This window comes from Rutidosis leptorrhynchoides, chromosome 3 (assembly GCF_046630445.1).
Source record: "Rutidosis leptorrhynchoides isolate AG116_Rl617_1_P2 chromosome 3, CSIRO_AGI_Rlap_v1, whole genome shotgun sequence".
Classification (NCBI taxonomy): domain Eukaryota; kingdom Viridiplantae; phylum Streptophyta; class Magnoliopsida; order Asterales; family Asteraceae; genus Rutidosis; species Rutidosis leptorrhynchoides.
The window spans coordinates 348,601-420,689 of record NC_092335.1 but is presented as its reverse complement, the minus strand read 5'-3'; the positions used below and the strand labels follow the sequence as shown (position 1 = coordinate 420,689).

General features: G+C 32.5%; 2 protein-coding genes across 3 annotated transcripts; both read left to right on the top strand.

Annotated features, from left to right (window-relative positions):
- The first annotated feature begins 43,537 nt into the window (after positions 1-43,537).
- On the top strand, positions 43,538-50,560 carry LOC139895637 (autophagy-related protein 13a). 2 transcript variants are annotated; one of them, XM_071878151.1, is made up of 4 exons: positions 43,538-43,774; positions 44,225-45,644; positions 45,760-45,944; positions 49,976-50,560. In XM_071878151.1, the coding sequence occupies exons 2-4, from the start codon at positions 44,427-44,429 to the stop codon at positions 50,328-50,330; spliced, it is 1,758 nt and encodes a 585-aa protein (XP_071734252.1). In that variant the 5' UTR covers positions 43,538-43,774; positions 44,225-44,426; the 3' UTR covers positions 50,331-50,560. The 2 variants fall into 2 exon arrangements, with proteins under 2 accessions (XP_071734252.1, XP_071734251.1); XM_071878150.1 differs by having other exon boundaries at positions 43,980-45,644.
- Positions 50,561-62,330: 11,770 nt separating this feature from the next.
- On the top strand, positions 62,331-66,172 carry LOC139895636 (protein VASCULATURE COMPLEXITY AND CONNECTIVITY). The gene is made up of 3 exons (XM_071878148.1): positions 62,331-62,587; positions 62,851-63,056; positions 65,738-66,172. The coding sequence occupies exons 1-3, from the start codon at positions 62,492-62,494 to the stop codon at positions 66,048-66,050; spliced, it is 615 nt and encodes a 204-aa protein (XP_071734249.1). The 5' UTR covers positions 62,331-62,491; the 3' UTR covers positions 66,051-66,172.
- The last annotated feature ends 5,917 nt before the right edge of the window (positions 66,173-72,089 follow it).

Here is a 72,089-nt window from a genome sequence, read left to right as displayed (position 1 = left end):
AATCAACGTAGGCCTTTCAACAGAGACTTGTAATCATAATTCAATATATCTGATAATTCAATCATTTGATCTTATCTTCTAATTCCATTGATAAACATTTTGAAACAGATACAATCATATAAAGTATTTAATCTAATATTTTGTTTACGTTTCAAGTTATAATATATACACATATACATATATAATCATATTCGTTCAATGGTTCGTGAATCGTTGGAACATGGTCGAGGTTGAATGAATGTATGAACATAGTTTAAAAATCTTGCAATTTAACTTAACAAATATTTCTTATCGTATCAGAAACATATAAAGATTAAAGTTTAAATTTAGTTGGAAATTTCTGGGTTGTCACAATACTTTGACTTCAAAACTGTGCTAGAACATCATTTCCATTCATAGAACCCAGAAAAGTATTTGTATCATTCAAAATCCTAGAACATCATATGAATATTAACGATTACAATCTATGTTTAAATCCCTAGAAATTTCTGAAGGCACTTCAAATAATGAATCATCGAGATGATGATCCAACCACATGTTAACCACAGTCTTATACCTGAAAAACCCTCGAAACTAAAGTCATAGTTTAACACGTATCCATGTCAGACCCTTTGGCATTTATTAGCTAAAATAACTTTTCAATCCCTTTTCAAAATAGACAGTTTTTTCACTACACCAGCAAATCACCTTCAATTATTCATTCGAATAAGCCTTATTATAATGATTACCCTTTCATCATTATTACCGAGGAATTTTTTTTTATTCCGCCACATTAGCAGTAAACTTACCAATAACTTCATTGATCTTAAAGCCTCTCCGAAGAATCACTATACCTATTCATTGAAACCCTATCAAGTACTCATCCACATCTTGTAACAATAATTACCATACTAACTACCAGGAATTAGCAATTAGTATTTTGAATCTCGCAGTATTTCTACGCCAACAGTTATATATATGCATATAACGTCTATATTCTAGACTTATATATTTCAAATGTGAAGTTTCTGAAAAACACCCCAATCTACGATTTAGTTCTCGAAATTTTGAAAAATGCTGATGAAGCAGCAAAAACTGTAAACGACCTTAACAGTCAAAAGTTTGATGATAAAGAATAGTGTATTGGCAAAGCTCAGAAAAAGAGAAGTTTTGGAATTGGAAAAGTGGATTATGCGAAACTATGAAGGAAGCCGTGGACAAATCACAAAGACTAAACTTGCCTTCAAAGAATCCAAATGATTCAATGCCCGATGAAATCTTAGAGAATATCCTGCTCCGAAGTCATGTTAAAATCTTGCGCAAAATTTTTCCTTATCAACTTTCGAACCTAGAAATTTCAAAATATCATCATAAATATCTTCGATACTTCTGAAGATATTTTCATAAATATTCTCGTCCGAAATTATATACCTTTTCGTGCTATCTGCAATACATTATATTGGAAATTTCTGTAAAATCTGAGTATAAACTATGAATGAATTCTGAAGTAGTGTTGGGAATTGAAGCATGAGTTAGTATAATATAATGACACTTGATCAACGCGATTATATTACATTAAGTCATGCTGAGTTTTCAAATAAAACATGATGATTCACATATCATAACATTATCATGTGCCATGTTACACGACTTTTGTATTCTATTTAACCTCTAAAATATCAAGAAAATATTTTTTGATGATTCGGTCTTTTTTAGGGTATTCTGGTAATTTAACAAATCAAAATCGTGCCATTACCATTTCCTTCCTAGAACATTAACAATGTTCATTTCAAAATTTATATATACGAATTCTGGATCATTACAAGAGATGCCTAATCGCAAGAAGAAGAAACGAAGGGACAAAGCTCCGAAATAGAAATTGGAGTATAAATCGCAGCAAATAGGAGGGAGTATTAACTGTGGATGAGAATGATTATAGAAGAAAGAAGTAGGGACATTGAAATATAAGGGAAGATATAAAATCCGATAACAACGCATAAATTACAAACCGTGAATATCAATGTTTATCGCAACATAAAGACACGGGAGAATTAAAAGCACTATAACCCCAAGGGCAAAGTAGAAGTAAGCAGATTCCTCTGGTGGAAGTTGGAAAAGGAGAATGATTGTTGCGATAGTAAGGATAAGGACAAGGATTAGAACTGTATTAAGCATTTTCACAATCTTTTGAATTTGAGAATTAAGTATAGGAATGGTAAAAGTGACAAACCGGAAGAAGTTAATTTATAGTGAAATATTTGATAGAGAAATCAAGGCAGATCTCCGCATTTAATTAGAGAGATCATAATTTCCTTATTCGCCGAAGAATCAAATCTTTTAGATTTAGAAGATTTTCTCTAAATCCCTTGAATTCCGAAAATCAACCGTGACTACGTCACCAGTTAAGGCGAACATGTATTTACTCATCTTCACTCTTTTGTGATAGCTTCACTCGTACTCTTTACAAAATCAAATGGTTTTATCTATATTACTCAATGATGATAAAATTCTAATTTTCAGCTTGTATGTGTCATGAAAACATACTTATTGTCAGCTATGACCATCCTAATCAAATTTTGGGACAAAATTTCTTTAACGGGTAGGTACTGTGACGACCCGGAAATTTCTGACCAAAATTAAATTTAAAATTTATATGATTTTGACCGACGATTCACGAACAAATATTAGGCATGAATAAAAAAATATATAAAAATATATATATTTTATAATGTGATAAAATATAATGATAATTTAGTCATAAAACGTTTGGATTTAAAATAGTATTATTATAAAATATATTGGTAAATAATGAGACGTCGATTTATAGAAGCAAATGACCAAAACACTCAAATGAATAAGTTAAACTTTGAGTGGGATAATTTTTCATTGATTTGAGTCTTGTTATTGATAAAGGTACATTACACGAAACGTAAAGTACCAGTTTTCTAAACGTACGAAAGTGCGCTCGAAAAACCGAAAGTGATACATGAGTCGAGTGACAACTTACGAGTCATTTGAACAAAAATTACATTTTTACTACGCACGTAAATATAATATAATATTTAATTAATTCTAAAGATTAAATATATTATATATTAAATAATATATAAATCTATGTATTACATATGAAATGGGTGTCGGCAATGAAAGAAAGTGGATACCAGCTGTGTTATCTAATCATGCGATCACATGTATGAATCATACACATTCCATGCGATTGCATGGTATGGTTGGATTGGTTAGATAGTATAAAACGTACGAAGTTGGTCCAGTTGATCTATCTATCTCGATCTCTTTACACACACAAATATATATATTATATATTATTATTATTATTATTATTATTATTATTATTATTATTATTATTATTATTATTATTATTATTATTAAAGATTATTATTATTATTAATCTTAATATTGTTACTAGTAGTATTAGGAGCGATAATATTAATATTTATACATAAAATACTACGATGGAGTGTTGATGGAGTAATTTAAAAATAGATTTTTCGAGTAGGATAGGGCTAAGGAAAATATGGATTATAGCTATGGAGGTGATGGGTATGGTTCATGGGTATGCTCGTGAGGTTAATTTAGTGTTTATCATCTCCGTTGCGTCTACGTACCTTTTCTGCAATATTGAATCTCAATATTGATACGTGAGTACTCGTAATTTAATTTTTATATATTAATAGTGTATCCATGTCTAGTGCTCGAGTATATATGTTTATGCATGCTTGTATGCTTTAATTTTGTCGAAAGATAGTTTATGATGATTTACGAATTCGATACATATGCTACTGATATAAAGTATATGATATGCATGTTTTTGGAAAGCTGGCGAAAAATTATTAATTTTTCATTTAGAAATCGTGTGTTTTTTAGGAACAAATTAAAAGATATGGTCAACTGAATCATGGTTAATGTTAATTGAAATTATGTTTGAAACTGTAAATTAATATTTAAACAACTTGTCTAAGAGATTGATAAATGAAATTTTTATATATTACTAATCGAGTAAATGAATTTCTATATAAGGCACGTCTCGTTTTGTTGACCAATTGTCAAAGTTGACTGTCTTATCATGTTTTAAAGCTTTATAAATACTAAATCTGGTTTTACAAGTATTGAGAAACTATATGAAATGTTAAAATATATCCAATTGCCATGATCATTCAAATACAATATAACTCTTGAAATAAATAATGTTTTGAGTTCGATAAACTATAAATTCGTTCAACTATCAAGACTTATACAATGTTAATATAATAAACATGTATAGATTTAAAGATCATATTGAGTCAGGTTGACTTTTGAAATGATTTTTGTTAACTTTCACATGTCGGTCTCGAGCATTAGGATTGTGATACACTATGACCCGACCTAGGTTGTTAGACATGTATTGACCAACATATGTTCTCTAGGTTGAGATTTACGGTTATTTTGCATTCCGAGTTTCGGTCACATTTCGGTGAATGACCTTATGTGCTGCTAAGGTGAGTTTCATTTGCTCCCTTTTTAATTGCTTTTGCAATCTATATTTTTGGGCTGAGAATACATGCACTTTATTTTAAACGCAATGGATACAAGTACATACTAAATTCTACACCGAGTTTGAACCGAAAATCCCTTAGCTTTGGTAACTAGTAACTGCCGGTTCTAAGAACTGGTGGGCGCGAGTGGTAGTATATGGATCCATAGGGCTTGATATCCCCGTCCGAGCTAGAGCACTAGCCTTTTAACGGACATATGCTATTTGAGAAGAGTACACTTTGGTTTGCGTGTATTATTAAGATGATTATACAAAGGGTATAAATTATATATACGTTAAGTTTAGTTACCAAAGTGCTCAATTTCGTAGAATATCTTGATAAACGTTCCTGGATAAAACAACTGAAATCTTGTGATCCACCTTTATATATACAGATTATGTACAACACTAAACTATGAACTCACCAACCTTTGTGTTGACACTTTTAAGCATGTTTATTCTCAGGTTTCTAGAAGTCTTCCACTATTTGCTTATACGTTATACCAACTATGTGCATGGAGTCATACATGCTTTATTCAAGAAAACTTTGCATTCACAAAATCATCACCATGTATCTTATTTTGACTGCATTGTCAACAGATGAAGTATTGTAAACTATTATGTACGGTGATTGTCTATACGTAGAAATCATCAGACGTCGAAAACCTTGGATTTATATATATTCATTTATGGTGTGCCTTTTCAAAAGAATGCAATGTTTACAAATCGTATCATATAGAGGTCAAAACCTCACTATGAAATCAATGAATGATGAATTCGTCCAAGTGGATTTGGACGGATCGTCATAATGGTACTAATTATAATAATACTAATGATAATACTAATAATTATTTTAATGATAATAATAATAATAATAATAATAATAATAATAATAATAATAATAATAATAACAACAACATTGATAACGATAACGATAATAATAATAATTATTATTAAATAATAATAATAACGACGATAATAACGACGATAGTAATAATAATAATAATAAACATTTTTAATATTAATATTAACATTCAGTTGGCCATATCTTTTAATCCGTTTATCGAAATCACACGAGTTCTAAATGAAAAGTTCTTAATTTTTCGTCAGCTTTCCAACGACATGCATATCATATACCTTATCTCAATCGCATATGTATCAAATTCATGGTTTATCATAAACTATTTAACGACGAAACTAAACAAACAGGCATGCATAATCATATATACTCGAGCACTAATCAGAGATACACTATTAATATATAAAAGTTAAGTTATGAGTGCTCACGTATCAATATTGTGATTCAATATTGCAGGAAAGTACGTAGACGCAACGGAGATGATAAACACTAAATTGACCTCACGAGCATACCCCCGAATCATACCCATAACCTCCATAGCTATAACCCATAATTTTCATAGCTCTATCCCGCTCAAAAAACCCGTTTTGAAATAACTCATGACCTCGTCGTAGCATTTTATGTATAATACTAATAATAATATTATTCCTTTATAATAATAAGGTTAATAATAATAATAATATTAATATATATATCTCTATGTATGCGAATGTGAAGGAGGATGAATCAGAAAACTGAAAACGTTCGCTTATATACATGTTTTAGCCACCTACCCCCCCCCCCTCATGCGATCGCATGAGAGTTGTGAGGAAGACTCATGCGATCATATGAGTCATGTTACCAGCTCATAATCTCTTAAAAGTCCTATGCCGACACTTATGATTTTAATATATATATTATTTAATATATAATATATTTAATGTTTAGAATTAATTAAATATTATATTATATTCTCATGCATAGTTGATTTGTAATTTTAGCACCGATGAATTGTACGTTGACACTCGACTTACGTACCGGTTCTGGTTTTTCGAACGCATTTTCGTACGCTTAGAAAATTGATAGTTTACGTTTCGTGACGTGTACCATTATTAGTAAGTACACTTAAATCAACAATAAACTATATCATTTGAAATGTAACTTGAGCAGTCGAGTGTTTTAGTCATTTGCTTCTATAAATCAATGTTTCGTTATATATACATATACATACACACACACACACATACACATACACACACACACACACATATATATATAAAACGTTTTATAACTAACTTAATATTAATTTTTATTACATTGAAATATATATATATATATATATATATATATATATATATATATATATATATATATATATATATATATATATATATATATTGTAGTGACCCGAACTTTTCCATGTTTATATATATTAATTGAGATTGATATTTACATGATTAAATGTTTCCAACATGTTAAGCAATCAAACTTATTAAGACTTGATTAATTGAAATATGTTTCATATAGACAATTGACCACCCAAGTTGACCGGTGATTCACGAACGTTAAAACTTGTAAAAACTATATGATGACATATATATGGATATATATATATAGTTAACATGATACTATGATAAGTAAACATATCATTTAGTATATTAACAATGAACTACATATGTAAAAACAAGACTACTAACTTAATGATTTTTAAACGAGATATATATGTAACGATTATCGTTGTAAAGACATTTAATGTATATATATCATATTAAGAGATATTCATACATGATAATATCATGATAATATAATAATTTAAAATCTCATTTGATATTATAAACATTGGGTTAACAACATTTAACAAGATCGTTAACCTAAAGGTTTCAAAACAACACTTACATGTAACGACTAACGATGACTTAACGACTCAGTTAAAATGTATATACATGTAGTGTTTTAATATGTATTTATACACTTTTGAAAGACTTCAATACACTTATCAAAATACTTCTACTTAACAAAAATGCTTACAATTACATCCTCGTTCAGTTTCATCAACAATTCTACTCGTATGCACCCGTATTCGTACTCATACAATACACAGCTTTTAGATGTATGTACTATTAGTAAATACACTCCAATGATCAGCTCTTAGCAGCCTATGTGAGTCACCTAACATATGTGGGAACCATCATTTGGCAACTAGCATGAAATATCTCATAAGATTACAAAAATATGAGTAATCATTCATGACTTATTTACATGAAAACAAAATTACATATCCTTTATATCTAATCCATACACCAATGACCAAAAACACCTAAAAACACTTTCATTCTTCAATTTTCTTCATCTAATTGATCTCTCTCAAGTTCTATCTTCAAGTTCTAAGTGTTCTTCATATATTCTACAAGTTCTAGTTACATAAAATCAAGAATACTTTCAAGTTTGCTAGCTCACTTCCAATCTTGTAAGGTGATCATCCAACCTCAAGAAATCTTTGTTTCTTACAGTAGGTTATCATTCTAATACAAGGTAATAATCATATTCAAACTTTGGTTCAATTTCTATAACTATAACAATCTTATTTCAAGTGATGATCTTACTTGAACTTGTTTTCGTGTCATGATTCTGCTTCAAGAACTTCGAGCCATCCAAGGATCCGTTGAAGCTAGATCCATTTTTCTATTTTCCAGTAGGTTTATCCAAGGAACTTAAGGTAGTAATGATGTTCATAACATCATTCGATTCATATATATAAAGCTATCTTATTCGAAGGTTTAAACTTGTAATCACTAGAACATAGTTTAGTTAATTCTAAACTTGTTCGCAAACAAAAGTTAATCCTTCTAACTTGACTTTTAAAATCAACTAAACACATGTTCTATATCTATATGATATGCTAACTTAATGATTTAAAACCTGGAAACACGAAAAACACCGTAAAACCGGATTTACGCCGTCGTAGTAACACCGCGGGCTGTTTTGGGTTAGTTAATTAAAAACTATGATAAACTTTGATTTAAAAGTTGTTATTATGAGAAAATTATTTTTATTATGAACATGAAACTATATCCAAAAATTATGATTAAACTCAAAGTGGAAGTATGTTTTCTAAAATGGTCATCTAGACGTCGTTCTTTAAACTGAAATGACTACCTTTACAAAAACGACTTGTAACTTATTTTTCCGACTATAAACCTATACTTTTTCTGTTTAGATTCATAAAATAGAGTTCAATATGAAACCATAGCAATTTGATTCACTCAAAACGGATTTAAAATGAAGAAGTTATGGGTAAAACAAGATTGGATAATTTTTCTCATTTTAGCTACGTGAAAATTGGTAACAAATCTATTCCAACCATAACTTAATCAACTTGTATTATATATTATGTAATCTTGAGATACCATAGACACGTATACAATGTTTCGACCTATCATGTCGACACATCTATATATATTTCGAAACAACCATAGACACTCTATATGTGAATGTTGGAGTTAGCTATACAGGGTTGAGGTTGATTCCAAAATATATATAGTTTGAGTTGTGATCAATACTGAGATACGTATACACTGGGTCGTGGATTGATTCAAGATAATATTTATCGATTTATTTCTGTACATCTAACTGTGGACAACTAGTTGTAGGTTACTAACGAGGACAGCTGACTTAATAAACTTAAAACATCAAAATATATTAAAAGTGTTGTAAATATATTTTGAACATACTTTGATATATATGTATATATTGTTATAGGTTCGTGAATTAACCAGTGGCCAAGTCTTACTTCCCGACGAAGTAAAAATCTGTGAAAGTGAGTTATAGTCCCACTTTTAAAATCTAATATTTTTGGGATGAGAATACATGCAGGTTTTATAAATGATTTACAAAATAGACACAAGTACGTGAAACTACATTCTATGGTTGAATTATCGAAATCGAATATGCCCCTTTTTATTAAGTCTGGTAATCTAAGAATTTGGGAACAGACACCCTAATTGACACGAATCCTAAAGATAGATCTATTGGGCCTAACAAACCCCATCCAAAGTACCGGATGCTTTAGTACTTCGAAATTTATATCATATCCGAAGGGTGTCCCGGAATGATGGGGATATTCTTATATATGCATCTTGTTAATGTCGGTTACCAGGTGTTCACCATATGAATGATTTTTATCTCTATGTATGGGATGTGTATTGAAATATGAAATATTGTGGTCTATTGTTACGATTTGATATATATAGGTTAAACCTATAACTCACCAACATTTTTTGTTGACGTTTTAAGTATGTTTATTCTCAGGTGATTATTAAGAGCTTCCGCTGTCGCATACTTAAATAAGGACGAGATTTGGAGTCCATGCTTGTATGATATTGTGTAAAAACTGCATTCAAGAAACTTATTTTGTTGTAACATATTTGTATTGTAAACCATTATGTAATGGTCGTGTGTAAACAGGATATTTTAGATTATCATTATTTGATAATCTACGTAAAGCTTTTTAAACCTTTATTGATGAAATAAAGGTTATGGTTTGTTTTAAAATGAATGCAGTCTTTGAAAAATGTCTCATATAGAGGTCAAAACCTCGCAACGAAATCAATTAATATGGAACGTTTTTAATCAATAAGAACGGGACATTTCAGTTGGTATCCGAGCGTTGGTCTTAGAGAACCAGAATTTTGCATTAGTGTGTCTTATCGAGTTTGTTAGGATGCATTAGTGAGTTTGGACTTCGACCGTGTTTACTTGAAAAATGATTGCTTAACAAATTTTGTTGGAAACTATATATTTTTAACATGTGAATATTATGTGATATATTAATCTCTTAACGCGTTTGATATTATGTGATAGATGTATACCTCTAGAACAAGTCCCATTGACTCACCTAACAATAATGAAGAGTCAAATGTAAATTGGAATGATTCGTGGACTGATTCACAAGTTCCCGAAGAGGAACCGGAAGAAGAGTCGGAACCGAAAGAAAAATCGGAACCGGAAGAAGAATCGGAACCGGAAGAAGAAATAGAACCTGTGGGGGAAATAATAAAATGGTTAAGTAAAAGAGAATCCTCAACCAACCGACCAAGGTTAATTATGGTCAATGGTGTTTCCGCCAAGGAAGCAAAATATTGGGAGGATTACCAATTCTCCGATGAATCGGATTCCGATGATGTTATGTTATAGAAATTACCCCAACTGAATTTAAAAAGGCAAAAGAAAATAATAAGGGAAAGGGCATAAAAATAGAGAAATCTAATTCCAACCCCGATGAACTTTATATGTATCGTCAACCCCCGAAGTCCTTAAGTTGTAACAATGACCCGGGAACCTCTAAACCACCAGGTTTTTCTAAACCAATGTGGAAAACGACGGCTCGTATTAGGGGAACATCATATATCCCTAGAAACTTGGCAAAACGAACCAAAACCGAAGAAGAAGAAACAAGCGAGTCGGAATAAGATAGTTGTATTCGTGTGGTGTAATATATGTAATATAGTGTGCTTATGCTTTATGATATATGTAAAAATTGCTTGTATTAATAAGTATTTTTTTTATGAATCTAACTCTTGTCTATTTTACAGTATAAAAACACAAAATGGATAGACAACCCAATATTTTAAGAGACCTACCCGGAGACATGATTGATGAAATCTTGTATAGAGTCGGTCAGAATTCTTCGGCACAACTATTTAAGGCGAGATCAGTTTGTAAGACATTCGAAGAACGTTCCAAGAATGCCTTGGTTTATAAAAGACTTTCGTTCGAAAGATGGGGGATATTACATTGGGAAATCCATAAGTTACGATGTGTTTACTTTGACGCATATATTGCGGGGAACCCAAATGCTATTTTACGCAATGGGTTAAGAAATTATTTTGACTCAATATATCCGAATATAGGACTTCGTGATTTAGAAAAAGCGGCTAACATGCAACATAAAGAAGCATGTTATGCTTACGGGTTAGTAATGTTCGCTTCTCACCAAAGTGAGAACAAGAACATCGGGCTACAAAATTAAACAAAACGTTCCCACAAGTGACGGAGTCGGTAATTGGGGTAAGAAATGAGGTTTTTAGGTTGTTACGGGACTGTTGGACATTACGTAACCCTCGTCCCTTTGACGACGTTACAACACGCTGTCTTATCAACGGCCATAATGGTTATGTTCCACAAGACCAAGGATGGGAAGTAATCCTAGTAAAACCAGAATGCATGACTTGTTTCTGGACGTATGAATTACGTGTCTTTATTGCCTTTGCTGAACGACTTGTGTACTAGCTAGAATTATCTTCACAACCATCTTGTATCAAATTTATTGTGTGCTATATTTCATGCTATATGTAAAATAAGCAGTATTGTAAGTTTGTAAAATATTGTGTAAAAGTTTGAATGCGAAATATTATTATAATCAGTTTTTCATATAGAATTGTAGTTGTTGAATTGTATATTAGCTACTAAATATGAACTTAACGGGTAGGTACTACCCGAATTTAAACTTATAAAACGCTAATATGAAGAAAAAGCTTTTATAAATGAGTTCATATTATGCTACGAAATACTATTAACTACTCTTAATATTCTGTATGATTAACTTGTTCCATTTGACTATTTTGAAGGAAATGGCACCGACTACTCGACACACCGTGAATATGAATGAAGAGGAATTCCGTACTTTTCTAGCTTCAAACATAGCCGCAGTAAATGCTGCGCTACATACCAACAATAACCTTGGATCTAGCAGTACAGGAAATCGTGTAGGATGCACCTACAAAGAATTCACTGCCTGCAAACCTTTGGAATTTGATGGAACCGAAGGACCGATCGGATTGAAACGGTGGACCGAGAAGGTCGAATCGGTGTTTGCCATAAGTAAGTATACTGAAGAGGATAAAGTGAAGTACGCTATGCATACCTTCACAGGTTCTGCGTTAACATGGTGGAATACCTATCTAGAGCAAGTGGGACAAGACGATGCGTACGCACTACCGTGGTCAGCATTCAAGCACTTGATGAACGAGAAGTACCGTCCCAGAACTGTGGTCAATAAGCTCAAGACAGAACTTAGAGGGTTACGAACCCAAGGATTTGATATTACCACGTACGAAAGACGATTCACAGAATTGTGCCTATTGTGTCCGGGAGCATTCGAAGATGAGGAAGAGAAGATCGACACATTTGTGAAAGGATTACCGGAAAGAATCCAAGAAGATATAAGTTCACACGAGCCCGCCTCCATACAACAGGCATGTAGAATGTCTCACAAACTAGTGAACCAGATTGAAGAAAGAATTAAAGAACAGACTGCTGAAGAGGCCATTGTGAAGCAAGTCAAAAGAAAGTGGGAGGAAAACGGTGATAAGAATCACCAATACAACAACAACAACAACAATCAGAAGCAGCTATGCCAAAGGTGTGAAAAGTATCACTCGAGGTTCTGCACCAAATTTTGCAACAAGTGTAAAAGAAATGGTCATAGCGCGGCGAAGTGTGAGGTCTACGGACCAGGGGTTAATAGAACGAAAGGAACAAATGGTGTCGGAACGAGTAATGGCGGAGCAAGTAGTGTCGGAGCAAGTAATGCCAATGTAGTTTGTTATAAATGTGGGAAACCGGGCCACATTATTAGAAATTGCCCGAACCAGGAGAACACGAATGGACAAGGCCGCGGAAGAGTTTTCAATATTAATGCGGCAGAGGCACAGGAAGACCCGGAGCTTGTTACGGGTACGTTTCTTATTGACAATAAAGCTGCTTACGTTTTATTTGATTAGGGTGCGGATAGAAGCTATATGAGTAGAGATTTTTGTGCTAAATTAAGTTGTCCATTGACGCCTTTGGATAGTAAATTTTTACTCGAATTAGCAAATGGTAAATTAATTTCAGCAGATAATATATGTCGGAATCGAGAAATTAAACTGGTTAGCGAAACATTTAAGATTGATTTGATACCAGTAGAGTTAGGGAGTTTTGATGTGATAATCGGTATGGACTGGTTGAAAGAAGTGAAAGCAGAGATCGTTTGTTACAAAAATGCAATTCGCATTATACGAGAAAAAGGAAAACCCTTAATGGTGTACGGAGAAAAGGGCAACACGAAGCTACATCTTATTAGTAATTTGAAGGCACAAAAACTAATAAGAAAAGGTTGCTATGCTGTTCTAGCACACGTCGAGAAAGTACAAACTAAAGAAAAGAGCATCAATGATGTTCCCATTGCAAAAGAATTTCCCGATGTATTTCCGAAAGAATTACCGGGATTACCCCTACAGCGATCCGTTGAATTTCAAATAGATCTTGTACCAGGAGCTGCACCAATAGCTCATGCTCCTTACAGACTCGCACCCAGCGAGATGAAAGAACTGCAAAGCCAATTACAAGAACTTTTAGAGCGTGGTTTCACTCGACCAAGCACATCACCGTGGGGAGCTCCTGTTTTGTTTGTCAAGAAGAAAGATGGTACATTCAGGTTGTGTATCGACTACCGAGAGTTGAACAAACTTACCATCAAGAACCGCTACCCACTACCGAGAATTGATGACTTATTTGATCAACTACAAGGCTCGTCTGTTTATTCAAAGATTGACTTACGTTCCGGGTATCATCAAATGCGGGTGAAAGAAGATGATATTCCAAAGACTGCTTTCAGAACACGTTACGGTCATTACGAGTTTATGGTCATGCCGTTTGGTTTAACTAATGCACCAGCTGTGTTCATGGACCTTATGAACCGAGTGTTTGGACCATACCTTGACAAGTTTGTCATTGTTTTCATTGATAACATACTTATTTACTCAAAGAATGACCAAGAACACGGTGAACATTTGAGAAAGGTGTTAGAAGTATTGAGGAAGGAAGAATTGTACGCTAAGTTTTCAAAGTGTGCATTTTGGTTAGAAGAAGTTCAATTCCTCGGTCACATAGTGAACAAAGAAGGTATTAAGGTGGATCCGGCAAAGATAGAAACTGTTGAAAAGTGGGAAACCCCGAAAACTCCGAAACACATACGCCAGTTTTTAGGACTAGCTGGTTACTACAGAAGGTTCATCCAAGACTTTTCCAGAATAGCAAAACCCTTGACTGCATTAACGCATAAAGGGAAGAAATTTGAATGGAATGATGAACAAGAGAAAGCGTTTCAGTTATTGAAGAAAAAGCTAACTACGACACCTATATTGTCATTGCCTGAAGGGAATGATGATTTTGTGATTTATTGTGATGCATCAAAGCAAGGTCTCGGTTGTGTATTAATGCAACGAACGAAGGTGATTGCTTATGCGTCTAGACAATTGAAGATTCACGAACAAAATTATACGACGCATGATTTGGAATTAGGCGCGGTTGTTTTTGCATTAAAGACTTGGAGCCACTACTTATATGGGGTCAAAAGTATTATATATACCGACCACAAAAGTCTTCAACACATATTTAATCAGAAACAACTGAATATGAGGCAGCGTAGGTGGATTGAATTATTGAATGATTACTACTTTGAGATTCGTTACCACCCAGGAAAGGCAAATGTGGTAGCCGATGCCTTGAGCAGGAAGGACAGAGAACCCATTCGAGTAAAATCTATGAATATAATGATTCATAATAACCTTACTACTCAAATAAAGGAGGCGCAACAAGGAGTTTTAAAAGAGGGAAATTTAAAAGATGAAATACCCAAAGGATCGGAGAAGCATCTTAATATTCGGGAAGACGGAACCCGGTATAGGGCTGAAAGGATTTGGGTACCAAAATTTGGAGAAATGAGAGAAATGGCACTTAGAGAAGCTCATAAAACCAGATACTCAATACATCCTGGAATGGGGAAGATGTACAAGGATCTCAAGAAACATTTTTAGTGGCCGGGTATGAAAGCCGATGTTGCTAAATACGTAGGAGAATGTTTGACGTGTTCTAAGGTCAAAGCTGAGCATCAGAAACCATCAGGTCTACTTCAACAACCCGAAATCCCGGAATGGAAATGGGAAAACATTACCATGGATTTCATCACTAAATTGCCAAGGACTGCAAGTGGTTTGGATACTATTTGGGTAATAGTTGATCGTCTCACCAAATTAGCACACTTCCTACCAATAAGAGAAGATGACAAGATGGAGAAGTTAGCACGACTGTATTTGAAGGAAGTCGTCTCCAGACATGGAATACCAATCTCTATTATCTCTGATAGGGATGGCAGATTTATTTCAAGATTCTGGCAGACATTACAGCAAGCATTAGGAACTCGTCTAGACATGAGTACTGCCTATCATCCACAAACTGATGGGCAGAGCGAAAGGACGATACAAACGCTTGAAGACATGCTACGAGCATGTGTTATTGATTTCGGAAACAGTTGGGATCGACATCTACCGTTAGCAGAATTTTCCTACAACAACAGCTACCATTCAAGCATTGAGATGGCGCCGTTTGAAGCACTTTATGGTAGAAAGTGCAGGTCTCCAATTTGTTGGAGTGAAGTGGGGGATAGACAGATTACGGGTCCGGAGATTATACAAGAAACTACCGAGAAGATCATCCAAATTCAACAACGGTTGAAAACCGCCCAAAGTCGACAAAAGAGCTACGCTGACATTAAAAGAAAAGATATAGAATTTGAAATTGGAGAGATGGTCATGCTTAAAGTTGCACCTTGGAAAGGCGTTGTTCGATTTGGTAAACGAGGGAAATTAAATCCAAGGTATATTGGACCATTCAAGATTATTGATCGTGTCGGACCAGTAGTTTACCGACTTGAGTTACCTCAACAACTCGCGGCTGTACATAACACTTTCCACGTCTCGAATTTGAAGAAATGTTTTGCTAAAGAAGATCTCACTATTCCGTTAGATGAAATCCAAATCAACGAAAAACTCCAATTCATCGAAGAACCCGTCGAAATAATGGATCGTGAGGTTAAAAGACTTAAGCAAAACAAGATACCAATTGTTAAGGTTCGATGGAATGCTCGTAGAGGACCCGAGTTCACCTGGGAGTGTGAAGATCAGATGAAGAAGAAATACCCGCATCTATTTCCAGAAGATTCGTCAACACCTTCAACAGCTTAAAAATTCGGGACGAAATTTATTTAACGGGTAGGTACTGTAGTGACCCGAACTTTTCCATGTTTATATATATTAATTGAGATTGATATTTAAATGATTAAATGTTTCCAACATGTTAAGCAATCAAACTTATTAAGACTTGATTAATTGAAATATGTTTCATATAGACAATTGACCACCCAAGTTGACCGGTGATTCACGAACGTTAAAACTTGTAAAAACTATATGATGACATATATATGGATATATATATAGTTAACATGATACTATGATAAGTAAACATATCATTTAGTATATTAACAATGAACTACATATGTAAAAACAAGACTACTAACTTAATGATTTTTAAACGAGACATATATGTAACGATTATCGTTGTAAAGACATTTAATGTATATATATCATATTAAGAGATATTCATACATGATAATATCATGATAATATAATAATTTAAAATTTCATTTGATATTATAAACATTGGGTTAACAACATTTAACAAGATCGTTAACCTAAAGGTTTCAAAACAACACTTACATTTAACGACTAACGATGACTTAACGACTCAGTTAAAATGTATATACATGTAGTGTTTTAATATGTATTTATACACTTTTGAAAGACTTCAATACACTTATCAAAATACTTCTACTTAACAAAAATGCTTACAATTACATCCTCGTTCAGTTTCATCAACAATTCTACTCGTATGCACCCGTATTCGTACTCATACAATACACAGCTTTTAGATGTATGTACTATTAGTATATACACTCCAATGATCAGCTCTTAGCAGCCTATGTGAGTCACCTAACACATGTGGGAACCATCATTTGGCAACTAGCATGAAATATCTCATAAGATTACAAAAATATGAGTAATCATTCATGACTTATTTACATGAAAACAAAATTACATATCCTTTATATCTAATCCATACACCAACGACCAAAAACACCTAAAAATACTTTCATTCTTCAGTTTTCTTCATCTAATTGATCTCTCTCAAGTTCTATCTTCAAGTTCTAAGTGTTCTTCATATATTCTACAAGTTCTAGTTACATAAAATCAAGAATACTTTCAAGTTTGCTAGCTCACTTCCAATCTTGTAAGGTGATCATCCAACCTCAAGAAATCTTTGTTTCTTACAGTAGGTTATCATTCTAATACAAGGTAATAATCATATTCAAACTTTGGTTCAATTTCTATAACTATAATAATCTTATTTCAAGTGATGATCTTACTTGAACTTGTTTTCGTGTCATGATTCTGCTTCAAGAACTTCGAGCCATCCAAGGATCCGTTGAAGCTAGATCCATTTTTCTATTTTCTAGTAGGTTTATCCAAGGAACTTAAGGTAGTAATGATGTTCATAACATCATTCGATTCATATATATATAAAGCTATCTTATTCGAAGGTTTAAACTTGTAATCACTAGAACATAGTTTAGTTAATTCTAAACTTGTTCGCAAACAAAAGTTAATCCTTCTAACTTGACTTTTAAAATCAACTAAACACATGTTATATATCTATATGATATGCTAACTTAATGATTTAAAACCTGGAAACACGAAAAACACCGTAAAACCGGATTTACGCCGTCGCAGTAACACCGCGGGCTGTTTTGGGTTAGTTAATTAAAAACTATGATAAACTTTGATTTAAAAGTTGTTATTATGAGAAAATTATTTTTATTATGAACATGAAACTATATCCAAAAATTATGATTAAACTCAAAGTGGAAGTATGTTTTCTAAAATGGTCATCTAGACGTCGTTCTTTCGACTGAAATGACTACCTTTACAAAAACGACTTGTAACTTATTTTTCCGACTATAAACCTATACTTTTTCTGTTTAGATTCATAAAATAGAGTTCAATATGAAACCGTAGCAATTTGATTCACTCAAAACGGATTTAAAATGAAGAAGTTATGTGTAAAACAAGATTGGATAATTTTTCTCATTTTAGCTACGTGAAAATTGGTAACAAATCTATTCCAACCATAACTTAATCAACTTGTATTATATATTATGTAATCTTGAGATACCATAGACACGTATACAATGTTTCGACCTATCATGTCGACACATCTATATATATTTCGGAACAACCATAGACACTCTATATGTGAATGTTGGAGTTAGCTATACAGGGTTGAGGTTGATTCCAAAATATATATAGTTTGAGTTGTGATCAATACTGAGATACGTATACACTGGGTCGTGGATTGATTCAAGATAATATTTATCGATTTATTTCTGTACATCTAACTGTGGACAACTAGTTGTAGGTTACTAACGAGGACAGCTGACTTAATAAACTTAAAACATCAAAATATATTAAAAGTGTTGTAAATATATTTTGAACATACTTTGATATATATGTATATATTGTTATAGGTTCGTGAATTAACCAGTGGCCAAGTCTTACTTCCCGACGAAGTAAAAATCTGTGAAAGTGAGTTATAGTCCCACTTTTAAAATCTAATATTTTTGGGATGAGAATACATGCAGGTTTTATAAATGATTTACAAAATAGACACAAGTACGTGAAACTACATTCTATGGTTGAATTATCGAAATCGAATATGCCCCTTTTTATTAAGTCTGGTAATCTAAGAATTTGGGAACAGACACCCTAATTGACACGAATCCTAAAGATAGATCTATTGGGCCTAACAAACCCCATCCAAAGTACCGGATGCTTTAGTACTTCGAAATTTATATCATATCCGAAGGGTGTCCCGGAATGATGGGGATATTCTTATATATGCATCTTGTTAATGTCGGTTACCAGGTGTTCACCATATGAATGATTTTTATCTCTATGTATGGGATGTGTATTGAAATATGAAATCTTGTGGTCTATTGTTACGATTTGATATATATAGGTTAAACCTATAACTCACCAACATTTTTTGTTGACGTTTTAAGCATGTTTATTCTCAGGTGATTATTAAGAGCTTCCGCTGTCGCATACTTAAATAAGGACTAGATTTGGAGTCCATGCTTGTATGATATTGTGTAAAAACTGCATTCAAGAAACTTATTTTGTTGTAACATATTTGTATTGTAAACCATTATGTAATGGTCGTGTGTAAACAGGATATTTTAGATTATCATTATTTGATAATCTACGTAAAGCTTTTTAAACCTTTATTGATGAAATAAAGGTTATGGTTTGTTTTAAAATGAATGCAGTCTTTGAAAAACGTCTCATATAGAGGTCAAAACCTCGCAACGAAATCAATTAATATGGAACGTTTTTAATCAATAAGAACGGGACATTTCATATATTTCAATGTAATAAAAATTAATATTAAGTTAGTTATAAAACGTTATATATATATATATATTACATTATATATATATATATATATATATATATATATATATATATATATATATATATACATATATATATACACATATATATACATATATATATATATATATATATATATATATATATATATATATATATATATATATATATATATATAACGTAATATATATATATATATAAAACGTTTTATAACTAGCTTAATATTAATTTTTATTACATTGATATATATATATATATATATATATATATATATATATATATTCATTTCGAAATATAATTTTGAAATATTTATTTAACAATGTAATATATATATTTTTTCAAAACTTAATTATATTTCAAGGATTATTATATATAATCGTCTATATAATAGAATTTACTATGTCGTATCACGTTTATGTTTTTGAAACACTATATATATAAATTTATAATATAAAGCTTTAATTAAATTCTTCTAATTCTATATAATTCTTTACAAATAACAGATTACAATAACTCAGTTTTTGAAATGGTTTTCATACGTTTGAAAATAGATCAGTCAAATATTATGAAATCCAGTTCTCCACTAACTTTTGTCTAACCCACATCAATTGACACATTTGTTCTTACTTGTAAATGACTTTATCATTTATTTCGAATACCGTTAAAAAGAAAAATGTTTCTTAAATCAAAGTGGACCTCTCAACAGAGACTCGTAATTATACAATGTAACTGATACATCAATCCTTTGATATTATCATCTAATTCCATCGATAACATATTGAAACAAATACGTTCGTGTAAAGCATTATACGTTTAAATACTTTGTTGACATTCTCAAGTCATAATATGTACATATATATATAATCATATCTATTTATATGATGGTTCGTGAACCGGCGGAATTTGGTCGAGGTTAAATGAATGTATGAACACAGTTTAAAATTCTTGAGATTTAACTTAACAAACTTTGCTTATCGTGTCAGAATAATATAAAGATAAAGTTTAAATTTGGTCAAAAATTTCCGGATTGTCACATCCAAGCATGCATCCGAGATGGAACGTCCTGGGTTGGAGCTGGCTGTGACCTCACATAAGCCTATCCTACCCCAACAAGTGAGTCGGACATTAGAACCACTCAAACGGATACATACGAAAAGGAGAGTTTACAAACTATGTCGTCACGAAAAGGTCTACCCGGCTAAGCACACCAATCATATGACAAATACCCACAAAAATACTACGGATAAATATATGAACCGATTGCAGCCACACCCGGTCAGGAGAAGACCGTGAAGAAGCACTTGAAATAAACATCAAGTAAAACCCTTTTACCTAACTAAGAGTGAAAACATTCATCTGTCACATCATAGTCGAAACATACACTTGGTCCCGGAACATACACTTGGTCCCGGAACATACATTTGAGCCCGGAACATACGCTTAGTCACGGAGCAGACGCACAAACAGATTATATGTGTGACGATCGCTCCAAATCCATAAGGACGAACACGTCATTCATCGATTTCATTGCGTGGTATTTGACCTCTATATGATACGTTTTGTAAACATTGCATTCTTTTGAAAAGGCACACCATAAATGAATTTTAAATCAAAGGTTTTCGACATCTGATGATTTCTACATATATACAATCACCGTAAATAATAGTTTACAATAGTACTTCCGTTGACAATGCAGTCAAAATAAGATACATGGTGATGATTTGGTGAATGCAACGTTTCCTTGAAAAAATATGCCATGTAAGACTCCATGCACATAGTTTGTCTAACATATAAGCAAATAGCGGAAGACTTCTAGGGAACCTGAGAATAAACATGCTAACAAGTGTCAACACAAAGGTTGGTGAGTTCATAGTTTTTATGTTTTGCATAATCTGTACGTAAAGGTGGATCACAAGATTTCAGTTGTTTCATCCAGAAACGTTTATCAAAATATTCTACAAGATTGAGCACCCTGGTAACTAAACTTAACGAATATATAATTTATACCCTTTGTATAATCATCTTAATAATATACGCAAACCAACGTATACGCTTCTCAAATAGCATACGTCCGTTAAAAGGCTAGTGCTCTAGCTCGGACTGGGATATCAAGCCCTATGGATCCATATACTACTACTCGCGCCCACCAGTTCTTATAACCGGCAGTTACTAGTTACCAAAGCTAAGGGATTTTTGGTTCAAACTCGGTGTAGAATTTAGTATGTACTTGTATCCATTGCGTTTAAAATAAAGTGTATGTATTCTCAGCCCAAAAATATAGATTGCAAAAGCAATTAAAAATGGAGCAAATAAAACTCACCATAGCAGCTTATAAAGTCGTTCACCAAAATGTGACTGAAACTCGGATTACCAAATAACCGTAGATCTCAACCTAGAGAACATATGTTGGTCAATAAATGTCTATCAAGCTAGGTCAGGTCATAGTGTATCACAATCCTAATGCTCGAGATTGACATACAAAAGTTATCCAAAGTCGTTTCAAAAAGTCAATTTTGACAATAGTTCAACAAAACGAGACATACCTTATATAAGGAGTTGTTTACTCGGTTGGTAATATTCAAAAATCCATTCTATCAATCTCGTAAATAAGTTTTTTAAATGTTAATTGTAGATTCAAAAGCAATTTCAATCAACGTTAATCATAATTCAGTTGATCATATCTTTTAATCCGTTCATCGAAACTATTCGATATCTAAATGAAAAGTCATTGATTTTTCGCCAGCTTTCCAAAAACATGCATATCATATACCTTTTACCAGTAATATATGTATTTAATTCGTGATTCATCATAAACTGTTTAACGACGAAATTTAGCATACAAGCATGTATAAATATATATACTCGATCACTAGACATGGATACACAATTAATATATAAAAGATAAAATATGAGTGCTTACGTATCAATATTGAGATTCAATATGGTAGAAAAGTACGTAGACGCAACGGAGATGATAAACACTAGGTTTGATTTACAAATATACCCCCGAACATTACCCATAATCTCCTTGGCAATAACCCATAATTTCCTTAGCTCTATCCCGCTTGAAAACCATTTTGAAAGTGACACACTCATAACCTCATCGTAGTATTTTATGTATAATACTACTAATAAAAATAATAAGATTAATAATAATAATATTAATCTTAATAATTATAATAATAATAATAATAATAATAATAATAATAATAATAATAATAATAATAATAATAATAATAATAATAATATAAATAATAATTATAAACGAAGTATAGATAAATATATATGTGTAATTGAACTGAAATCGTGCAATTTATAGAACCTTTTCTGAAAAAGCACCCCATGCGATCGCATGGGATTTGTGCTTCAAGGCCATGCGATCGCATGGTGTAACGACCCAAAAATTTCCGACCAAATTTAAACCTTAATCTTTATATGGTTCCGACACGATAAGCAAAATCTGTAAATTTGAGTCTAGAAAGTTTGAAATCTATATTCGGATAATTAGTTACCCTCTGATCAAACCTGACGATTCACGAACAGATGTTTGTAAATAAATGTGGATATATATATATATATATATATATATATATATATATATATATATATATATATATATATATATATATATATAAGAGAATATTAAAGGTTCCATATATTATGTAATAGATAAATACGTTGCACGTAATAAATTGTAATATAAATTAAACTATAGTTATTAATATTATCATTATTTTCATTATGTTAAAAAAAATAATAATATTAATATTAATATTATTGCTATCATTATTATGCATCATTGTTATTTGTAAAATTATAAATTTAATTGTTATTATTATTAAAAGTATTATTATTAACATTACTATGAACATTATCATTAATAATTATTATTATATGTATTATTATTATTTATTTGTTATTCTTATAGTTATTAATAATAAATAATTTAATTATTAATTATTAATTATTAATTATGAGAATTATTGATATTATTATCATTATTATAAATTGTATTAATATTATAATTTATAAATTTATTATTAGTAATAATATTATTATTGATACAAGTATATAATTATTAATACAGATTATTATTAGATACATATACTTATACGTGTACAAAATACAGTGTATATATATTTAGATATAGGAAAGTATGTATATATATATATATTTTTTAAAAGAATCAAATATACTCTATTAATAATTATGCAATTATAATTGTGTCACTTTAAACCTTTATATAATTTTAACTAGATCTTTTAAATTGTTATCTGTCTATCACAATTCCAACTCAAGAACGTACAAGATTATGCGATTTGAGAAGGGATAAACAGATAAACACAAAAACAGTATTTCTATCACTATCTGATACTTTTCCTTTTTCCTCTATTTAATCCGTGATTGCAAATTGTTTTCTTTATCACTACAAAACACGATCATTTAGATCAGATAACTGAATCAATTAACCACTTTACACCATAATCGAAGCCCATGACCACCGGATAACCACCCCTATTGATCACTCTCTGCTTCTTCCTTTAACCGAAACACGAACCCACTTCTTCTTCTTCTATATATTCTATTAATGTCAAAGACCCACAATGACCACTACAAACTACCATCATCTCTAAACCGCTGCTACACCGATCACAACTCTCGTATTTTCTATGCTGCTTGAAGTTTCATGTTACTATTGTTTCTTTACTCGCTATTTCCCACTTCTGTTCTTCTGTACGAATATCACCATGACACACCACCTTCTTAAACTGTAAACCCAATGAATCCAGGAATCGTTTCCTTCCTTCAAACTTGTTCGATACTCAGCTCAACTCTTTCTATTTTCACTTCGGTATAAACCCAACCAAACCCATCTAACCTGTTATATCTTCGCTCCTATTTTCATCAGAAATCACAAAACCTTTCGCTAATTATTATTGTTGCTACCTATCGCTTCTGTTTATAGCCTAAGAACAAACAACCCATTTTCCTACTACTATTTTTATGAGTAATCAAAACCGCTGCAAACAATCAAACCCAAACAAGAAACCCATTTATTAATTATTCATCATCAACAAACCTACCATATTGCTGTTCCTGCTCCTGCACATGCTTCTGCCTGGCCACCGAAACCATCACACAAACCTTTATAAACTACTGCAATTCACTTCTGCTGCTATGTCTCGTTTTAATACGAGTAAACTACTGCACAATTATTTCTTCTTTCTTTCTTGTGTCTTGTCAATCCACGATGATATTATACTACAATAGCCTTGGATTCGGTTTATAATTTAACTGAACTATCTACTTTTCTTTTATGGCCGACATTCACAAACCCTACCACTCCACTTGTGATTTAAAATAAAGGATGATGACACGTTGATAAGCAGCTGTAAAGGGGATTGATAGTGTTTAGTTCTAAATCCCGGTTATAAAGTTCCAAACCTAGTAAACTTGGGCCGTGAGTTTTATTTAAATACCATATGGATCGAGACTAGATTAGAAAAAGAAAAGAAACCGTAAATATTTTTGCTATTTGACACAACTTGGGCCGAAATGATTATTGGGTCGAAACTAATGATTGGGCCAGATTATTGATAATTATGACGGGTTAAAACATATTAGATCAGTAGTTTAATCAGAAGTGTAAGCAGCAGCGTAGTGGCTAAGTGTTGATTTGGGTTTATGAGTGGTTGCGGGTTCAATTCTCGCTTGGGACAATTTATTTTTATAAGCCTAATTTGAGGTAGTTACTTATTATTATTATTATTATTATTATTATTATTATTATTATTATTATTATCATCATTATTCATATAAATATTAGTATTAATATTCATTAATGTTAAAGATTTACATTTTTATTTAAAAGTATCCATTTTATTAAAGTTATCATTTTTATTATCAAAAGTATCTTATTTTTAAATTTACCATTTTTATTACTATTATTATTATTATTATTTTTAAAAGAATTTCTATATAAAGATATACTTATGATATAAAACATAACTATATTTTTTTTATAATAAAAATTAATTATCTATTATAGTATATAAAAATGAATATACCTACTTTAGTTATTAATGAAGTATATAATTTATTAAAATAACAATCATGTAACTAATAATACGTAAATTCGTTCGATTATAATTATATGTGTTAATATATATATAATTGATATAGGTTCGTGAATCCGAGGCCAACCTTATACGTGATTAATGGTGTTATATGTATTTTTGCTACAAAATACATTAGGTGAGTATATAGTTCCCTTTTAAACTCTAAATATTTTTGGGCTGAGAATACATGCACTGTTTTTATAAATGATTTACGTTATGGACACAAGTGATCAAAAATAAAATCTACGTTGAGTTGTACCATGGCATATTTCTTTATACTTGGTAGCTAATATTTACGTGAGGAGCGTAAACGCGAATCCTGTTGATAGATCTATCGGGCCTGACAACCCCAACCGGGCTGGATGACCAGTTTTAAACGGTTGCACAGTACTTCGTTTCGTTACTACACTTGGTACGGTGTAGGGTTTATTTAAGAATATGCTGCTGTGATTTAAATGTTAAGTATGGTTACCAAGTGCTCAACGACTTTTCATACACGAGGAGTGTATTATGTATAAACATGAAATCTTGTGGTCCATAGTTATAACGCTGCTAGCATCAAACCTATATATCTCACCAACTTTATGTTGACTTTTTTTAAGCATGTTATTCTCAGGTACGAATTAAGTCTTCCGCTGTGCATTTGCTCATACTAAAGACATTACTTGGAGTCGATCATCGCAATGGAACCAGATATTGATGATTTCGTCCAGGGGGACTTGGACGGGGTTTGACAGAATGGTATCAGAGCGGTGGTCTTAGCGAACCAGGCATTGCATTAGTGTGTCTGACTTGTAGTTGTTAGGATAAATTAGTGAGTCTGGACTTTGACCGTGTCTACATGTCAAAAGTTTTGCTTATCCTTTCTAGTCGGAAACCATCTGCTTATCATCCTTAGGGAATTGCCTGCTCATCATTCATAAGTCTAGACATGTCTTACTGCATTTACTGCATCGATAGTGTATAGACAAAATTCATATCTTAGCGTATCTGATAACTCATATCCTAGCGCATCCATAGCCTTGCCTGACATATGCCGTAGATTCCTCTGTAGTCTACGAAATCATTAGTATTATATATTTTATATAGATAGAATATCATCCGATATTCGAAAATCGTTTCACAGCGAAGATCTCTTTCATCCGCCAAATTGTTCTCTTATCGACGAACCTGAAGCACTTGCCGGCAAACCTGTTCGAGAAATTATTTTCCCTCTCATTTCTAGATTATCTTGTCACAATTATATATTATCTCATATTTCGAATCTCGTTCATCCGCTCGCTCCAACCGCCAGTCATCCTGGTGTACTAGCAGAAATCAACGAACTTCGCGCTCGTGTGACGGCTTTGGAGAACACGGTGCGAAGGTTACAAACACCAACGGCAGCACCGGCAGCATAACCAGTATCGCCAGAAACATTAACATCGCAAACTTCGGTACCAGCATCATCATCAGCATCACCGTCATCAACGTCAACAATATCCTTATCACCCCTAAACCACAACCGTGTCGTAGATTTCATCACAATCTGTACCTTGGATATCAACATCACACGCCTCAATCTATCCATCTGTACTTCGAGTAGGATCTTCATTTTACATATCGTTCTACATCGATTAACTCTACTACATTTACTTTCGTTCAACATGGCAATTATCTAATCTCTAATGATTTAGAGATCATGTAATCAAGTGCTAATGATAAATCAAATGAGCTTAATATCTTATTGACTCATTAAATCTATGATTACATCTGAAGAAAATATATATGCAAGTATATTTTCATAAAGATTGTAATTAAAAATTCTCTCGTACAAACTGTTAATGATGAAAATATTTTAACGGGTGGGTAGTACCCGAGGAATATTTAGAATTCACATTAATAAGTTACACTGTACATTCTTCGAATCTGATTCAACGATCAACTATCGATATACGTATCCGTTCACCACAGAATAACCATTTTCATTCAAATTTCATATTTGGATTTTTACCTATTCAAATCCAACAAGTGGCATAAAGAAGAAACATTGGACAAATTAAAAATTGTTAGAAACACACGAATTAATTAATTAAAAATCTGTTAGGGATTCCACGCTAACTGTTCCGGCTAACTGTTCTCAGCTAACTGATTAACATTTAATTTATCGCAATTTACATTCTCGCAATTTTATTTATCGTCATTTAATTTCCGCACTTTACATACTGTCGGGACACATGTACAGCAATACGTCGGATTAATTCTGAGACAACACGTTGTATAATGGGTCATGATATATATTTATTTATTTTACGCACTATAAATAACGGGACACGTATACAAGGTTTCGACTTATCATATTGACCCATCTATATATATATTTTGGAACAACTATAGACACTCTATATGTGAAGGTGGGAGTTGGCTATACAGGGTCGGAGTTGATTCCAAAATATATATATACTTTGAGTTGTGATCAATACTGAGACCGGTGCACGGGTCACGATACGTATTATTTAATTCGAATATTATATATTAAATTATATATGAATCATTGAACTATTGAACTATTGGACTATCGGACTATTGAACTGCTAATTTTGGACAATTGAAATGAATTAAAATATTGATTATAACATATGAAACTAAACAATTCTTCAAGTTTGCCACTTGATTTCATTCTAAACCTCATTTGTACCTCGACAATTACAATTCGCGTTCAAATCTTTTCATGATTCTTGAAAACACCTCAACCGAGAAGTTGAACCAACCGCACTTCATCTATGGAAGAAAATATTTATGCAACTGTAAATCTCTCGAACCCAAAGTTATAGTCTAACACGTATTCGTGTCAGATCCTCTGGCATTAATTAGCAAAAACAACCTTATGACTCCTATTCAAGTAGCCAATTTTGTCACAGCTCCACTTCGACACCTCAGTAAAACTAGTTTTATTATAACCTCGATATATATACGTTGTCCTCTTGCCGTCGTTACCGAAAAACCTTTTATATTCTACGACATCATCAGCAGATGCACCAGTACGTCGTCATCTCTTTAGCGAAATCAATGATCGGTATTTTGAGAATCTCGCGGAACTTCTCTCGTCATACATATAACGTCTAAGAATTTCATGCTTCGAATGTGAAGTTTCTGAAAAACACCCTGAACTATGAAGTAGTTCTTGAAATGCTGATGAAGCAGCAAAAACTATAAACGACCTTAAACAGTCAAAAGTTTGACGAAAAAGTCCAGTATGTTGGAAAAGCTCAGAAAATATAAAGGGTTGGAATTAGAAAACGGATTGAGCAAAGTATGAAAGAGGCTGTAGATAGATCTCAAGAACTGAACCTGCTTTCAAAAAAAAAAAAAAAAAAAAAAAAAATCCAAATGATTCAGTGCCTGCTGAAACCGTCAGTAAGAACCCTACTCTTTATTCTAAAACCTTCAAGTTTAAAATATGGATGTTCCGAAGCAGTGTTGGGAACTGATGCATGAATTAATATAATATAATGAAACTTGATCAACTTCATTATATTATAGTAAGTCATGTTGAGTTTCTAATGGAATGTGATGATTCACAGTACCATCATCATGTGCCATTTACACGGCTCTTACATTATATCCAATTCCCAAACATATTAGGAACATATTATCTTTTCCAGGATAATCTGGTAATTTAATAAATCAAAATTGTTTCATTACCATTCCTTTCTTAGAGCATTAGCTACGTTCGTTTCAAATTTTATACCTACGAATTCTGGATCATTGCTCGCTTGACTCGAGGACGGGAGAAGAAACGAATAGGTGAATTTATAGTGAAATATCCGACAAAGAAATCGAAACCGATTGCCGCAATAAATTAAAGAAGATCCTGATCGCTGAAGGACCAAATCTTATTACATAAGATTTTCCTTAAAACCCTTAAATCCCGGAAATCAATCATAACCACGTCATCGGTTAAGAACGAATCCATACTTACTCAATTCACTCGTTTGTGATAGCTTCACTCGTGCGCTTCACTTGATTGAATCGTTTCATCTATATCTCTCAATAATGATAAAACTCCATTATCACCTTATATTCGTTATGAAAACATTCTTATTGTTATCCATGACGACTTCTATCAAATTTCGGGGACGAAATTTCTTTAACGGGTGGGTACTGTAACGACCCAAAAATTTCCGACCAAATTTAAACCTTAATCTTTATATGGTTCCGACACGATAAGCAAAATCTGTAAATTTGAGTCTAGAAAGTTTGAAATCTATATTCGGATAATTAGTTACCCTCTGATCAAACCTGACGATTCACGAACAGATGTTTGTAAATAAATGTGGATATATATATATATATATATATATATATATATATATATATATATATATATATATATATATATATATATATATATATATATATATATATATATATAAGAGAATATTAAAGGTTCCATATATTATGTAATAGATAAATACGTTGCACGTAATAAATTGTAATATAAATTAAACTATAGTTATTAATATTATCATTATTTTCATTATGTTAAAAAAAAAATAATAATATTAATATTAATATTATTGCTATCATTATTATGCATCATTGTTATTAGTAAAATTATAAATTTAATTGTTATTATTATTAAAAGTATTATTATTAACATTACTATGAACATTATCATTAATAATTATTATTATATGTATTATTATTATTTATTTGTTATTCTTATAGTTATTAATAATAAATAATTTAATTATTAATTATTAATTATGAGAATTATTGATATTATTATCATTATTATAAATTGTATTAATATTATAATTTATAAATTTATTATTAGTAATAATATTATTATTGATACAAGTATATAATTATTAATACAGATTATTATTAGATACATATACTTATACGTGTACAAAATACAGTGTATATATATTTAGATATAGGAAAGTATGTATATATATATATATTTTTTAAAAGAATCAAATATACTCTATTAATAATTATGCAATTATAATTGTGTCACTTTAAACCTTTATATAATTTTAACTAGATCTTTTAAATTGTTATCTGTCTATCACAATTCCAACTCAAGAACGTACAAGATTATGCGATTTGAGAAGGGATAAACAGATAAACACAAAAACAGTATTTCTATCACTATCTGATACTTTTCCTTTTTCCTCTATTTAATCCGTGATTGCAAATTGTTTTCTTTATCACTACAAAACACGATCATTTAGATCAGATAACTGAATCAATTAACCACTTTACACCATAATCGAAGCCCATGACCACCGGATAACCACCCCTATTGATCACTCTCTGCTTCTTCCTTTAACCGAAACACGAACCCACTTCTTCTTCTTCTATATATTCTATTAACGTCAAAGACCCACAATGACCACTACAAACTACCATCATCTCTAAACCGCTGCTACACCGATCACAACTCTCGTATTTTCTATGCTGCTTGAAGTTTCATGTTACTATTGTTTCTTTACTCGCTATTTCCCACTTCTGTTCTTCTGTACGAATATCACCATGACACACCACCTTCTTAAACTGTAAACCCAATGAATCCAGGAATCGTTTCCTTCCTTCAAACTTGTTCGATACTCAGCTCAACTCTTTCTATTTTCACTTCGGTATAAACCCAACCAAACCCATCTAACCTGTTATATCTTCGCTCCTATTTTCATCAGAAATCACAAAACCTTTCGCTAATTATTATTGTTGCTACCTATCGCTTCTGTTTATAGCCTAAGAACAAACAACCCATTTTCCTACTACTATTTTTATGAGTAATCAAAACCGCTGCAAACAATCAAACCCAAACAAGAAACCCATTTATTAATTATTCATCATCAACAAACCTACCATATTGCTGTTCCTGCTCCTGCACATGCTTCTGCCTGGCCACCGAAACCATCACACAAACCTTTATAAACTACTGCAATTCACTTCTGCTGCTATGTCTCGTTTTAATACGAGTAAACTACTGCACAATTATTTCTTCTTTCTTTCTTGTGTCTTGTCAATCCACGATGATATTATACTACAATAGCCTTGGATTCGGTTTATAATTTAACTGAACTATCTACTTTTCTTTTATGGCCGACATTCACAAACCCTACCACTCCACTTGTGATTTAAAATAAAGGATGATGACACGTTGATAAGCAGCTGTAAAGGGGATTGATAGTGTTTAGTTCTAAATCCCGATTATAAAGTTCCAAACCTAGTAAACTTGGGCCGTGAGTTTTATTTAAATACCATATGGATCGAGACTAGATTAGAAAAAGAAAAGAAACCGTAAATATTTTTGCTATTTGACACAACTTGGGCCGAAATGATTATTGGGTCGAAACTAATGATTGGGCCAGATTATTGATAATTATGACGGGTTAAAACATATTAGATCAGTAGTTTAATCAGAAGTGTAAGCAGCAGCGTAGTGGCTAAGTGTTGATTTGGGTTTATGAGTGGTTGCGGGTTCAATTCTCGCTTGGGACAATTTATTTTTATAAGCCTAATTTGAGGTAGTTACTTATTATTATTATTATTATTATTATTATTATTATTATTATTATTATTATTATTATTATTATTATTATTATCATCATCATTATTCATATAAATATTAGTATTAATATTCATTAATGTTAAAGATTTACATTTTTATTTAAAAGTATCCATTTTATTAAAGTTATCATTTTTATTATCAAAAGTATCTTATTTTTAAATTTACCATTTTTATTACTATTATTATTATTATTTTTTTTAAAAGAATTTCTATATAAAGATATACTTATGATATAAAACATAACTATATTTTTTTTATAATAAAAATTAATTATCTATTATAGTATATAAAAATGAATATACCTACTTTAGTTATTAATGAAGTATATAATTTATTAAAATAACAATCATGTAACTAATAATACGTAAATTCGTTCGATTATAATTATATGTGTTAATATATATATAATTGATATAGGTTCGTGAATCCGAGGCCAACCTTATACGTGATTAATGGTGTTATATGTATTTTTGCTACAAAATACATTAGGTGAGTATATAGTTCCCTTTTAAACTCTAAATATTTTTGGGCTGAGAATACATGCGCTGTTTTTATAAATGATTTACGTTATGGACACAAGTGATCAAAAATAAAATCTACGTTGAGTTGTACCATGGCATATTTCTTTATACTTGGTAGCTAATATTTACGTGAGGAGCGTAAACGCGAATCCTGTTGATAGATCTATCGGGCCTGACAACCCCAACCGGGCTGGATGACCAGTTTTAAACGGTTGCACAGTACTTCGTTTCGTTACTACACTTGGTACGGTGTAGGGTTTATTTAAGAATATGCTGCTGTGATTTAAATGTTAAGTATGGTTACCAAGTGCTCAACGACTTTTCATACACGAGGAGTGTATTATGTATAAACATGAAATCTTGTGGTCCATAGTTATAACGCTGCTAGCATCAAACCTATATATCTCACCAACTTTATGTTGACTTTTTTTAAGCATGTTATTCTCAGGTACGAATTAAGTCTTCCGCTGTGCATTTGCTCATACTAAAGACATTACTTGGAGTCGATCATCGCAATGGAACCAGATATTGATGATTTCGTCCAGGGGGACTTGGACGGGGTTTGACACATGGCCCTCTGATCCAGCTCACAAACTTTTGTTTTCTTGTTTGTCGACATATTTATTTATTAATATATAATATATATATAATTTATATTAATTAATTATATATTATATTATATTCTCATGCATAGTTGACTTGTAATTTTCATTCCGATGACTCGTACGTTGTCACCCGACTTATGTCCCGGTTCCGGTTTCTCGAACGCATTTTCGTACGTTTAGAAAACTCGCAATTTACGTTTTGTGACTCGTACCTTTGCCAAAATATAGTCTTAAATTATCAATAAACTATATCATTCAAAGTGTATCTTAAACTTTCGAGTGTTTTGGTTATTTACTTCTATAAATCATTGTCTCGCTATTTGTTAATATATATATATTTATAATAACAAATCATTTTATGACCAAGTTAATATATATTCAACATTCATAAACACGTTTTAAATATACGTCGCAAGTTATTCATATAATTAATATTCCAACTTATCATATATATTCAAATAAATATTTAAACTAATAAGTTTAATGTACGGTATCAAACAATTAATACATTGTTACGTTTTCAAGTTATAGTATATATATATATATGTATCTATATACATATAATTGTTCGCGAATCGTCAAGAACAGCCGAAAGGTATTTGAATATATGAAAGTAGTTCAAAATTTTTGAGATTTAGTTTTACAGACTTTGCTTATCGTATCGGAAATGTTAATCATACAAAGATTAAGTTTAAATTTGGTCAGAAATTTCCGGGTCATCACAGTACCTACCCATTAAAGAAATTTCGTCCCAAAATTTGAGTGAGGTCGTCATGATTAACAATAAAAATGTTTTCATGACGTATATGTGTTGATAAATAGAGTTTTATCACCGTTGAATAATATGGATAAAACAATCCGATTATTCGAAGCGTATGAGAGAAGTTATCGTAAAAGAGTGAAATGAAAGAATAGAGATTCGTCTTAACTTTTGAAGTAGTTACGATTGATTTTCGGAATTTAAGGAATAGAAAATCTTCATAATCTAAATAACATTTGATTCTTTGAAATTTAAGGAAATTAAGATTTCCTTTAAATGCGTAATCTGCCTCGATTGTTATGCCTGATATTTTGCTATAAATTAACCACTTTCGTTTCATTATTTTCACCACTCCTATAATCTTCTTCCTCATTTCATACTTCCAAAAGATTGTGAAATGCTTCATCCAGTTCTGATTCTTGATATACTCCTAACTTTTATATCTGTCATTCTTCTTTTTCATCTACCACCAGAGGAAGTTATTTTCTTCTACTATTACCTTGAGGTTATATTGTTTTTCATTCTCCCGTATCTTTATATTGCTATACGAATTGATATACACGGTTTGTAATTTCGGGGTTGTTTTCGGGCTTTATATATTCCATTATATTTCGGAGCTTCATACTTTCGTTTTCTCTTATCGACTTTAAGTCAAGTGAATAATGGTCCAGAATTCGTAGGTATGAATTTCGGAATGAACATAATTAATATTCTAAGAAAGAAACGGTAATGGCACAATCTGACTTGTCAAATTACCAGAATACCTCGAAAAAGACCGAATCATCAAGAAAAATATTTTCTTGATATGTTTAGAGGTTAAATAGAATGAAAGAGTTATGTAACATGGTTCATGATGAGGGTGGGATCTGTGAACCTTTATCACGTTCCATTAGAAACTCATCATGACTTACTGTAATATAATCACGTTGATCAAGTGTCATTATATTATACTAACTCATGCTTCAATTCCCAACACTACTTCAAAAACATCCATTTTTCGAAATTTTCAGAAATTAGAAACTAAAATAGTTTCTTTTATGATGTAACACAGATAGCGTGAAGAGATAAATAATTTTTGATGATAATAGTTATGAAGATATCTTCAGAAATATCGAAGATATTTATAATGAAAGATATGATAATATCTTAGAATTTCTAATATCGAAGGATGATGAAGAAGATTTGTTCATAACAGATTTTGAGTCAGGAGCAAGGTATTCGTTAATGACTTCAGCAGATACTGAATCATTTGTATTCTTTGAAGGCAGGTTTAGTCCTTGTGATTTGTCCACAGCCTCCTTCATGGTCTGCTCAATCCGTTTTCCAGTTCCAAACCTTCTCTTTTTCTCAGCTTTACCACCATACTATTCTTTATCATCAAACTTTTAACTGTTAAAGTCGTTTACAGTTTTTGCTGCTTCATCAACATTTTTCCAAAATTCGAAGAACTAGTTTCGCAGTTTGGGTGTTTTTCAGAAACTTCACCTTCGAAGTAAATAAGTCTAGGAGATAGACATTATATGTATATATATAACTGTTGGTGTAGAATTGCTGCGAAATTCGAAATACTGATTGCTAATTCCCGGTAGTTGGTATGTCAATTACCGTTACAAGATGTGGATGAGTACATGATAGGGTTTCAATGAACAATTATAATGGTTTTTCAGAGAGACTTTAAGCCACAGATTAATGAATTTGCTGGTATATTTACCAAGGTTGCAAAAGACGTGAGACGGGGTCGAGACGGTCGGGTCCTAAAAAGGTCGAGACGTTCGAGACGGGGTCGAGACGGGAGTCTAGACGGACGTTGACCAAAGTTGACTTTTAAATATATAAGTATATAAATGTATATATGTGTACATATTTTAAAACCAAAAACTTTAATTGACTAATTTGTACTCATAATTGCTATCACCGTTAATATAATAATGAAAATTCAAACTAAAATACGACAAATTTGACCGATTTTACCAACTTTCTGGCTTTTCTGAATTTTGAGAGACTTTGACATGATTTTTTCAACTTTGACCCGAATTTTGACCGTTGACTGCCATATTAGACGGTTTTATTCGAGACGGGACGGGCTAGTCACCAAAACGTCGCAACGGGCGTCGAGACGGCTCGAGACGGGGTGTTTTGCAACAGTGATATTTACTGTTAATGTGGTGGAACATGAAAGGTTCTCCAGTAACAAAAAAAAACGTATATGCCAAATTACAAGTCTGAAAGGTCGTCGTTGACTGGTTGAACGGTTGATAATAATGGATACTTTGAAAAGAAATTGCAAGGTTATTTTCGGTAAAAACAATGCTAATGGATCTTGCACAGATTTGAAGTCAAAGTATAGCTTTGAAAAATGTAGAGATCTAAGAATGATGTCACCGGTTCAGAGTTATGAGTTGGATTCTGATCCGTCAATATCAGAATATGTAATTGAATTTGTATGAAAATGATTGTATATCGTTGTGAGTATTGTTAATAATTTTTGAATCAAAGTTGAAGAATGTACAGTGTAACATATTAATTGCAGACTTAAATATTTCCCGGGTATTACCTACCCGTTAAATTTTTTTTTTCACAATTAATACTTTGTACAAAGAATTTTCGTTACAGTCTTTATGAAAATATCTGTATGTATATTTTCTTCAGATGTAATACATATTTAATGAGTTAATATCATATTAAGCTCATTTGATTTTTGGCTTGAATTAGAAATGAATAATCTCCAAAACATTAGAGATTACCTAATCTTCGCGGAGTATTTCACTAATGAAATCAATTCTTCATTATTTATTCTTATTGATATTCCTCGGTGAAGGATGTTGATGCTCGTGGAATTTTTGTGAACCTTACAAGGCACAGATGATGTTTTCTAGAAAGTTTTGAGTACATCGAAAATGAAAAATGTAAAATCAATTATGTAATTGAATAATACACTTGGTTTATTAGGAAATGGAATTCATTGAGTTGAAACAGAGATTGTAGTTAATGATTGTTAAGTCATTAACGAAGGATGTATAGCATATTAGTAACATGAACTAACCGAGTAGTACCTACCAGTTATGATTCACATGTAATAGCTTAGTACGAAAAGATTTATTTTGTTTTCAAATTTCACATATATATATATATATATATATATATATATATATATATATATATATATATATATATATATATATATATATATATATAAAATATACATATAATTTCTTCAGGAAAAATGAGTTAATACTTCATAACTCGTTGATATAATATACGCGTTGTTGATTTGTGATGATGTTGGTGATTATGAAATTGGCGGAATTTGTAGTGCTACAGGTTTTGCCGGTGTTGGTGATACTGACGATACTGTTGATGCTGCTGGTAAAACAAGTCTAGCTTGTAAATCGTGCACCATTCCGGTCAGGGTTTCTATTCTTCCTTCTATCATTTTGGTCCACTCATCTGATTTACGGTTACAACTGGAATAGATTATCTCTAAGACTTTAGAGATTACATAATCGCCGCAGAATATTTCTCCAATGAAGTTATGAATCAATACTTCATCGGTTATTGTTGTTGGTACTCCTTGGTATCTATGGTGCGTATGACATTGATGTTCGAGGTACATGTTGTGATGTTGAGACTTGCGGTGCGGATGTTGGTGGTGGTGGTAATGGTACTGTTGGTGTTGTTGTCGGTGGTACTGTTGATGTCGGTGATTCTGCTGGTGCTTGTAACCTTTGCACCATATTCTCCAAAGCCACTACCCGAGCGCGAAGCTCGTTGACTTCTTCTACTACACCGGAATGATTGGCGGTTCAGACGAGCGGATGAATAAGATCCAGAATTTGAGAGAGTATATGATAATGACGAGATATTCTGGAGATGAGAGAGTAAATGGTATTACAAACAGGTTCGCCGGTAAGTGCTTCAGGTTCTTCGCCAAGAGGGCAATGTGGTGGATGGAAGGGATCGCCTTCTTCTTGTCTCCAATAATTAAGTAGGCTACGAACCCATCCCCAATTCATCCAGAATAGATGATGGCTAATTGGTTGATCCATTCCAGTTACACTGTCTTCGGAATTCAGGTGAATATCCATATCGGAATAGTTGTCAGAGTTTAAGGAATTTGAACTAGATACGGGATCCATCTTGTATAATTAGGGAGATGATTTTTGATATGAATTAGATTATAGAATTTAGTTTGGTATTCTTCAATACATAATTTACATATGTATATATAATACCAAATTCTATAAATCACGGAGAAATTTTCGGAAGATGTCAGGAAAAGTTTACAGTAATAGATACTCAAAGATATGAATTTTGTCTATACACTATTCATGCAATCAATGCAGTAAAACGTGTCTAGACTTAAGAATGATAATCATGTAATTTCCGACAAAAAATGATAAGCAAAACTTTTGACATGCAGACACAGTTGAAGTCCAGACTTACTAATGCATCCTAACAACTATCAGTTAGACACACTCATGCAAGACCTGGTTCGCTAGGACCAACGCTCTGATACCAACTGTAACGATCGCTCCAAATCCATAAGGACGAACACGTCATTCATCGATTTCATTGCGAGGTATTTGACCTCTATATGATACGTTTTGTAAATATTGCATTCTTTTGAAAAGGCACACCATAAATGAATATTTAAATCAAAGGTTTTCGACATCTGATGATTTCTACATATAGACAATCACCGTAAATAATAGTTTACAATAGTACTTCCGTTGACAATGCAGTCAAAATAAGATACATGGTGATGATTTGGTGAATGCAACGTTTCTTTGAAAAAATATGCCATGTAAGACTCCATGCACATAGCTTGTCTAACATATAAGCAAACAGCGGAAGACTTCTAGGGAACCTGAGAATAAACATACTAACAAGTGTCAACACAAATGTTGGTGAGTTCATAGTTTTTATGTTTTGCATAATCTGTACGTAAAGGTGGATCACAAGATTTCAGTTGTTTCATCCAGAAACGTTTATCAAAATATTCTACAAGATTGAGCACCCTGGTAACTAAACTTAACGAATATATAATTTATACCCTTTGTATAATCATCTTAATAATACACGCAAACCAACGTGTACGCTTCTCAAATAGCATACGTCCGTTAAAAGGCTAGTGCTCTAGCTTGGACGGGGATATCAAGCCCTATGGATCCATATACTACTACTCGCGCCCACCAGTTCTTATAACCGGCAGTTACTAGTTACCAAAGCTAAGGGATTTTCGGTTCAAACTCGGTGTAGAATTTAGTATGTACTTGTATCCATTGCGTTTAAAATAAAGTGCATGTATTCTCAGCCCAAAAATATAGATTGCAAAAGCAATTAAAAAGGGAGCAAATGAAACTCACCTTAGCAGCCTATAAAGTCGTTCACCAAAATGTGACTGAAACTCGGATTACCAAATAACCGTAGATCTCAACCTAGAGAACATATGTTGGTCAATAAATGTCTATCAAGCTAGGTCAGGTCATAGTGTATCACAATCCTAATGCTCGAGATTGACATACAAAAGTTATCCAAAGTCATTTCAAAAAGTCAATTTTGACAATAGTTTAACAAAACGAGACATACCTTATATAAGGAGTTATTTACTCGGTTGGTAATATTCAAAAATCCATTTTATCAATCTCGTAAACAAGTTGTTTAAATGTTAATTGTAGATTCAAAAGCAATTTCAATTAACGTTAATCATAATTCAGTTGATCATATCTTTTAATACGTTCATCGAAACTATTCGATATCTAAATGAAAAGTCATTGATTTTTCGCCAGCTTTCCAAAAACATGCATATCATATACCTTTTACCAGTAATATATGTATTTAATTCGTGATTCATCATAAACTGTTTAACGATGAAATTTAGCATACAAGCATGTATAAATATATATACTCGAGCACTAGACATGGATACACAATTAATATATGAAAGATAAAATATGAGTGCTTACGTATCAATATTGAGATTCAATATTGTAGGAAAGTACGTAGACGCAATGGAGATGATAAACACTAGGTTTGATTTACAAATATACCCCCGAACATTACCCATAATCTCCTTGGCAATAATCCATAATTTCCTTAGCTCTATCCCGCTTGAAAACCATTTTGAAAGTGACACACTCATAACCCCATCGTAGTATTTTATGTATAATACTACTAATAAAAATAATAAGATTAATAATAATAATATTAATCTTAATAATAATAATAATAATAATAATAATAATAATAATAATAATAATAATAATAATAATAATAATAATAATAATAATAATAATTATAAACGAAGTATAGATAAATATATGTGTGTAATTGAACTGAAATCGTGCAATTTATAGAACCTTTTCTGAAAAAGCACCCCATGCGATCGCATGGGATTTGTGCTTCAAGGCCATGCGATCGCATGGGCCTCTGATCCAGCTCACAAACTTTTGTTTTCTTGTTTGTTGACATATTTATTTATTAATATATAATATATATAATTTATATTAATTAATTATATATTATATTATATTCTAGTGCATAGTTGACTTGTAATTTTCGTTCCGATGACTCGTACGTTGTCACCCGACTTATGTCCCGGTTCCGGTTTCTCGAACGCATTTTCGTACGTTTAGAAAACTCGTAATTTACGTTTTGTGACTCGTACGTTTGTCAAAATATAGTCTTAAATTATCAATAAACTATATCATTCAAAGTGTATCTTAAACTTTCGAGTGTTTTGGTCATTTACTTCTATAAATCATTGTCTCGCTATTTGTTAATATATATATAATAACAAATCGTTTTATGACCAAGTTAATATATATTCAACATTCATAAACACGTTTTAAATATACGTCGCAAGTTATTCATATAATTAATATTCCAACTTATCATATATATTCAAATAAATATTTAAACCAATAAGTTTAATGTACGGTATCAAACAATTAATACATTGTTACGTTTTCAAGTTATAGTATATATATATATATATATATATATATATATATATATATATATATATATATATATATATATATATATATATATATATATATATATATGTATCTATATACATATAATTGTTCGCGAATCGTCAAGAACAACCGAAAGGTATTTGAATATATGAAAGTAGTTCAAAAATTTTGAGATTTAGTTTTACAGACTTTGCTTATCGTGTCGGAAATGTTAATCATACAAAGATTAAGTTTAAATTTGAAATTTCCGGGTCATCACAATATGCCACATCAACCCACGAATCTAGAAAAGTTTGTTAGGATCTGTTTGTTACGTCAATGAAAGGGACATGTGCCACGTCAGCCCTCGAATCTGGCGAAGTTTGTTATGACAATGAAAGGGACATGTGCCACGTCATAATTCCCTCAAAACACCTATAAATACACCTATGTGGTCATTCATTACATAACACTGGATATACACTGGCACTCTACCCAAAAATCTTACTGTAGCATTATCCAGCTGGAAATACAACTCCGATAAAGATTCCGGTCGATATCGGAGTTAACATTTACTCAAGATATTAACTTATTCGATCTAATCGAGTAAGGTTAATCACATCGTTTGTTTTACGCCTTTGAAATCCAAATTTCAAATCGAGGTTTACACAGTTATTGAAGTTAAAACATTCGACCAATTCTTTTTCACAAATCAAGCACTAAGGGTGTGTTTGGGTGACGAGCTTGTTGGAGCTTATGGGAGCTTATAGGAGTTTGAGCTTATGATTTTAATAAGCTCCAAGTCATAAGCTTCGTTTGGTAGAGAAAAAAAGTAGAGCTTATGAAAATCATAAGCTCTGAAAAAATAAGCTACTTTTAGTAGCTTATGAAAAAAAGTAGAGCTTATGAACTGGAAAATAAGCTCCAGCTAGTTTATCAAACACTTATAAAAAATAATAAGCTCCAGCTACCAGCTTAAAAAATAAGCTCCAGCTCTATCTCATAAGCTCCAGCTCTAGCTACAAGCTCCAGCTCCAGCTACTTTCATCCAAACACACCCTAAGTCTAAATCTACAATCACTCACTTACAATTTAGGTTTGACGTTTTTGGGCTTCAGCAATTTGTTTGTCCAAGTCTTCCAGCAGCCCATAGCCGCATCTGCTTTATTTGACTTGAGATGTCTGTAAGATCGGGTCAATTGGCAGATCCTACTAATTAATCAAGGGGTTATCACTAAAATACCCATTTTTTCTCACTTTTTTGACTTAGAACCCATAAAAAATAAAAGTTGACAATTTGCCCGCGCAAGGCGCAAGGTGCCTGTTTTGCGACCTTGCTTCCCGGTGGACGCAAGGATGCAAGGTGCCTCTTGCGACCTTGCTTCCCGGGGACGCAAGGTCGCAAGGTGCCTCTTGCTCCTGCTTGATGTCATGATCAATGTTTTCTTTCAGACATTTCATCAAACACCTTACGTGCATTTTACGTGATACGGTTTTTTCGACCCATTTACATATGAATCGTTCTATTTAGGCGAGGGGCAAAATACCTCTAATGCTCTGCTACATCTCGAATCATGATATATGTTACATTAATAAATAAACATATATTATTTAATTCTTATGTTATACCACAGTTTCATATGTCTTTACACGACATATACATACACTTCAACACTTGGAGGTATTTAATTTTTATGTTTTAGTGATATACCTGGTTATTCTTGTATGTCAATGATTCAATTGTGTTTTGTTTGTTTGATAAGTCAAAAAAAAAAAAAAAAAAAATCGTACCACGTAAGATGCACGTAAGGTGTTTGATGAAATGTCTGAAAGAAAACATTAATTATGACATCATGCAGGAGCAAGAGGCACCTTGCGAGGCACCTTGCGTCCTTGCGTCCCCGGGAAGCAAGGTCACAAGAGGCACCTTGCGTCCTTGCGTCCCCGGGAAGCAAGGTCGCAAGAGATATCTTGTGTCCTTGCGTCCACCGAGAAGCAAGGTCGCAAACATGCACCTTGCGCTCTTGCGCCTTGCGCGGGCAATTTGTCAACTTTTATTTTTTATGGGTTATGAGTAAAAAAAAAGGGGATGATTCTCACACACTGTTTTTTGATCCTCACACACACTTTTACCCTATTATTAGGGAAGAGTTCAAGTAAATTGGTGTGTGAGGATAAAAAAAACAGTGTGCGAGAATATCAAAAAAAAAAGGAGAAAAAAATGGTATTTTAGTGATAATACCATTAATCAACGATATCAAGTCCGATGTTATCCTCGTAGCGATACTATCACGATCTTATTATCATCCTTCCTAGAGATCCTAGAGATCGTAACAAGATGGTGAAAAGATGACGCCCCGATTAAAATTTAAAGTAAGAAGAGGTTCCGTTTAATACGTCATCCATCCGATGGTTGCAACAGCAAAGTCAAATGTATATATAATGATTGTTTAAGCCTAAGTCTATCATCACTTCTTCCAGCCTTGTACGCAATCTCTTTGTTCGATCTAGTGGTACCTTCTCCATCCCCATCCCCCTTTTATTATCCTAATTTTTTGTTTTTTTTTTTTTGTTTTTGCTTCCTTCTCGATTTTAATGCAATCTTAGCTTCCTTGGTTTATATTTCTTTTTAGGTTGGATTTTTTTTTTTTTTTAAATATGTAATTTAAAAAATCTCACACTTTGTGTGTGTGTGTGTGTTTTTTTTTTTCATTTCAGGAATTGTTTGAAATTTGACTTCCGCTAATAATTTTAGGGGAGGAATTGAATTAGGGTTTTACTTACTCGTAGTTCTTTCTTATATTCGTCGCACACAACTTAGCCATGGAGTTGCACTATTTAAATAATAATAACAATAACAATAACAACTATAGTAATAGTAATACTAATAATGAGCATGGCAGAAATGAACAAATCGTTTCTCATTTTCTGTTAAAAAGTTTGCATATTGTGTTGGATTCTAGGGTTGTTTCTATTCGTGGTACCCGTTCCTTTGGGAGTGGCCATCATCATCATCATCATCATCATCATCATCATCATCATCATCATCATCATCATCATCATCATCATCATCATCATGTCAAAAATAGTGACAAATGGTTCAGTCTAGCATTAGGTGAGCGTCCCACTGCTTTAGATTCTTTGAACTTTTGGCACAGGAATTTTATGGAACCCATGATCATTGACATTATACTAGTTCAAAAGCAACAACCTAGTGTTACTAATACTAGTACTGTTGCTTTGGGGAATGAGTGTACAACTTCTGGTTTGATTGAGACTGTTATCGAGAGGTGGGTTGTTCAACACGAGTATTCTAGGACCTCCACTACTACTGAATCTTCATCTTCTTCATCTGTTTGTTTTAAAAAAACATATAAGAAATGTATCATCCTCTTACGCTCTTTATATACCATGATGAGGCTCCTTCCAGCATTCAGGGCCTACCGAAAACTATGTATACCAACTAAGGCTTGTGGTTTTGATATAAATTATAAGGTGTCTTCCTTTAGTGTCCCCTTTACAAGGGCGGAGGAACGACTGATGAAGCACTATAGTTTCATTCCTGTTGAAGCCCGGCATGGACGTCTTTCTGTATCGGTGAAGTATCGTGAGAATCTTGCCGATTTTAACTTGCAAACATCAACATCATTTCCACCTGAGATCATTACAGATTATGTAGGTAGTCCTGCCACTGATCCATTTAGGGCTTTCCCCATGATGATTCCTCCTCCTCCTACTACTAGTTGTTCAGCAGCAGCAGCAGCAGCACCACTTGAACGGCGGCCGCATACTTGGACAGGTGGAGGAACTCCGTTTCTCCTCCATTACCCCCAATCATCATCAGGATCCCACTCTCGTTCGTCCAACGGCGGCGGGCGTTATGAATTATCTTCTTCCCCTACAGCAGCAGCAACAGGAGAGGTATTTGGTCAAGCGACTCAAAGGGGGGGACCACCAACTACTCACCATAATAATAATAATAGCAGCTTTGAAGATTATCAGTTGTCACCTCCATTCTCTCCGTCTCCTCCAACATACCTTTCTGGTGGGAACTACATGCAATCTCGGCTGCGCTCAGAGGCAACCGCCCCCATGAGTATTCCTATTCCTAATCCTAATCCTAATCCTAATTCGATGATGATGAATACTAAAAGTAGTCCCAGATACATTTCTCCCAATTTATCTGATCCAAATAATAATAATAATAATAATAATCGACATTCTCTTCCACCCCCTTCACCAAGAAGCACACGCTATGAGCACGAGTCTCCTTCTGGGATCAGGTCACTGAAAAAGTCTGACATGTCAAGGGTTGGGGACTTAAGTTCTGGCTCTTTCTCAGCAAGTCATCATTGTAATCAATATTCTAGTTACAACAACAAGGTAGTTAAATTCTATGCTGTTTTTTTCTTTTTCTTTTTGTTTGTTTGTTTGTGTTGTATATTTAAGCAACTGCATTTGAGATTCATTCATTCATTCGTTTTGGTTTATTTCTTAGATGTCAATGGATAATAAAGATGATTCGGGAAGGTTTTCTGGTTTGCTATCATCAAGTGGTTCTCCCCGTATTGGATTATCCAGCAGAAGCTCCAGTAGATTGTCTCTCCAGGATGAGTTGGATGATATTGACTTTTCATGTCCATTTATTGTTGATGATGTCGAGTCGTGTGATTCCCCACTCAGGTAACTGTCTTACCAAACAATCTAGTCCAAGCAATTATATCTGGAAAATTTCACTTTGTAGTTGAATAGTATGCTAATAAAGTACACCAAGGGGTTAGTAGTATAAGCTAATATTCTTTTTTTTTGTGCATAATAAAACTATAACTAATCACATGAGAGAGTGCTTATTAACATGAAAGCTTAGAATGCGGCCTGCATAGAATGTGCACGAGTACAATGAAATAAATAGAAAATGGACATTCTTTGGCTCGGTCATCTTAGGGCATTTTAAACGAGATTAGTTATATAAATGACCTATGTAGCAGCTATATGTTGTTGGTATCAAGTGCTGGCATAAAGTGGTTTAGTAGTAAGGGTGGTAGAGATGGTGAAAAGTAGAACTAACACTATGTAGCTATATGTTGATTTATGTGATCCATGATCTTCAAGTACAATCAGTGTTGTAGAAATCGGGACTAATCCTTGTTTAGTCGGGGTTTACTCGGTTCTTGCGAGTTCACAGATATCGCTCCAAAACATCTGTTGTTAACAGGGAATAATTGGTCAAAGACGGGATTAATGGGTAACAGCGGTCAAAGTCAAACTTAGTCAACCATTCACTTTAACTTAAAATTGGGGTTTTGAGTTTATTATTGGATCGTTGGTCTATTATGTAATTTATACAGTTACTTTAATGTTTATGTTTTACTTTTATATTCATACATATACATATATTCTTTACAATATTTATTTACATGTAAAAAGTAAAATTCGTTTAATTCACGATTAATCTCCAATTCAACCTATTAATCCCTCCAAGGTACCGACCTATTAATCATGATTAGCTATTTTTTTGCAATCTTGCATACATCGTACAATTTATATTAGCGGATGATGATATTGCTAATATCATCATATAGCCATTACCTACTCCTCAAACTACAAGTTATCTTCTTTAGCTTGCGGTTAAGCCTCAGGATTAGATAAGTGATATATATATATAGTGGTAGGAATCCAGGGGGTGGGGGGGGGGGGGGGGGGGGGGGGGGGGAGTAACCAAGCGGGGGGAAGCAATTTTTTTTTTTTTTCGTTTTTTGAAAAAACTTTATTACGAACATTATAGATTGGATGAAAAATATGAACATTTAGTAGAGACACTTTGTGATAAATGTTTTTATTTTGGCGGGAAAACGCTCGAAGAAGTAATATATAACAATTATCGTGTTTTTCGAGCGTATGTTGAGGTTTTAGATATTAGGGTTTAGATATTACGGTTTAGAAATTTAGGGTTTAGGGTTTAGATTGAGTTTTTAACACGAACGGTTTAGAGTTTAGGGTTTAGGGCCATAAACCCAAAACACCAAACCCTAAACCCTAAACTCTAAATCGGGCTAAATTTTACTTCACAAAACATGAAAAAAAAAAAAAAAAAAAAAAAAAAAAACGCTACCATTCTTCACGAACAATATTATCCTGAATGTTATTTTTGTCGATCGTTTTCCCGCCTAATTAATAACATTCATCACGAAGTGTCTTTTCTAAATGTTCATATTTTCATCCAATCTATAATGTGCGTGAACAAAGTTTTTTCAAAAAACGAATTTTTTTTTTGCTTCCCCCCGATTGGTTACTTCCCCATTGATCCTGTCCCTATATATATATATATATATATATATATATATATATATATATGTATGTATGTATAGGGGCAGGATCAATGGGGAAGTAACCAATCGGGGGGAAGCAACATTTTTTTTCCCGTTTTTTTTGGATTTTTTTTTCCCGGCATCAAGATCACACGAAAATATGAACATTTAGAAAAGACACTTCGTGATGAATGTTATTATTTAGGCGGGAAAACGATCGACAAAAATAACATTCAAGATAATATTGTTCGTGAAGAATGTGAACGTTTTTTCTTCTTCATGTTTTGTGAAGTAAAATTTAGCCCGATTTAGAGTTTAGGGTTTGTTGTTTTGGGTTTATTCCATAAACCCAAAACACCAAACCCTAAACTCTAAACCGTTCGTGTTAAAAACTCAATCTAAATCCTAAATCTAAACCCTAAATCTAAATCCTAAACCCTAATATTAAAAACCTCAACATACGCTCGAAAAACACGATAATTGTAATATATTACTTCTTCGAGCGTTTTCCCGCCAAAATAAAAACATTCATCACGAAGTGTCTTTATTAATTGTTCATATTTTCATCCAATCTATAATGTTCGTGAACAAAGTTTTTTCAAAAAACGAAAAAAAAAAGTTTTGCTTCCCCCCGATTGGTTACTTCTCCCTTGATCCTACCACTATATATATATATATATATATATATATATAGTGGTAGGATCAAGAGGGAAGTAACCATTCGGGGGAAGCAAATTTTTTTTTCTTTTCGTTTTTTGAAAAAACTTTGTTCACGAACATTATAGATTGGATGAAAATAAGAACATTTAGAAAAGACACTTCGTGATGAATGTTATTATTTTGGCGGGAAAACGCTCGAAGAAGTAATATATTACAATTATCGTGTTTTTCGAGCGTATGCTGAGGTTTTAGACATTAGAGTTTAGATATTAGGGTTTAGATATTAGGGTTTAGAAATTTAAGGTTTAGGGTTTAGATTTAGGATTTAGATTGAGTTTTTAACACGAACGGTTTAGAGTTTAGGGTTTGGTGTTTTGGGTTTATGGAATAAACCCAAAACACCAAACCCTAAACTCTAAATCGGGCTAAATTTTACATCACAAAACATGAAAAAAAAAACGTTAACATTCTTCACGAACAATATTATCTTGAATGTTATTTTTGTCGATCGTTTTCCCGCCAAAATAATAACATTCATCACGAAGTGTCTTTTCTAAATGTTCTTATTTTCATCCAATCTATAATGTTCGTGAACAAAGTTTTTTCAAAAAACGATTTTTTTTTTGCTTCCCCCCGATTGGTTACTTCCCCATTGATATATATATATATATGTATATATATACATATACATATACATATACGTAAAACCGGTTAAAATCAAATCAAATATGAAAAACGGTGTTTGGATCGACTAAAACCGAATTAAATATTTTGCTTTTGATTCGGTTATGAATATTTTAAATCGATTAAACTGAAACAGGAATTCAAAATCAAATCCAATTCAATAAATATGTTTTTTATTAATATATTAGTAAATATGTTTTCTATTAATATATTAGTAAATATTTATGTGATTTTTCGACTTTGGTTAAAGAAAATTGAAGATTTAATATTTTGAATAGTTAAAAAGTTTAGCTTTCATGTGATTGTAATAAATAAATGTTATGTTTGGGCTTTGAAGTTGGCATATAGTGACACTTTGATGTTCTGTAAACTTGAATTTGGTTAATAGTAATAAATATCAATGTAGATTGTATCATATAATCGTGCATATCTTGTAGCTTTGTATGTCAAAGGATGTTTGTGTTGAAATTCATTTTTTTTTTGGTTTTTGGGTTACAATCGAAACCGAATGGAATTCAAATTCGGTTTTCTTAGTATTGGTTTAGAGTTTGAAAATATGAATTCAGGTTCCAATTTTGCTCCAAAAAAGTTTAGAACGGAATTAACCGTAAACCAAACCGATGAACACGTTACTTGGAGTTATATTTCTATTGTCATCATTTTTTCATACTAAGATAATTTCTTCTATATATTTATGCTTATGAAATTACATTATTATAATTTTAAAAAATACAATAAAAATACTGTAAGGGTATAATCTGCAGTTACTGTTCTGGGTCAGCGTACTCTTATTTGTAGTGGGTTGTTAAGATGCGGGTGTATAGTTAGTTAGTTAGTTAGTGAGGAGATGAAAGTAAGTTTATAAAAGATGAGACCTGATAATATTCCACTGGAAAAGCTTGTTTGTGTGTTTCAGGATTACTAGTGGATAGCCTCTTTCTTTGTATTGTATAGATAGATGAGACTTGATTAATATACTGATACTGATACTGATACCCTCTTTGTAAGTAAGTAACTAAACTCTTTGGTTGGTGTTGTGATGTTATATTTGATTTTTGATAGTCGGAGTGTTGGTGGGAAACACGGAGGAGAGTTGTTGTCATCCCATGGTAAAAAGTTACAGGAGGAGGCTGCAGTAGGTGCCCTTGTTCGCATGTTGAGAACAGCACCACCCCTTCGTCAAGATTCTTCTTCTAGTTGCTATTCTTTAAGGGGGGGTGGTGGTGGTGGTGGTCCGCAAGTCGAATTCAACACTACTACTGCTTCTGCTTCTGCTTCTGGATTGTTTATATCCAGCAGCAGCAGCAGGAAGACATCAGAAGATGCATTGGAGGAGCTCAACACTTACAGAGACATCAAGCACCTTATTCTCTCCAAAAGTGGAACTCCTTTGGTTAACAGGGGAGACCACCTCTAACCATTTTGCATCGGACCTTGTTGTAAATTAAATTTAATTAAATAAATAGATTGTAATAATTGGCCGAGTAAAGGTGGGTGGAAAACGAAATGAAAAAAAGAAAAAAGTTTCTTCTAACTATTTGCGGTTCCTCATGTATGGGATTATTTATTTCTGTATGCCCTGTTTCCTCTTAGCAACCGTGTTTTATTTGTAAATTAATTGATTGATTGATTGATAACTATTTGGTCTCTATAGTGTTGGATTTCTAATCAACTCCCAGTTGTAAATTTGTAATCCACCTCTATAATTTGCCTATACATATCTTTTTTTTTTTTTTTTTTTGGACAACAGTTAGTTGGGGACTCCCAAGGAGACTTAACCACTACGCGTACCCGTCCTCAACTGCGTGCCCATGAGGAAACCCTCACCAATCCCATAAGGGGCGTGGACGGTAAAACCCCTCTCCCTTTACCTCCCCAAGTCGCACTTTAGTTTCTTATCACTTAGATCCTCTAATCGCAAATGGGTGCTTCCCATTCATATCTACTGTATCTTTTATAGTCAACAAAATGTTTGTTTGCTTCTAAAAAAAGAATCCTCACGATGACAGAAACCCCTATATAATATCTGAGTTTGCTTGCACGGTATTTGGCATTAGATATCTTAAAACTACATATTCATGGTAAAGTTAGTAGAGTTCAAAAGCCATTCACTTGTCTTCATAAGGAAGAGTCCAAATCTTGTCACGTGTTTATAAAGATATTGTAAAAACTATACCATTTATATGTGATCGTTGCTTGCATCTTGGTCATAGGCTCGTTTCTTTTGTTCACATTATTACTTGTAATGACCATCTTTATAACTAGTTATAAATTATAACTAGATGGCAGTATAGCACAAAAGAAGAAATTTTTTATGGCAAGTTGACATTGTGTTATCTAAATCGACAATGATCGACAATGCTGCTAAGGCTAAGAAAGAAAAGTTTGAATGTACATATCTTTATGTTGCAAAACCAGACAATTTGTTCGGTCTATGTTAAAGAAAAACCAGAATAGGTGGAAAGAAAATAAAAAAAATCCAGTGTTCCATTTTTTCTAAAGAAAAAGGATAAAGTGAAAAATCCAAAAAATAATAAAATAAAAAATTCAGCCGAGATCATTTATAGTTTTGTATTTATTGTAACCCGTTATTTGACAATGTCATCTACACATATTTTTTTAAAGGGTTTTACTCGTTAAAAATAATTTATAAAAACAGAAAAACAATAAAATACAAATAAGAACGACCATAAGCGCGTCTTTTGACCTCACAAACAACCACAAAATTAGCTAGACTCTAGACACCTAAACATGACTAGCAAATCCAACGACACTATCGACACACCTAGATCAGCACATGAAACAATAAGGTCTTTCAACTACAACCAAACCGATTTCAACCGAACGGTGTAGCCGTTGCCTTACAAACATTTTTTGTCATCCATAAATTTGGTCGTTTACTCTTCATCAAGTTCTATGCAATTCAACTCATCTAGTGATTAACCACACTAAGCACTCCAAACAAATTTTGAACCTTCACTTGTTTATCCTCACTCATCCCAGCTGCCGAGCTCCTTTTATTTTCATTGTGAATCACTTTCAGACGACAAACCATTTTTTGTTTTGGTTGAGCAGCAACCCCCCCTCCGTTTCCCTATGATCTACGGTTGCAACACCTCATCCTTTCTTTTTGATCACATCTTGAAAACCATCTGCATCGACATGTATTTTGTCATTCGCCATCCCCTTAGGTTGGACCTTTGGGCATATAATATTTGTATGACCATACACTTTACAACACGAACACCGCGATGATTTTCATTCATATTCCACACTCACCAAGTCAGTAGTACGGTCATGACCGTCTAGAGAAGGTGTCGCAAGCTTAATTTCACCCTTAAAATCGGTTCCATATGATATTTTCTTCCATCTTCTTCTCCCCGTTTATCCAATCATTTCTCTCAGGCTGCAACACCTCTATCACCACCATTCTCGTGGTGGTGAGGTGAAGATGGCCTAGAGCTTTTTCTTCCGGCCGGTGAGGGCCTCCTTGCTTGTTCCCTGATTGTGACAACCCGGAAATTTCTGACCAAATTTAAACTTTATCTTTATATTATTCCGACACGATAAGCAAAGTTTGTTAAGTTGAATCTCAAGAAGTGTAAACTGTATTCATACATTCATTTAACCTTGACCAAACCCTGACGATTAACGAACCATTATAATTGGATTGGAAAATATACGTATATATATATATATATATTACAAAAATATAATATTAACTTAGTTAAAAAAACGTCCTGATTTAAAATAATATATTTTGATAAACAACGAGTCACTGATTTATAGAAGCAAATGACCACAACGCTCAATTTTATAAGTTACATTTTTTATAAGGTAATTTATTGATGAGTAAGTCAAATTATTAATAAGGGTACAAGTCGCGTAACGTAAAAGGCTAGTTTTCTAAACGTACGAAAGTACGTTCGAAAAACCGAAAGTGGTACACGAGTCGAGTATCAACGTACGAGTCAGTGGACCTAAAATTACAAGTCAACTATGTACATGAATATAATATAATATATATATATATAATTAATATAAATTATATATATATATATATATTATATATATATAATAATATGTCGACAAACAAGAAAACAAAAAAATTGTGAGCTGGATTTTGGGCCATGCGACCGCATAAGAAATAGGCATAAAACCCATGCGATCGCATGGCAGTCAGACTTCAGAAACATTCTATAAATTGGCCAGTTTGCTCAACACACACAGACATATATTCATTTTTACTCCGTATTTATTATTATTATTATTATTATTATTATTATTATTATTATTATTATTATTATTATTATTATTATTATTATTATTATTATTAAGATTAATATTATTATTAATCTTATTATTATTAGTAGTATTAATATTATACATAAAATACTACGACGAGGTCTTGAGCGTGTCACTTTCAAAATGGGTTTTCAAGCGGGATAGAGCTAAGGAAATTATGGGTAATGTTCGTGGGTATATTTATGAATCAAACCTAGTGTTTATCATCTCCGTTACGTCTACGTACTTTCCTACAATATTGAATCTCAATATTGATACGTAAGCACTCATATTTTATCTTTTATATATTAATTGTGTATCCATGTCTAGTGCTCGAGTATATATATTTTTACATACGTGTATGCTGAATTTCGTCGTTAAACAGTTTATAATAGATCACGAATTAAATACATATATTACTGGTAAAAGGTATATGATATACATGTTTTTGAAAAGCTGGCGAAAAATCAATAACTTTTCATTTAGATATCGAATAGTTTCGATGAACGGATTAAAAGATATGATCAACTGAATTATAATTGACGTTAATTGGAATTGCTTTTGAATCTTCAATTAATATTTAAACAACTTGTTTGTAAGATTGATAAATTAGATTTTTGAATATTACCAACCGAGTAAATGAATCCTTATATAAGGTACGTCTTGTTTTGTTGAACTATTGTCAAAATTGACTTTTCGAAACGACTTTGGATAACTTTTGTATGTCGATCTCAAGCATTAGGATTGTGATACACTATGACCTGACCTAGCTTGATAGACATTTATTGACCAACATATGTTCTCTAGGTTGAGGTCTACGGTTATTTGGTAATCCGAGTTTCGGTCACATTTTGATGAACGACTTTATATACTGCTAAGGTGAGTTTCATTTGCTCCCTTTTTAATTGCTTTTGCAATCTATATTTTTGGGTTGAGAATACATGCACTTTATTTTAAACGCAATGGATACAAGTACATACTTAATTCTACACTGAGTTTGAACCGAAAATCCCTTAGCTTTGGTAACTAGTAACTGCCAGTTATAAGAACTGGTGGGCGCGAGTAGTAGTATATGGATCCATAGGGCTTGATATCCCCGTCCGAGCTAGAGCACTAGCCTTTTAACGGACGTATGCTATTTGAGAAGCGTACACGTTGGTTTGCGTGTATTATTAATATGATTATACAAAGGGTATAATTATATATATATTAAGTTTAGTTACCAGGGTGCTCAATTTCGTAGAATACTTTGATAAACGTTTCTGGATGAAACAACTGAAATCTTGTGATCCACCTTTATACACAGATTATGCGAAACATTAAAACTATGAACTCACCAACCTTTGTGTTGACACTTGTTAGCATGTTTATTCTCAGGTTCCCTAGAAGTCTTCCGCTGTTTGCTTATATGTTAGACAAGATTTGTGCATGGAGTCATACATGCTTTATTCAAGAAAACGTTGCATTCACAAAACTATCATCATGTATCTATTTTGACTGCATTGTCAACGGAAGTATTATTGTAAACTATTATTTACGGTGATTGTTTATATGTAGAAATCATCAGATGTCGAAAACCTTGGATTTAAATATTCATTATGGTATACCTTTTCTAAAGAATGCAATGTTTATAAAACGTATCATATAGAGGTCAAATACCTCGCAATGAAATCGATGAATTACGTATTCGTCCATATGGATTTGGAGCGATAGTCACAGTTGGTATCAGAGCGTTGGTCCTAGCGAACCAGATCTTGCATGAGTGTGTCTAACTGATAGTTATTAAGATGCATTAGTAAGTCTGGACTTCGACCGTGTCTGCATGTTAAAAGTTTTGCTTATCATTTCTTGTCGGAAATTACATGCTTATCATTCCTAAGTCTAGACACGTCTTACTGCATTTACTGCATAGATAGTGTACCGACAAAATTCATATCTTATCATATCTGTTACTGTAAACTTTTCCTGATATCTTCCGAAAATTTCTCCGTAATTTACGGGAATTTGGTATTATATATACATATGTAAATTATGTGTTGAAGAGTACCAATCTAAATTCTATAATCTATTTCATATCAAAAATCATCCCTCTAATTATACAAGATGGATCACGTATCAAGTTCAAATTCCTTAAACTCCGACAGCTATTCCGATATGGATATTCACCTGAACTCCGAAGACAGTGTAACCGGAATGGATCAACCAATTAGCCATCATCTATTCTGGATGAATTGGGAATGGGTTCGTAGCCTACTTAGTCATTGGAGACAAGAAGAAGGTGATCCCTTCCATCCACCACATTGCCCTCTTGGCGAAGAACCTGAAGCACTTACCGGTGAACCTATCCGAAGCACCATTTTCTCTCTCATTTCTAGAGTATCTCGTCATGATTATATACTATCTCAGATTCTGGATCTTATTCATCCGCTCGTCCGAACCAACAATCATCCCGGTGTAATAGAAGAAGTCAACGAGCTTCGCGCTCGGGTAGTGGCTTTGGAGAATGTGGTGCAAAGGTTACAAGCACCAGCAGCAGCACCGGCAACAACAGTACCACCATCAGCAATACCAACAGTACCATCACCACCACCAACAACAACATCCGCATCCCACACCTCAACATCACAATCTGTACCTCGAGCATCAACGTCATACGCACCGTAGTTACCAAGAAATACCAGCAACAATAACCGATGAAGTATTAACTCATTTCCTCTGAAGAAATTTTATGTATATTTAATATATATGAATTTTGAAATCAAAATAAATCTTTTCGTACTAAGCTATTACATGTGAATCTTAACTGGTAGGTACTACTCGGTTAATTCATATTCCTAATATGTTATGATGTACATCCTTCGTTAACGACTTAACCATCGTTAACTACAATCTCTGTTTCAACTCAATGAATTCCATTTCATAATAAACTAAGTATATTATTCAATTATATGTTTGATTTTATACTTTCATCTTCGATGTATTCGAAACTTTCTAGAAAACATCATTCGTACCTTGCGAAGTTAGCAAGAATTCCATGAGCACCAACATCCTTCACCGAGGAATATCAATAAGAATAAATAATGAAGTGTTGATTTCATTAGTGAAAAACTCCTCAAATATTATGTAATCTTTAATGTTTTAGAGATTAATCATTTCTAAGTCAAGCCGAAAATCAAATGAGCTTAATATGATATTAACTCATTAAATCCGTATTACATCTGAAGAAATATACATACATATATTTTCATAAAGACTGTAATGAAAATTCTTTTGTACAAAATATTACTTGTGAAATCTTTAACGGGTAGGTAATTCTTGGGAAATATATAAGTTCACAATTAATATGTTATACTGTACATTCTTCAACTTTGATTCAAAAAAATTATTAACTATGCTCACAGCGATATACAATCGTTTCCATATAAATTCAATTACATATTCTGATATTGACGGATCAGAATCCAAGTCAAGATTTAACGGGCGACATCATTCTTAGATCTCTACATCTTTCAAAGCTATACTTTGACTTTAAAAATGTGAAAGATCCTTTAGCATTGTTATTACTGAAAATAATATTGCAATCCCCTTTTCAAAGTATCCAGTTTTACCACACTTTCAACCAGTCAACTTCGACTTTTCAGATTAACCTTATTATAACCTTGACATATACGTTCTTGTTACTGGGGAACCTTTCATGTTCCACCACATTAGCAATAAATTTACCAACAACTTTATTAATCCTTGACCTTTCGAAAAATCCTTATACTCATTGAAACCCTATCATGTACTCATCCACATCTTGTAACAATAATTGCCATACCAACCACCGGGAATTAGCAATCAGTATTTTGAATCTCGCAGCATTTTCTACGACAACAGTTATATATAGATAACATCTATCTTCTAGACTTACATACTTCGAATGTGAAGTTTCTGAAAAATATCCCAAACTATGAACTAGTTCTCTGAAATTGGAAAAAATGCTGATGAAGCAGCAAAAACTGTAAACAACCTTAATAGTCAAAAGTTTGATGATAAAGAATAGTATGGTGGTAAAGCTGAGAAAAAGAGAAGGTTTGGAACTGAAAAACGGATTGAGTAAAGTATGAAAGAGGCTGTGGATAAATCACAAAGACTGAACCTGCCTTCAAAGAATCCAAATGATTCAGTGACTGCTGAAACCATTAGTAAGAACCTTACTTCTTATTCTAAACCTTGACAGATAGATTTCCCGCATCATCCTCTGATATTAAAAATTCTAAGATATCATCGTATCTTTCATTATAAATATCCTCGATATTTCTGGAGATTTCTTCATACCTATTCTTATCGGAAATCATTCATCTCTTTGCACTTTCTGTGTTACATCATAAAAGAAACTATTTTAGTTTCTAAAATCTGAAAAATTCGAAAAAAATGGATGTTTTGAAGTAATGTTGGGAACTGAAGCATGAGTTAGTATAATATAATGACACTTGATCAACGTGATTATATTACAGTAAGTCATGCTGAGTTTCTAATGGAACGTGATAAAGGTTCACAGATCACACCCTCATCATGAACCATGTTACATAACTCTTTCATTCTATTTAATCTCTAAATATATCAAGAAAATACCTTTCTTGATGATTCGGTTTTTTCCAGGGTATTCTGGTAATTTAACAAATCAAGATCGTGCCATTTCCATTTTCTTCTTAGAACATTAACAATGTTCATTCCGAAATTCATATCTGCGAATTCTGGAGCATTATAAGCAATACTTAGTCACTAGAAGAAGAAACGAATGGACAAAACTCCGAAATAGAAATTGAGGTATAAATCGCAGCAAATAAAAGAGAGCATTAACTGGGAATGACAATAATTATAGAACACAGAAGTAGGAACTTTGAAATATAAGGGAGAATATAAAGCCCGATAACAACACATAAATTACAAACCGTGTATATCAATGTTTATTGCAACATAAAGACACGGGAGAATTAAAAGCACTATAACCCCAAGGGCAAAGTAGAAGTAAGCAGATTCCTTTGGCGGAAGTTGGAAAAGGAGAATAATTATTGCGATAGTAAGGATAAGGACAAGGATCAGAACTGGATTAAGCATTTTCACAATCTTTTGAATTTGGAAATTGAGTATAGGAATGGTAAAAGTAAGGAAACGAAGGGGGTGGATTTATAGTGAAATATTCGACAGAGTAATCAAAACAGATGATCGCATTTAAAGCGGATCCTAATTTCCTTGATTTTTCGAAGAATCAAATCTTATTACTAAGACCTTCTCCAAATCTCTTGAACTCTGGAAATCAACCTGTCTACGTCAAAAGATATGGCGAGACTTTACCTACTCATTTCACTCCTTTGTGATAACTTCATTTATACTCTTCGCGTAACCAAATTGTTTTATCTATATTACTCGCTGATGATAAAACTTTAATTTTCAGCTCGCATGCATCATGAAAACGTATTTATTGTCTGCCATGACCATCTCAATCAAATTTCGGGACGAAATTTCTATAACGGGTAGGTACTGTGAGAACCCGAAAATTTCTGACCAAATTTAAACTTTATCTTTATATTATTCCGACACGATAAGCAAAGTTTGTTAAGTTGAATATCAAGAAGTGTAAACTGTATTCATACATTCATTTAACCTTGACCAAACCCTGACGATTCACGAACCATTATAATTGGATTGGAAAATATACGTGTATATATATATATATATATATATATATATATATATATATATATATATATATTTTTTACAAAAATATAATATTAACTTAGTTAAAAAAACGTCCTGATTTAAAATAATATATTTTGATAAACAACGAGTCACTGATTTATAGAAGCAAATGACTACAACGCTCAATTTTATAAGTTACATTTTTTATAAGGTAATTTATTGACGAGTAAGTCAAATTATTAATAAGGGTACACGTCGCGTAACGTAAAAGGCTAGTTTTCTAAACGTACGAAAGTACGTTCGAAAAACCGAAAGTGGTACACGAGTCGAGTATCAACATACGAGTCAACGGACCTAAAATTACAAGTCAACTATGTACATGAATATAATATAATATATATATATAATTAATATAAATTATATATATATTATATATATATATATATAATAATATGTCGACAAACAAGAAAACAAAAAAATTGTGAGCTGGATTTTGGGGCCATGCGACCGCATGAGAAATAGGCATAAAACCCATGCGATCGCATGGCTGTCAGAATTCAGAAACATTCTATAAATTGGCCAGTTTGCTCAACACACACAGACATATATTCATTTTTACTCCGTATTTATTATTATTATTATTATTATTATTATTATTATTATTATTATTATTAGTATTATTATTATTAAGATTAATATTATTATTAATCTTATTATTATTAGTAGTATTAATATTATACATAAAATACTACGACGAGGTCTTGAGCGTGTCACTTTTAAAATGAGTTTTCAAGCGGGATAGAGCTAAGGAAATTATGGGTAATGTTCGGGGGTATATTTATGAATCAAACCTAGTGTTTATCATCTCCGTTACGTCTACGTACTTTCCTACAATATTGAATCTCAATATTGATACGTAAGCACTCATATTTTATCTTTTATATATTAATTGTGTATCCATGTCTAGTCCTCGAGTATATATATTTATACATACGTGTATGCTAAATTTCGTCGTTAAACAGTTTATAATCGATCACGAATTAAATACATATATTACTGGTAAAAGGTATATGATATACATGTTTTTGAAAAGCTGGCGAAAAATCAATAACTTTTCATTTAGATATCGAATAGTTTCGATGAACGGATTAAAAGATATGATCAACTGAATTATAATTGACGTTAATTGGAATTGCTTTTGAATCTGCAATTAATATTTAAACAACTTGTTTGTAAGATTGATAAATTGGATTTTTGAATATTACCAACCGAGTAAATGAATCCTTATATAAGGTACGTCTTGTTTTGTTGAACTATTGTCAAAATTGACTTTTCGAAACGACTTTGGATAACTTTTGTATGTCGATCTCGAGCATTAGGATTGTGATACACTATGACCTGACCTAGCTTGATAGACATTTATTGACCAACATATGTTCTCTAGGTTGAGATCTACGGTTATTTGGTAATCCGAGTTTCGGTCACATTTTGATGAACGACTTTATATGCTGCTAAGGTGAGTTTCATTTGCTCCCTTTTTAATTGCTTTTGCAATCTATATTTTTGGGCTGAGAATACATGCACTTTATTTTAAACGCAATGGATACAATTACATACTTAATTCTACACTGAGTTTGAACCGAAAATCCCTTAGCTTTGGTAACTAGTAACTGCCAGTTATAAGAACTGGTGGGCGCGAGTAGTAGTATATGGATCCATAGGGCTTGATATCCCCGTCTGAGTTAGAGCACTAGCCTTTTAACGGACGTATGCTATTTGAGAAGCGTACACGTTGGTTTGCGTGTATTATTAAGATGATTATACAAAGGGTATAAATTATATATACGTTAAGTTTAGTTACCAGGGTGCTCAATTTCGTAGAATACTTTGATAAACGTTTTTGGATGAAACAACTGAAATCTTGTGATCCACCTTTATACACAGATTATGCGAAACATTAAAACTATGAACTCACCAACCTTTGTGTTGACACTTGTTAGCATGTTTATTCTCAGGTTCCCTAGAAGTCTTCCGCTGTTTGCTTATATGTTAGACAAGATTTGTGCATGGAGTCATACATGCTTTATTCAAGAAAACGTTGCATTCACAAAACCATCATCATGTATCTATTTTGACTGCATTGTCAACGGAAGTATTATTGTAAACTATTATTTACGATGATTGTCTATATGTAGAAATCATCAGATGTCGAAAACCTTGGATTTAAATATTCATTATGGTATACCTTTTCCAAAGAATGCAATGTTTATAAAACGTATCATATAGAGGTCAAATACCTCGCAATGAAATCGATGAATGACGTATTCGTCCATATGGATTTGGAGCGATCGTCACACTGATGGTGTATCTTAGCCCCGATTGTAGCCGGGATTTTCTCAGGTCTCCGGTTAAGAAAACGATCTCTTTGTCGTCCAGGTTTGTTTGAGGTTTTTCTTTGTCAAATCTGGTGCTTCATCGTGGTTTTTAGATCTCGCCGAATTGGGTTTTGTGGTCCTCTTCTCCGACTCCTTTCAACAATGAAACCAGGTGACAAGGACCCGCCTTCATACTCCGGTTCGTGGTGGTGTCAGGTGGTGGTCGGCTTTTTTCGGCCGGTTGCTTTTTTTGCGGGGTGGTTGTTGAGATTGTTTTGGCATGATTCACATGCCTTGATTTCTTCCGCAACGGTCTCTTGCATAGTGTGCTAGATTCTGATTCGTGTTGATGATCAGACTTTGGTCCCGTTGCTGTTCCCGAATGGTAGTTGGCAAGTGGCTGGGGGTTTTGTTGCGGGGCGTTTGGTTTTCTCTCGGGCGTTCCCCTGTGTTTTCTGATTCCTATAGGTGTAGGTCCTTCCGGCGTTCTTACCAATGGTGTTTGGGCTAGCATGATTCGCTTAGTATAGTCGTATAATTTTTTTCCTTATGTTATAGCTTTTAGTCAAGTTTTATTTTTTAGTTAAACGCGTATTTACCATTTTGGTGAGTCCGTTTGGTTTTGGTATTAGTTTTGCCGTCTTTGACGGTTGTTTGCTAATTATGACTCGTTTTGGTTCAGTTGTTATATAGATTCTACTTGTTGATTTTCGTCTCCATTTAATCTTATTAAGTTTTGAAAAAAGATTAGTTGAATTTGTAACTAAAATGTTGGTAATTAACTAATTATTTAGAGTATAAAAGAAATCATTTTCCAACTTTCAGCACTTTGGTTTTATTTTGTGTTCTCGAGATTTATTTAGGATGGAAAGGAGAGGAGATTGATAGATTAAAAAATAACAGCGATTCTCGAGTTTTAAATTTCAGCGGAATTGAGAGGATAGAAGTTGATTAAAAAGGATAATATCTTTAGATTTTGTCATCAAAACTCTCCGTCCATATTTAAACGGATAGAGAAGAATAGTAAAACAGTTTGGTCCCTTTTGTTTTTTTTCTTTTTCTTCACTATTTTCCACTAAGAGAGACACCAGAATACAAACCTTAGAAACTAGAAAAAAGAGTAAACTAGTACTATGTGTTGTTGATGCATGTCAATTAAACTTTCACGGCTCGAAGCTGGAGTGCGGTGTTTATCATCACGTCGCCATCAGCGGTTGTTGAATAAAATAAAGAAATGGATAGAAGAAGCTTAGTGGTGTGTGCTGTAGTCGGGTTTCTAGGGTTTGTATCTGCCCTTTTGGGTTTTATTGCAGAGGCCAAGAGGATAAAGGTTACATCATACTCTTACATTATACAGAGCGATTACTTATTAATTTTTAAATGGCTGTTATCAAATTGGGAAAAACTAATTAGTGCACAAGTTATAAATGAAAATGAATGAGTTCGATTAATCAATCATCAATTTTAAGTTATAAATAGAAATTTTAATTGTTTTTTTAATATTCTTTATCTTGTGCCTTGGGGGGGTTGTCTAAAGTTTTTAATTAGTTCAGTTGTTGTTGTTGTTGTATTGTATTTTATTTTTATTTATAGGGTTCCCAAGTGAAGTTTTCATCTCCATCCGAATGTGTGTACCCACGGAGTCCAGCTCTAGCACTTGGATTAACTGCTGCTATATTTCTTATGATTTCACAAGTCATTATCAATGTTGCAACTGGTTGTATCTGTTGCAGCAGAAGAGGACCTCATCAATCAACCTCTAACTGGACATCAGCTCTTGTCTGCTTTATTGTTTCCTGGTAATAATTTCTAATCAACTCTTGAGAGTTTTGCTTTGCTGAAACAAAATACTCCTAGGATATATGGTCTCTCTTGACGGCTTATTCAACAACTAAGACTGTGCTATTTAATCGTGAAACTTATACTCGTATTTTAATTGTCGAAGAACATCTTTCTAGAGAGTAGAGACTTCTAATTTGGAATTCTCAATATCAAGATGTTAATTATGGAAGCAACTAGTATATTCTTATTTGAAAATTACCACCCTAGAAGAATTCGAACAATTTTTGTTCTTGATTAAAGCGTCTATCTGTACCCGTGTTAGCTTGTTGATAAACTATACAACAAAGGTTAACAGAAAATTGGTACTTGTCCACTCACCATAAGTCACTTTAGTTAACTTTTCAGTGTAGGAAGACGTTCCAATCGATGTGATTATTTTATTTATTTATTATTTATTTTTTTTTTTTTTTGAAAAGCAAGTGATTTTATTATCAACGAAACACGGACATACAACGGTAATTACAGACCCGAAAAATGCTACAAATACAAGCGGTTGTGAAGAAGACAACCAATATCTAGGCCCTAACCACGAAATATGAACACACCACAATTACATACAATTACAAAATTTTCACAGAAAATGTGAAGTAAGAATTTGGGTTTGATAACCAAATTAGGCAATCCAATTTTCTTCCTTTTGTTCTAGACGAAATCCACTCGAAAGACATTACTTGCACCTCACTTAGAGCCACCGGAGGGTTCCAATTTTTACCTTGAAACACCATTTTATTCCGGTTTTTCCAAATAAGATACACGCAAATCCATTTCAAAGCTTGCCATATCGATTTGCCACAACTCGTTAATGTTGCATTAGTCTTAGCCGTATCACTAGTAAGCTCCAATAAAGAATAATTTGAAAATTCCCGAGACCCCACCAATTATAAACCCGTTCCCAAATTTCAAGAACATGCTTACAAAAGATGAGGGAGTGATCCACCAATTCGATGTGATTATTTTATTACTCGGTATATATATATATATATATATATATATATATATATATATATATATATATATATATATATAGGGGCAGGATCAATGAGGAAGTAACCAATCGGGGGGAAGCGGGGGGAAGCAATTTTTTTTTTTTTTTATCCCTTTTTTTTGGATTTTTTTTTCTGGCATCAAGATCACACGAAAATATGAACATTTAGAAGAGACACTTCGTTATGAATGTTATTATTTAGGCGGGAAAACGATCGACAAAAATAACATTCAAGTTAATATTGTTCGTGATGAATATGAACGTTTTTTTTTCCATGTTTTGTGAAGTAAAATTTAGCCCGGTTTAGGGTTTAGGGTTTGGTGTTTTTTTTTCTTCATGTTTTGTGAATATATATATAGTGGTAGGATCAAGAGGGAAGTAACCAATCGGGGGGAAGGGGGGTGGCAAAAACTTTTTTTTTTTTTTTCTTTTCGTTTTTTGAAAAAACTTTGTTCACGAACATTATAGATGGGATGAAAATATGAACATTTAATAAAGACACTTTGTGATAAATGTTTTTATTTTGGCGGGAAAACGCTCGAAGAAGTAATATATAACAATTATCGTGTTTTTCGAGCGTATGTTGAGGTTTTAGCTATTGGGGTTTAGATATTAGGGTTTAGATATTAGGGTTTATAGGGTTTAGATATTAGGGTTTAGAAATTTAGGGTTTAGGGTTTAGATTTAGGATTTAGATCGAGTTTTTAACATGAACGGTTTAAGGTTTAGGGTTCGGTGTTTTGGGTTTATGAAATAAACCCAAAACACCAAACCCTAAACCCTAAACTCTAAATCGGGCTAAATTTTACTTCACAAAACATGAAAAAAAAAAAAAAAAAACGTTAACATTCTTCACGAACAATATTATCTTGAATGTTATTTTTGTCGATCGTTTTCTCACCAAAATAATAACATTCATCACGAAGTGTCTTTCCTAAATGTTCATATTTTCATCCAATCTATAATGTTCGTGAACAAAGTTTTTTCAAAAAAGGGAAAAAAAAAAAATTTTGCTTCCCCCCACTTCCCCCCGATTAGTTACTTCCCCATTGATCCTACGGTTTAGGGTTTAGTGTTTTGGGTTTAGTCCCAAAACCCAAAACCCTAAACTCTAAACCGTTCGTGTTAAGAATTCAATCTAAACACTAATTTCTAAACCCTAAACCCAACTTTCTAAACCCAAAACCCTAATTTCTAAACCCTAATAGCTAAAACCTAATTTTTAACCCCCTAATTTCTAAACCTTAATTTCTAACCCCTTAAAAAACTCAGAAGCAAAACATTCATTGGAATGAATATTATCATTTATTTTTTCGAGCATTTTTCCGTTAAAATAATAACATTTATCACAAAGTGTCTTTATTCATATTTTCATGTGATCTTAATGCTTGTTTTTTTTTTTAAAAAATGAAAAAAAATTACTTCCCCCCAAAAAAGTGCTTCTCTCTTGATTGAAACACTATATATATCATAAGCAACCTGTCCATGTTTATTTACTCCATCCAGTATGCACCTTGCTACCAGTCTTTGTATCAACAAAAATGTAAACAAAATATTTTCTTGTTATTACTTTATTAATGAGATATAGGGTGTTTAATTGATGCTAAAGATATAGAGTTGGAGGTTTTGAAGGGGTTTGAGTGATGTGTGCAGGTTCACATTTGTAATTGCATTCCTTCTTCTGTTAAGTGGGGCAGCGCTAAATGATGAGCATGGAGAAGAAAATATGTACTTTGGGAGCTACTATTGCTATGTGGTAAAGCCTGGAGTCTTTGCTGGAGCTGCTAGCTTGTCGTTAGTAAGTGTCGTCTTGGGTTGCATTTATTATGTGACCTTGAATTCAACAAAGGTTAACAGAAATGAAACTGAATCTAATCAAACAGGCATCGTTATGGGCCTGCCCCAGCACCAGAACCCTGTTTTTGTACATGAAGATACCTACGCTAGACGCCAAGTCTCCTCTTAGCTAGATAGCCTTCTGTTATGCTGGCTGGCATTTACTTGTCTTAAGATGATACTATGTTTTAAAACCTGCGTATGGTTAATTGTGTTCTAACTCTTTAATATTCTTCATCTTGTTGGTTTAAACCTTTGGGCCCCCTTTTTGCAACCTTTTAACCATTAATCTTTGTTGACTTGTTGACCCTTGCTGTAAATATCTACAGTATTATATTATGACCAACATGGTATCATATGTATGTACCTCAACCTTCAATTTCTCCACACACATTGGTTTAGTTCACAAACTGTTATTTAGTTAATGTTTTAACACTTCAACTTCTCTCATAATACTTTTGTCATCAAATATTAAATATTACGAGTAATTTAATATTTAATTTCAATATAAACTTTATATCAATATCAATATCAAAATCAATTTCATTATAACCTTTTATACTTATACTGTATAATATAATAGTAATAATTAAATTATAAGGATCATATGGATAAAATCTATACCAAGTTCATTATATTTCAATATAACTTTTCTTATAATATTCATGTCTTGGCAACCGTTGCAGGTAACTAGTGAAAGGGTCGGATATAGTTACAGGATAACTTGGCAACCATCACAGCATAACTCGGTTATACCGCGTACCTCTAAGTAATTGTATTTGTCCACTATGTGTGATCAAGCATATAATAGAAATGTCGAGTCCGGTCCATACTTATCAACAATAGAGGGTGTATTTAAGGGTCATTCGAGTTATAAGGATCATATGGATAAAATCTATACCAAGTTCATTATATTTCAATATAACTTTTCTTATAATATTCATGTCTTGGCAACCGTTGCAGGTAACTAGTGAAAGGGTCGGATATAGTTACAGGATAACTTGGCAACCATCACAGCATAACTCGGTTATACCGCGTACCTCTAAGTAATTGTATTTGTCCACTATGTGTGATCAAGCATATAATAGAAATGTCGGGTCCGGTCCATACTTATCAACAATAGAGGGTGTATTTAAGGGTCATTCGAGTTTAAGTCTCTGGTCCGGAGTATCGTGAATAACCCCTTGTGCGATGAGGATCTCGACACGGGTGGTTAAACGTCGACCCACCATCAACGGGATAGTCGGTTATTGATGGCCTAGGATGGGTTGTAGGATTTATGTTCATAGAACGTTACCTGTTGATCGAGAGTAAGTCTAGTGATGTGCTGTGAGTCCGGTAGCGCGGGTAAAAGTTGCGATGGGAAAGTAGCGCTAGTATGTCTGCTGTGTTTTGATACTAAAAATAGTGTATGTATTAATCTGGGCGAATGATACCGGTTCGGTTGTGGCTTGGACCCTTCATTTATAGGGTAATCCTCTTTGTCATCTAGTGCCACGTAATAAGGTTAGAGGGTCATGATCTGTCTAATAGTAACTCTTTTTGTGAGGAGGTCCGACAAAATTAAAAAATATCTTGTCGGACCTGATTCTTGTCTGCCACATACACCATGTTGGCTAAAACAAACTATTGAGGAGACTATTGTCCACTCCATGGGCAAAGCATTTACGCTTGCTGATCAAGCCACTACATCTGCTATTGACAGCAGAGTGCGTCAGATTACTGCTTTCACTGACCTTGCAGTTGCTGATATCCAAAGACATCATAAACAACAAGATGAAATCAATCAACACATCCTTTCTTATGAAGAATACCTTGCCAACCTTACAAAACTTCAAGAAGAGCCGAATCTAGAAAGGGCAAGGGTGTATCACTTAAATGAGGAGAATAGGGTGCTAGAGGATATAATTAAGGATTATCAACGATAGATGGCTACTATTGTACCTGTGGCAGAGTACCTTCGTCTTGCCGAGACTCTACACAGAATGGTTGAACGTAAATCAGATGTCCGTACTAATGTTGATAGGATTGCCATAGGTGTGGCTCTCAATGAGGTTCGTACTGCTAATATATGTTTCAAGAACTATGGTACTGATCTAGGAGCTCACCTCTCTCCAGCTGATGCTGATTGGAATAACTTTGCCTGGTCACGAACTGATAGTGATAGTGACTGTGAGGTAATTGTTCCCCCAGGCTCCACTTCAACCCCTGCTGATGACAAAAGGGGGAGAAGAAAAGTAAGAAAGAAAAGAAAAGAAAACAATCTGAGGGGGAGCATGAGCATGAAAAGGCTCAGAATAGAGATAGTGATGGTGATGGTAATGGTCAAGGTAATATTGGCCCTAAGCCCAACAATGCTCATACTAAGGCAGGTGTAAGGGGTGCTGGTGATTCTCAAACCAGTAGACCTGACACATCTGCTGATGATATTGGTTCTGCCAGTAAGCCCAGTGATGCTGTTATATGTAAAGACCCGTCCTTATCCACCTGGACAAAGTCTTCATCATTTGGTCCCATTGCGAGGTACTGTCCTAAGTATGCCATGAAGGACTTCAAGTAATGTCTTTAAAATGAGCAAATGCACAGCGGAAGACTTAATTCGTACCTGAGAATAAACATGCTTAAAAGTGTCAACCAAAAGGTTGGTGAGTTCATAGGTTTATCATAACAATCATTTCAATATATTAATAGACCACAAGATTTCATAATCATAAACATAATACACTCGCAAGTGTATGTAAAGCATTCTAAGTGGTTGAGCACTTGGTAACTATACTTAACATTTAATCAACGTCGCATATTCCCTTTGTTATGAAATCTCCCTACACTGTACCAAGTGTATTAACAAAACGAAGTACTGTGCAACCGTTGAATACTGGTCGTTCAGTCCGGTTGGGGTTGTCAGGCCCGATAGATCTATCAACAGGATTCGCGTTTACAATACCCATGTAAATAGTAGTTACCAAGCTACAGGGAAATATGCCAGTGGTACAACTCAACGTAGAATATATTTTAAGTACTTGTGTCGATTTCGTAAACATTTATAAAAAAAAATAGCGCATGTATTCTCAGCCCAAAAATATATATTGCAAAAGCAATTAAAAAGGGAGCAAATGAAACTCACCATACTGTATTTTGTAGTAAAAATACATATGACGTCATTAAACAAGTGTAGGGTTGACCTTGGATTCACGAACCTAAATTATTTGTATATATATTAATACACATAATCGAACTCAAACAAAATTTATATATTCTTATTAATTATTATTTATTATGATTTAATAGTGTTATATATATATTTATTAATGTTTTATCTTTATCTATTATGTATTAAAATTAATACTTTCATACATAATTATATTGATATCTATGATATATGTAAAAATGTTTATCTATTATGATAGTAGTAATACTAATTAATAATAATAATAATAGTAATAAAAATGATAAATTTAAAATAAAGATACTTTTAATAATATTGATAAAAATGATAACTTTAATAAATAATACTTTTAGTAAAAATGTTAATTTTTAACAATAATGAATATTTATAATCATAACTATAAAAATAATGATACTAATACTTATATGAATAATAATGATAATATTAATAATTAATAATAATATTTATAATAATAATAATAATAATAATAATAATAATAATAAAAATAATAATAATAATAATAATAATAATAATAATAATAATAATAATAATAATAATAATAATAATAATAATAAGAACAAAATGAATCAATAACTACCTCAAATGGGAAGAGCAAAAAAAAAAAAAAAATAGAAATAAACTGCATTGGCCCGGGTTCGAACCCGAGACCTCCCGCTAAACACTAACACCCCTAAACCGTTACTCCGTGTCTGTTATACTGATTAATACTAAACCTTCATATATTTAACCCGTTATTCGACCCAACAGAGAGACAGCTTTTGGCCCAACAAAGAAACAGTTTTCAGCCCAACAGTCTTCGGTCCAACAAACAAATCAAGCCCAACAGACAAAAGGGATTTAGAATCTTAAATTGTGTGTTTGCGTTTAATAATGAAACCCGGATCAGACGTAATATATACCTTTACAGCTCATCTTTCCATTATCTTTTTCCATCAATAATCATAACAGATAGATGAACGACGGTTTCAAATTAAATATAACTCTAGAGAATAAAATAGGTTTACCAGCCGCCATGTTCTTCCTTTGATTCATAACAGAAACGTAACCCAACCATATGCAAACGGTTATAGTTGCAGATACAGAAGCTTTAAGAGGTTTTGATGGTGGTTCGTTTGTGATGGAGACTGAAAAATACAGAAGGATTTGAATAACAGTACGCTTGATAAAAGATAGGATGAAATTAGTGGTTTGGTGAAATGGTTGTTGTTGTCGTTCAAGATTAAAACAGAAAAACAATAACATCGGTAGTAATTCGATAAATATGGGTTTGGTTGATTTGAGTAGAGGGTGGTATTTGTGTTTGAGGATGGTTTGCGAGGGTTTCTCTCGGACAGAAACTACTGTGACGACCCGGAAATTTCCGACCAAATTTAAACTTTAATCTTTATATTATTTCGACACGATAAGCAAAGTTTGTTAAGTTAAATCTCAAGAATTTTAAACTGTGTTCATACATTCATTATAACCTCGACCAAATTCCGACGATTCACGAACCGTTATATATAAATAGATATGTATATGTATATATATATTATAACTTGAGAATATTAATAAAGTATTAAACGTATAATACTTTACACGAACGTATTTGTTTCAATATGATTTTCGACGAAATAAAAAAAAATATATTAAATGATTGAATTATTAGAAACATTGAATTATGATTACAAGTCTCTGTTGAGAGGTCCACTATGATTTGAGAAAATCTATTCCTCTTAACGATATTCAGAATAATTTGTAAAGCTATTTATAAATAAAAATAAAAAGTGTCATTTATGAAAGTTAGACAAAAGTTAGTGGAGAATTGGTTTTTATAATATTCTATTAATCTATTTTCAAACGTACAAAGACGTTTTCAGTTTAAAAAGAACTTTATTATTAAAACGTATATAACTTTTATAAATATCTAGAATCACTTTTGACAACTCATTACTTAACCAGTATAATAAATATAACGATATTTATATTTTATTTTATTAAATATACATAACGATTTAAATTAATATTATATATATTTATACGCGTATTATACATACATAGTTTTTATACTTTTACTATACTTTAACTTTACCTTTACTTTACTTTTACTTTTACTTTACTTTAACTTTAATAATTCATACTTTAATAATTCATACTTTAATAATTCACTTTAATAATTTATACTTTAATAATTCACTTTAATAATTCACTTTAATAATTCATACTTTAATAATTCACTTTAATAATTCATACTTTAATAATTCACTTTAATAATTCATACTTTAATAATTCACTTTAATAATTTACTTTAATAATTCATACTTTAATAATTCACTTTAATAATTCACTTTAATAATTCATACTTTAATAATTCACTTTAATAATTCACTTTAATAATTCATACTTTAATAATTCAAAAATCTATTATAAATAGAATTGAATAGGTTTCATTATTTCATAGAAACTTGAAAATATATTTCTCTAAACTCTCTCAATCGAATTACATATATATATTTTCTTTGTATTATTTCATGATATTATTAGTATACATAAAATACTACGACGGAGTTATACTCAGACGATTTCAAAATAAGTTTTCAAACGGGATAAAGCTAAGGAAATTATGGGTTATAGCTATGGAGGTTATGGGTATTGATCGAGAGTATTGTTCGTGAGTCAAACTAGTGTTTATCATCTCCGTTGCGTCTACGTACTTTTCCTGCAATTTTGAATCTCAATATTGATACGTTCGTGAATCCAAGGCCAACATTGCACTTGTTCAATGACGTCATATGTATTTTTACTACAAAATACAGTATTGTGAGTTTCATTACTCCCCTTTTATATATATTTTTGGGCTGAGAATACATGCGCTGTTTTATAAATGTTTTACGAAATAGGCACAAGTACTAAAACTAATTCTATGTGGGTTTAAACTAGAAATATACCCTTAGCTTGGTAACATTAAACTACTTGTCTATGTACAGTAGGCGCGAATCCTAA

Bases quoted from the DNA above. Each gene is read 5' to 3' on its own strand.
- LOC139895636 (XM_071878148.1), top strand. From the start codon at position 62,492: ATGGATAGAAGAAGCTTAGTGGTGTGTGCTGTAGTCGGGTTTCTAGGG. The intron at 62,588-62,850 runs GTTACATCATAC...TTTTATTTATAG, and splicing joins CAGAGGCCAAGAGGATAAAG to GGTTCCCAAGTGAAGTTTTC. The intron at 63,057-65,737 runs GTAATAATTTCT...TGATGTGTGCAG, and splicing joins GTCTGCTTTATTGTTTCCTG to GTTCACATTTGTAATTGCAT.
- LOC139895637 (XM_071878150.1), top strand. From the start codon at position 44,085: ATGGAGTTGCACTATTTAAATAATAATAACAATAACAATAACAACTAT. The intron at 45,645-45,759 runs GTAGTTAAATTC...TTTATTTCTTAG, and splicing joins ATTCTAGTTACAACAACAAG to ATGTCAATGGATAATAAAGA. The intron at 45,945-49,975 runs GTAACTGTCTTA...GATTTTTGATAG, and splicing joins TCGTGTGATTCCCCACTCAG to TCGGAGTGTTGGTGGGAAAC.